General features: G+C 42.0%; 3 protein-coding genes across 6 annotated transcripts; 1 reads left to right on the top strand and 2 right to left on the bottom strand.

Annotated features, from left to right (window-relative positions):
• Window positions 1-3,766: 3,766 nt before the first annotated feature.
• LOC139570682 (poly(rC)-binding protein 3-like) lies at window positions 3,767-20,400 on the bottom strand. Of its 3 annotated transcripts, none has more exons than XM_071392775.1 (13): window positions 19,550-20,400; window positions 13,064-13,129; window positions 11,890-12,006; window positions 11,690-11,746; window positions 11,429-11,545; window positions 11,088-11,219; window positions 10,359-10,487; window positions 9,869-9,964; window positions 7,819-7,860; window positions 7,245-7,320; window positions 6,525-6,577; window positions 5,997-6,166; window positions 3,767-5,052 (listed from the first exon to the last, which is right to left on the bottom strand). In XM_071392775.1, exons 3-13 carry the CDS (start codon window positions 11,965-11,967, stop codon window positions 4,692-4,694), a joined length of 1,311 nt encoding a protein of 436 aa, XP_071248876.1. In that variant the 5' UTR covers window positions 11,968-12,006; window positions 13,064-13,129; window positions 19,550-20,400; the 3' UTR covers window positions 3,767-4,691. The 3 variants fall into 3 exon arrangements, with proteins under 3 accessions (XP_071248876.1, XP_071248878.1, XP_071248877.1); XM_071392777.1 differs by having other exon boundaries at window positions 3,767-4,170; window positions 19,550-20,006; XM_071392776.1 differs by lacking the exon at window positions 13,064-13,129.
• A 116-nt stretch (window positions 20,401-20,516) lies between these two features.
• Window positions 20,517-41,694, top strand: mocos (molybdenum cofactor sulfurase). Of its 2 annotated transcripts, XM_071392771.1 has the most exons (15): window positions 20,517-20,786; window positions 23,487-23,576; window positions 27,908-27,974; window positions 28,102-28,746; window positions 28,910-28,986; window positions 29,263-29,462; window positions 29,658-29,774; window positions 29,884-30,279; window positions 30,525-30,687; window positions 33,628-33,715; window positions 33,966-34,090; window positions 35,794-35,890; window positions 40,550-40,691; window positions 40,788-40,892; window positions 41,273-41,694. In XM_071392771.1, the coding sequence occupies exons 1-15, from the start codon at window positions 20,642-20,644 to the stop codon at window positions 41,363-41,365; spliced, it is 2,550 nt and encodes an 849-aa protein (XP_071248872.1). In that variant the 5' UTR covers window positions 20,517-20,641; the 3' UTR covers window positions 41,366-41,694. The 2 variants fall into 2 exon arrangements, 1 of the variants encoding a protein (XP_071248872.1); XR_011674142.1 differs by lacking the exon at window positions 41,273-41,694 and having other exon boundaries at window positions 40,554-40,691.
• A 515-nt stretch (window positions 41,695-42,209) lies between these two features.
• On the bottom strand, window positions 42,210-56,547 carry LOC139570685 (serum amyloid P-component-like). Its single transcript, XM_071392781.1, has 4 exons — window positions 50,467-56,547; window positions 43,796-43,853; window positions 43,087-43,189; window positions 42,210-42,841 (listed from the first exon to the last, which is right to left on the bottom strand). The coding sequence occupies exons 2-4, from the start codon at window positions 43,851-43,853 to the stop codon at window positions 42,322-42,324; spliced, it is 681 nt and encodes a 226-aa protein (XP_071248882.1). The 5' UTR covers window positions 50,467-56,547; the 3' UTR covers window positions 42,210-42,321.
• Window positions 56,548-56,974: the final 427 nt, after the last annotated feature.

The raw sequence follows: 56,974 nt of genomic DNA, 5'->3' as shown, positions 1-56,974 counted from the left end.
ACTGTTTCCCATGCTTGTTCAATGAACCATAAACAATTAATGATCATGCACCTGAGGAATGGTCTAAGACACTAACATTTACAGACAATAGGCAATTAAGGTCACAGTTATGAAAACTTAGGACAATAAAGAGGCCTTTCTACTGACTCTGAAAAACACCAAAAGAAAGATGCCCAGGGTCCCTGCTCATCTGCGTGAACGTGCCTTAGGCATGCTGCAAGGAGGCATGAGGACTGTAGATGCGGCCAGGGCAATAAATTGCAATGTCCGTACTGTAAGACGCCTAAGACAGCTCTCCCGGGAGACAGGACGGACAGCTGATCGTTCTCGCAGTGGAACACCACGTGTAACAACACCTGCACAGGATCGGTACATCCGAACATCACAGCTGCGGGACAGGTACAGGATGGCAACAACAACTGCCTGAGTTACACCAGGAATGCACAATCCCTCCATCAGTGCTCAGACTGTCCACAATAGGCTGAGAGAGGCTGGACTGAGGGCTTGTAGGACTGTTGTAAGGCAGGTCCTCACCAGACATCACTGGCAACAATGTCGCCTATGGGCACAAACCCACCGTCGCTGGACCAGACAGGGCTGGCAAAAAGTGCTCTTCACTGACGAATCGCAATTTTGTCTCACCAGGGGTGATGGTCGGATTCGCGCTTATCGTTGAAGGAATGAGCGTTACACCGAGGCCTGTACTCTGGAGCGGGATCGATTTGGAGGTGGAGGGTTCGTCATGGTCTGCAACGGTGTGTCACAGCATCATCGGACTGAGCTTGTTGTCATTGCAGGCAATCTCAATGCTGTGCGTTACAGGGAAGACATCCTCCTCCCTCATGTGGTACCCTTCCTGCAGGCTCATCCTGACATGACCCTCCAGCATGACAATGCCACCAGCCATACTGCTCCTTCTGTGCATGATTTCCTGCAAGACAGGAATGACAGTCTTCTGCCATGGCCAGCGAAGAGCCCGGATCTCAATCCCATTGAGCACGTCTGGGACCTGTTAGATTTGAGGGTGAGGGCTAGGGCCATTCCCCTCAGAAATGTCCGGAAACTTGCAGGTGCCTTGGTGGAAGAGGGTGGTAATATCTCACAGCAAGAACTGGCAAATCTGGTGAAGTCCATGAGGAGGAGATGCACTGCAGTACTTAATGCAGCTGGTGGCCACACCAGATACTGAGTGTTACTTTTGATTTTGACCCTCCCTTTGTTCAGGGACACATTATCCCATTTCTGTTAGTCACATGTCTGTGGAACTTGTTCAGTTTATGTCTCAGTTGTTGAATCTTGTTATGTTCATACAAATATTTACACATGTTAAGTTTGCTGAAAATAAACGCAGTTGACAGTGAGAGGACGTTTCCTTTTTTTGAGTTTACATACACATACACACACAAACATCCCTCACAAGCTTCAGGACTCCTTACCCTTTACCACGAGAAAATAATATAATTTATAAAGCTTTCCAGTACCATAATTAAGCCCTTTGGTCTATGTCTTACTCCATGGTCATTGTCTGAAAATCTAGGCAACTAACTGAGTGAGTATGGCAATACGCAGCACTGCAGAGTGATTTTGCCCTTAAAATGCTTTTCATTCTCGATACTGTGTGTACTGCATTAATATAATTGATTATTTAGAGTAATTCAGTGTCCCTTCCCTTTTCCCTGTGACAGGGTGATAGGGGAAATCATTAATATAGCATTAAGCAAGAATCTGTGAACTCCTAACTGCCCAGGGCACACAGCACAGCACACTGTTGGCAGTTGGCTGCTGCATTTACACTTCACCCTAAGGTTGAAATGGCTTCACTCGCTGTCATTACATTTCCATCCCCTATTAACTATTGATTATCACCAACAGCATTTTAGACCTGAATGGAAATAATACACTATTTGGACATGAGAAACAGTGTTGAATATTGAGTTGATGTTTTGGGTTAAGCCAAGTTCATCTAAATGTTTTATTATTTAAAACAGTTTGCCCACTGTTTGTAGCTTAAAGGTACAGTGTATCATTTGACAGAAAGCAATATTATTTCATAGGAAACTAGGGTTTATTACTAGGGTATTGACAGACAGAAGATTTGTGATGTGATTTGTGATTTGTGACCAACCACAAAAACAAGATTGAAGAATTGATGCAATAAATAGCACACAACAGTCATACAAACGTATCGATCAACATAGATTTCACCAGCGAGACTACAGAGTACTCTATCAAGGTTTGCATATTTAAACATGCTCCAAACTTAACTATAACTGCATTAGACTTTGTATGGTATGATCAGGATAACTATTATGACAACCTCTAGCCAAGGTATAAAACAGTGTTGTAACTCCATATCCTGAATACTGTCATGCAACTCTGTACAATTTCCCACATAGGAATACTAGGTATAAATAGGGTTAGTTCCAAGAAAAAGGTTATTTTGACAAAAATAACATAGACTTTAGTATACAATAAATTATTGAAAAAGAATCTAGCAAAGTGGAAAGGTATTTGTGGACTCAATTACCATACCATATCTGAATTTTGGCTCACTCTTCATGTGAATGAGAAAGATATACTGTACAGAGGGTATTATAGGTATTCCCCTCCCTTGGATTTCTTCACATTTTATTGTGTTACAAAGTGAGATTAAAATACGTTTAATTATACTTTTTTGTCAATGATCTCTGTAATGTCAAAGTGGGGGAAAAATCCAGCCTAAAACTCCAAACAGCAAGAAATGCAGATGTAGAAGCATGGTGGCTAGGAAAAACTCCCTAGAAAGGCAGGAATCTAGAAAGAAAAGAGGAACCAGGCTATGAGGGGTTGCCAGTCCTCTTCTGGATGTGCCGGGTGGAGATTGTAAGAGTACATGGCCATTAAGGCCCATAACATGATGCAGCCACCACCATGCTTGAAAATAAGGAGGCAGTTACTCAGTGATGTGTTGTGTTGGATTTGTCCCAAACATAAGGCTTTGCATTTAGGCCAAAAAGTGTATTGCTTTGCGGTGTTTCCTTGCAGTATAACTTTAGTGCCTTGTTGCGTACAGGATGCATGTTTTGTAATATATTTTATTCCTTATATTTCTATTCTTCTTTTCACTCATTCAGGTCATTATCGTAGCATAACTACAATGTTGTTGATCCATCCTCAGTTTTCTCCCATCACAGCCATTGGTACTCTGTAGCTGTTTTAAAATCACCATTGGCCTCATTGTCACATCCCTCAGCAGTTTCCTTCCTGTCCTGCATCTCAGTTCAGAAGGACAACTGTATCTTTGTTGTGTCTGGGTGGTTTAATACATCATCCACAGCATAATTATTAATTTGACCTTTCTTAAAGAGATATTCAATGTCTGATTTGTTATTGTTACCCATCTACCAATCACTTCCCTTCTTTAGGCTTGCCTAAACAAAAGGGTGAATACTTGTGCAACTGATACATTTTAGTTATTACATTTTTCTTAACTTAATTATTATAACTTAGTTATTACATTTTTCTTAACAAAAAACATTTGTATAATTGTCTTTTCACCTTGACATTGTGGAGTATTTTGTTGTTTAGATCAATTACAAAAAAGTCACAATAAAATCCATTTCAATCCCAATTTGTAACACAACAAAATGTGAAAAAAATCCAAAGGGGGTGAATACTTATGATACCCACTGTATCAAAACAAGAATTATTCAAATTGAGGGTAACCTAGCCTCAAGTGTGTGAATTGTTAAATTTTGCTGCACAATAAAAAAATAAAAAAGACCCATTTGTATTCACAAAAGGCTCAATTTATTTGAAATACATGATGTACGTTGTGATAAATATAACAAATTGGAAGAGCTCATCAACAAACCTAAGGGTAGACCCTAATTAAAAACACAAGCATAGACATAAGGTGTTACAATATTGTGCTGCGACAATCACAGATACTGAGAGCAGAGTAGAATATCAATTGGACTGTAGAGTTCTGTTCCTTTGGACTTCAGTTCTGAGAAAACCAAGTCGCAAAAACAGCACTACAGGAGTTAGTTAGGACAGTCCCACTCTACAGGATTATTGTGTATTGTCAAAGCCACAAGAATCCAATATGGCTTCATGGTAATCCTTTCAGCACTGCGTGTGCAACAACAACACTACAGAACACCCAAGCCTGTTACCACTGACGAGAGCCTATTGGAGGAGATGAGGAAATATGACAGCAGAATAGAGTGGAACAACCCTTGTTACAGTAAACATCACAGTAATAACTACTTTATAAAACAAGTAACCCTACCAATGGTAAACAGCTGCTACAGCGTCAATTCCTGTTTGAAACTGGACTTTTCCTAAGAACATCACTGGTCAACTACTTACATTGATACCAAACAAAGTACAGTACATTCTATCTGAGAAAATTGTTATATTGGAAGTATCGGCTGTTTCTGTGCATCACATACTGTAAGCCTGATAAATGGCTGTGTATTCTTATGTGTGTTCAGATACACTAGGAGGTATTTAGCTTCACTTACAAATTGCAAACAATTATACTGATACACCGAAGTAGCTGAATGTCAGGTTTCATTAGCAGTAGAGATATCCTTAACCATACAGTCAATATAACTTAATCAAGCTTTGCAACAGGGAACAAGTGTGATGCAGTACTGACCCCAAACGCATTTTTGGATGGGGGAATCAATTCTTATCCTATTATGTCAATATGGGGCAAATTTCTGGCGGTCAGATTTTTTCATGCCAGCAGTAGGGACTTTAGTGCTGTAAGGGGATAGACCTTGTGGAAGGCCCGAGGCAGCTGCTGGGTGCATAGCCAGCATAGGGAGCGTTTTCATGCCAAATAGACTGGAAACGGGGACAGCATAGTGCTGGGTGGGGATAGACTGTAAGGTGGAGGGGGAGTGCATGTTAATGGTGCCAGGGACTTGGGTAGTGGCAGCCATGACAGCCATAGAGGTTGGTGTGGAGACAGTGGGAACAGACTGAGAGAAGCTCATATTGTTGAGGTCAACAGGTGATGCAGAGGAAGCAGCATGCATGGTGTATTTAGCCATCTCTAAGCTGTAAACAGATACAGGGAAGGTAGTCATTTTTTGGAGAGGATCGGGTGGGGAGAAAATGGTAGGATTCAGCAAATGTGTTAAAGAGAGGCATATCCAAAGAAAAGAGGAAAGAGAATGGGCAAAGCATTGGAGGAGAGTGAGAAATAGGGAAAAAATAAGTAAATGAAGAATGTTACGTGATAAAAATCAGAATTAATAAGACAAAAGGGTTTTCATGCTTTTGTGAGTATGGATGAGTTGATTGTATGTAGACCCCAAGGCACTAAGATTAGATGTAATGCTTTTCCATAAAACAAAACAATGTCATCCTTCCATCATGTCAACATTGTTTGTTTGACTATCTTGTCTGATGTTAGACTATCTTGTCTGTTATTTGATTATCTTGTCTGTTAGACTATCTTATCTGTTGTTTGACTATCTCGTCTGTTGTTAGACTATCTTGTCTGTTGTTTGATTATCTTGTCTGTTAGACTATCTTATCTGTTGTTTTACTATCTTGTCTGTTGTTTGATTATCTTGTCTGTTAGACTATCTTATCTGTTGTTAGACTATCTTGTCTGTTGTTTGATTATATTGTCTGTTGTTTGACTATCTCGTCTGTTGTTAGACTATATTGTCTGTTGTTTGATTATCTTGTCTGTTAGACTATCTTGTCTGTTGTTTGACTATCTTATCTGTGGTTTGATTATATTTTCTGTTGTTTGACTATCTTGTCTGTTGTTTGACTATCTTGTCTGTTGTTTGACTATCTTGTCTGTTGTTTGACTATCTTGTCTGTTGTTTGACTATCTTGTCTGTTGTTTGACTATCTTGTCTGTTGTTTGACTATCTTGTCTGTTTTTCTCCTCTATTGTCAGCTGTATCTTGTCAGTTGTCTGTCATGTAGTGCGTTATTGGTCACAACTCCCAACTGACCTGTTAGAGGTAGTGAAGCAGTTTTACCTGGCATTGATGAGGTAGTGTGCCACATTGATGCTGGTCGGAGAGCCTATGATCGTGACTTGGCGCATGGGCGATCCGTCCGTGGCACTGGCTATCTTAATGTGAGCTCCTGACACCTGGCGAATCTCATTGACCTTGCTGCCGTGTCTGCCAATTATGGAGCCAATAAGCTGAGGGAAAGATTGGGAAGTGAAAATGAAAAGATGTGTCATGCATGTTGCTCATGCATTATCAGTCCAATTAAAACATCTGCATCCTCCATAATGTTATCTCCCCAATTGGAACATCTGACATTTTCCTTGCCAATTTGGACATCTGACAATTTTATTTCTCTCAGTTTGGAAACATGTCTACCTAAAGATAAGAATAGAACATAATGTAGAGAGATAGCATTCAGTTGGCTTACATTTCGGGGAAACAACCATTTCAGCTGTCATTCTGATTTTAGAGCAGCGAAACTGGTGCCTAAAATAATGTGATCTATATGATGTACATTGTATGATGCTGATGAGACTGAGCAAAACTTACTTCATTGGGTATTGACAGCTCCTGAGAACTTTTGGGGACAGAGGTATCCATTCCTGCAGAGTAGGACATAGCATGGTAACGACAGTGCTACATCGTTTCCATATGCACTGAATATAATGGCATAGTATGCTATGTATGATGTCTGAGACATCACATTCATTAACTATTTGGCAACTGTAAACAATTCAGGTCACATTGCATGCACATCTAACATGAAACTATAACATGATACCACAAAAGAGCAAAGTTCCTTAATACATTATTAATAGACCTTAGCATTACAATCTGGGAATTTTTCATTTGAAATGCATACTTTTTCTGTTGCAATACCCTGTCAGGCAATTGTGATAATTCAATAATTCTCCCTGTTTGAATGTTGTGTTATTTCAATTTGCTGCTTGTTTGTTGTGGGGTAGAATACATGGGGTGGTATAGGTCAGGATTGGTATGGAGGATGTAAGAAATAGAGGAGAATCCTTGCCAAGGTCAAGGAGAGGGGTCTGTAAGATGTAGGCTACCACTTCATATAGAAATGGCTCTATCTTTTCAGACGTACAGTAGAACATAACCGTGTGAAATAATGGAAAGAAGATGTGCTCCTTCCAGAAGCAGAAGAGGGTTTTTGATTGGTGTGATGAGCACAGGAGGACAGAAAGTGGAAGAAAGAGGACAAAGAGAGAGGGATAAGATGGACTTCCCCAGGGAGCCTTGGGTACATACCAGGGAAGGTAGGGTTGCTCTGCCCAAGGGAAGGGAGGGGGATATGCTGCATAGCCAACTGGTGAAGCTTGGTCAACTGCAGGGTAGGAAGGAAGTTAGAACTAACCAATCAAACTGGATTATTTCAGAGGAGATGACAGCTATAGCTACAATACAGAACCAATCTGAAGTTCAAACACAGAGTTCAAAAGTGTGTGTTCATTTGGTGAAGAATTTGACGTTTGTCATCAGAATCATGCTGGCTTGTCATGGAAGTGATTTGATTTGTCATTATTACATGTGGTATTTCTATGAGCAAGAAGGGCTAAGTCATCATTAGTTTTGCTTTGTGGTCCCCGTCTTTGCTGACACTCTTTTGAAACAAAGCAAGCTGCTATGTTAGTGTTAGTAAAGACTACAGTACAGGAAAGTGTTTCATCCTTGCTAGTGGGTGCACTGAGGACATAGTGTTGGCTTGGAAGGCGGTGGTGGTGGTGGTGGTGGTGGTGGTGGTGGTGGTGGTGGTGGTGGTGGTGGTGGTGGGCAAGAGTGGGTCATTGTGGTGGATGTTACTGGATCAGACAAATACACTTACATCTTGATGTGGAAAAGCATACTGTCCTTGAATTGTGAAGGCCTGAAAAAAATGGGATACAATATTGATTGGGTTACTATAACTGTTTGAAAATGTTTACTCTTGTCCTTTTTTGATTATTTTCAAAATAGTTGCAACACGTGAGAATTGAATGTAGCTTCTATGCTGCTTTATTCACATCCCCAAAATCTGTAAAACCTTTAAAAAATGTCCCATACTTTTATCTACTACCGCCATGGTTCGATCCACGTAATTTAATCTAAAGGTAATTCATTCGGTTTTTTTCAACTGTGAAAGGTCACAATGGATTTTGCTACATGTAAGACTGGAGCACATAATGCACAATGTTACATGACAAAGTTAGAGGTTTAAGCGTCATATTTGTCTAGCATTGATGCACATCAGTACGTTGCCGTTATTTGTAAAGGGAAGATGGGCTTACTAACAGCTGTGTACTTCTATGACAGATCTGACCAGAGGCAATAGATGTTTCAGTCAACTGGCTGTAGCAGCAATTTCTCCTCATCTGGCCACTCACAATCTACAAATAGTGGTGAGATGTCTTTATATGCAGATTCTTCCCTCTAGTGGTGAAAGATGCTCTGGTTAATGTTTGGCTTGTGCATTGTGTTTCACTTCAGAATTACATTTCAGAACTTGATTACTCTGAATTGAAAAAGGCCAGGAAAATGCAGAATCTGCATTTTAATTGGAAAAACAGGAAATGCAATGAATTTCCATGAAATTCCAAGAATGAGGGCCTCCCAAGTGGCGCAGTGGTCTAAGGCACTGCGTTGCAGTGCTAGCTGTTCCACTAGAGGTTCTGGGTTAGAGTCCAGGCTCTGTCGCAGCCGGCCGTGACCTTGAGACCCAGGGGGCGGCGCACAATTGGCCCAGCGTCGTTAGGGGAGGGTTTGGCCGACTGGGATGTCCTTGTCCCATTGAGCACTAGCGACTCCTGTGGCGGGCCTGGCGCAGTGCATGCTGACATGGTAGCCAGGTGTACGGTGTTTCCTCTGACACATTGGTGCAGCTGGCTTCCGGGTTAATTGGGCATTGTGCCAAGAAGCAGTGCTTGGGTTGTGTTTCGGAGGATGCACGGCTCTCGGTCTTTGTCTGTACGGGAGTTGCAGCGATGAGACAAGACTGTAACTACCAATTGGATACCATGAAAAGGAGGGTAAAAAAAAAAAAGGCTAAAAAAATTGTATTTCCTAGAATGAGTGGAATGATTGTTGCCAAGTTTGCATTTTTACCAACATATTTTATTTATTAACATATTTAATTACAAGCAGGTATGTTAATGAATGTACAATAATGAATGTACAATAACAACATCCAGCCTTCCACAGAGTTAGATGACCAAATGTGAATTCATTTATCGTCATATAACAGGTTCATTTTCAAGGAATTCATGGACACATACATTAACATTTCTAATGACCTATCCGCAAAACTATGCAGAATGCTTTGAAGAGAGGTGGCTTTTTTAGCAAGGTGATCGACAATGTCCTGAAAATAACGTCATCACCCTTAGAAAGATATTTGATCACATACATTTACATTTTACATTTTCGTCATTTAGCAGACCCTCTTAGTCAGAGCAACTTACAAGTTAGTGCAATCATCTTTAAGATAGCTAGGTGGGACAACCACATATATCAGTCATAGTAAGTACATTTTTCCTCAACAAATAGCTATCAGCAAAGTAAAGTGCGAGTGTTAGTTCACGAAAGGCAAAATACATTTTATTTTATTCTGTATTTAGTTATTTGGGGGGAGGTGGTGAGGAGGGGTGCGATGGGGGGTGCTGTGGGATTATTTAAGATACTCTTTGAAGAGGTAGGGTTTCAGATGTTTTTGGAAGATGGGCAGGTCCTAGCTTTAGGGGGAAGCTGGTTCCACCATTGGGGTGCAAGGACAGAGAAGGACACTTGCCATCACTCACCAATCATCAATGCCAAAGGGCTGATGTGTGTGTGATTTTTTTTTATACCTTACTGTAATTGTATTAAAGTGTCACTTTTGTATATGCAAAAATGGTACTCACTTGTGAGGCATGTTGTTGTTGTTGTTGAAATACTGGATGGCCGGCTCCAGGCATGGTCTTGGGGCGATATGGGATTGTTGCTCCTTTGGGCGGTGACTGAAGACACAAACAAACAACAAACAGCAATGGCTGATTGGACAAACACATCATTATCAACAACAGGTTTGATTTTTTTATTTAACCTTTATTTAACTAGTTAGTTAAGAACAAATTCTTATTTACAATGACGGCCTACCCGGGCCAAACCCTCCCCTAACCCGGACGACGCTGAGCCAACTGTGCGCCACCCTATGGGGCAAGTAGTGAGATTGCATTGTTTCTTAGATTACTTTTGATATCAATTGGTCTGATATGTCTGTAGCCTCCATTATTATGGTGTGAACCTGAGTTAAATACCATAATTATGGAGCCTATAGCCATTTCAGGTCTGACCAAACAGCTAATTGGATGCTATAATAATACTGTATGTTAATTGTATTGGCATGATTACCTCCAGCATGACAGAGCAGATGTGTCTGACACACTGCGTGATGGCCTGAGGGGTGCCTGAGATAGTGACAGCTCTCTCAGTGGATTCCGGCAGCATGTCCCCTGCCACCTGTACCTGAGCACCTGTGGTCTGAACATAACATTCAATAGGAGTCAATTACAGAGATAGGGAATTACTTGTCAAATGATTCCATAGGCCATTAGATCATATATTATTAATATATTACAAATATATTGTATAATTGTACAGTGTCTGATATTTATATTTGACACGCACAACGTTCCTGTCGTACAAATTAGTCTCTTGTGACAGACCGCTGTACAGCGCACACAAGATTTGGTTCTGTGTTCCGAGATTATGTCAACATAAATATTTGACATCCAATTATTCGGAGAGTGCATTCCTTCTTATTGTTCATTGACTGTGTTGACAATGAAGATTCAGCACCCCGTTCCTTTGATGAATAGACATTGTTTGGTACTCCACACTTATCAGTCTCCCTGAATAGTGTTGTGTGGTGCTGTTGCGTCATTGTAATTCATTTACCTGAGGCTGTTTCATTGGGTGATTGAAAGGTTAGGATGGGATCCCCAGATATGTGCTGTATAAACAACTCCAAAAGTCATGAGTTGGCTATACAGCTCAAACAGATCTGGGAGCAGTCTAAATCAAATGAGCTCCCGCTGGACAAATGCAAACGAGAGATGCTTGAGGCCTAGCTTATTTTACCTCTCGGATCTCCTTGATCTTGGAGCCTCCTTTGCCTATCAAGGAGCCACATTGACTGCCTGGGAACACAAGGCGGAGTGTCACTGGAGGATGGCTTGTTACAGTGCTGTTTGTCATTGCAGCTGTAATGTCCTGAAATAGAGGTTTAGACAACAGTTTTAAGGTTATCAAAGAATAGGGGTCTAATCTCAGACATTATATCATGAGCTTTTGTGCTGTATCATTCACTGAAGTCAATGGAAGTTTTGAGTAAAATGTTGCCCAAGGTGAGGAAATGAGTTACTTTAGTACTTACAAGATGTTAACACACCAGAGTACATGGTACCAGAGTATTTTGTTACCTCCTCAAACTTCTCAGCGATCATAGAGAAAGCTCTGAAGATGCCCTCTGTTGGTCCTGTGATGGTAACAATCCTCTCTGGAGAAGATCCCTCTGAAATGTTGATGCGAGCACCACTCTGGAAACACTCATAGAGTTTTAGGTGAGTCATGTAAAAATACACTTTATTCCAATTCTATTTACATTTTATTTCCTTTCTATTGAAAATATATATATATTTTTTTTATAACAGTTGTATAACAGTTGTAAGGATAAGACTTACCTCCTCTCTCATCTTTTTGACGGTTTCCCCTTTCTTTCCAATTATGCTGCCCACTTCCTGTTAATGAGACACCCCAAAAACGTAGCATACACTTTTCTAAGCCTTAATTTAATCAATAACAATCATAAAAAGAATGTGATCTGACAATCAGAATCATGTAAAAGAAGAGGTGATGTTGTGATGATGAGACGTGCGTTTACCTTCCCGTGCATGAGAAGCCGAAACGTGAGGGTAACATTCAGCCCCCCCCCTGAGGCCCCGTCTTCCTTGTCAGACATATTCACACGTATCAACGGTCTAGACACTCATGCAACACTCTGTAGACACAAACAGGGACCCAATTCACATGAAACTGGCATAGTCAATAGATTTTGTTCAGTCGGTCATAACATCAGATAAGAATACAAAAGCCCTGCAATGTATCCCTTGAAATGTATCCAATATAACAGGCAGTCAATAAAACTCTACTGGAAGGCTTTCCCAGAATTAATCAGACAATTAATTTGTCCTTTTACAATGAAAGAGTTTTCCCTATAATGCCGTTTTCTTTGATTTTCACGTCAAGTTTTTCACCACATATCAACTCAAAAGTGAAATCCAAGCCTCCAGAGTGAAATGTGCCCACATACCGGTAAGCACGCATGGTAACATATTTCTTTATCATTAGCCCGATGATGCAAGGCTGATCATTATCCTGTTTTAGCAGTTGATAGTTGCTACTGAGTAAAATTAGCTTTGCCCCTGGTGTGATGCTCACATGGGACTCCCTCATTAGTTCCAGCTACACAGAACATGTGTGACTCTTCTTTGATTGTACAAAAAGGAACTGCTTGAGTCCTACAGGGCAGGAGATCAAGTGATGTCTGTGTGACCGTCTCTAATATGACCCTGCCAATATCACACTGTGGGAGAACAATGTCCCACTGTTCGCATGTAACATTCATCCTATACCCAAAACCACAGAGGAATGTCTCTGAATATAACACAGACAGAAGTAGGACACTCAACATGGACATACATGCTACTTGGTGAGGGTGAATGCAGCGGTCTAAGGCGCTGCATCTCAGTACTAGAGGCGTCACGACAGACACCCTGGTTCGAATCCAGGCTGTATTACAACGGGCCGTGATTGGGATTCCCATAGGGCGGCGCACAATTGACCAAGCATCGTCCCGGTTTAGCCGGTGTAGGCAGTCAATGTAAATAAGAATTTGTTCTTAACTGAACAGAATCATTTTTTCCACAAACCAAAATTACATCAAATATTTCCCAAGGCTACAACAAAGCTCTAAACATAACTGCATTTGTCACTTATGTATCTTACAAAGTGTGGCATGACTCATGCATGACCTTTGACCCCACTCAGATACTTACATAGTTTAATAGGATCTCTATGCATACACCAATGGCTGAAGACAAGGCTTTGCCGCCATGCCACACCTAAAAAAGGCATGGAAGCAACAAGGATTACACACAAGGATGATCATGAGTAAAATAATGTTTGAGTTTGACAATAACATCTCACCGGGCACAGAGGTCAATTTCTAGTTTGGATTTACATTTGGTTGAGTTGTCAACTAATGTGAATACAACGTGAAATCAACCAAAAAATGTAATTGTCATTGGAATTAGGTTAAAAGTTGGGTGAAAAATTATGAAATTCCCTTACGTTGATGACTTTTTGCAAATCAATCAGTTTTCCACATTGATTTAACGACATCACATTCATTTTTGGAGTTGAAAAATTACGTGGAAACCACGTTGATTCAACCCATTTTTGCCCAGTGGGATATCATCACATTCCCACAGCACATATTTGTTTCATTATAATTGCTTCAATATTCATAATAATTATCCAATAAAATGTGGGTTTTCTTAAGGGTCCTCAACTTCCTGCTTGTGAACAAGGACAATTGGAGAGCTAGGTCAAGCCTGGGTCAATTCCCAGCAAGCAATGCAAAAATCGACACACATTCCCTTGTTGCAAATACCAGACAAGGGCCATATCAAAAATAATATACTATTGTTGCAAATAACAATATTAGGAATCCAAAGAGTTGTTGAGCAGCCAGCAGGGTACAGTGCCTTCGGAAAGTATTCAGACTCCTTGACTTGTTCCACATTTTGTTAGGTTACAGCCTTATTCTATTCACTTGTACTTTTCCCTCATCAATCTACCCATAATACCCAATAATAATTAAGCAAAAACTGGTTTATAGAAATGTTTGCTCATTTATTAAAAATGAAAAAATGAAATATCACATTTACATATGTATTCAGACCCTTTACTCAGTACTTTGTTGAAAAACCTATGGCAGCGATTAAAGCTTTGAGTCTTCTTGGGTATGACGCTACAAGCTTGGCACACCTGTATTTGGGTGTTTCTCCCATTCTTCTCTTGTGATCCTCTCAAGCTCTGTCAGGTTGGATGGGGAATGTTGCTGCACAGCTATTTTTGGGTCTCTCCAGAGATGTTTGATCGGGTTCAAGTCCGGGCTCTGGCTGGGCCACTCAAGGACATTCAGAGACTTGTCCCGAAGCCACTCCTGCGTTGTCTTGACTGTATGCTTAGGGTCGTTGTCCTATTGGAAGGTGAACCTTCGCCCCAGCCTGAGGTCCTGAGCACTCTGCAGCAGGTTTTCATCAAGGATCTTCCTGTACTTTGCACCAATCATCTTAGCCTCGATCCTGTTATGTCTCCCAGTCCCTGCCGCTGAAAAATGAAAAACATCCCCACAGCATGATGCTGCCACCATCATCCTTCACCGTAGGGAGGGTGCCAGGTTTCCGCCAAATAGATCATTCTTGGTTTCATCAGACCAGAGAATCTTGTTTCTCATGATTTGAAAGTCTTTAGTTGCCTTTTGGCAAACTCCAAGCGGGCTGTCATGTGATTTTTACTGAAGAGTGGCTTCCGTCTGGCCACTCTACCATAAAGGCCTAATTGGTGGAGTGCTGCAGAGATCGTTGTCCTTCTGGAAGGTTCTCCCATCTCCACAGAGGAACTCTAGAGCTCTGTCAGAGTGACCATCAGGTTCTTGATCACCTCCCTGACCAAGGCCCTTCTCCCCCGATTGCTCAGTTTGGCCGGGCAGCCAGCTCCAGGAAGAGTCTTGGTGGCTCCAAACTTATTCCATTTAAGAATGATGGAGGCCACTGTAGAATGATGGAGGCCACTGTGTTCTTGGGGACCTTCAATGCTGCAGAAATATTTTGGTACCCTTCCCCAGATCTATGCCTCGACACAATCCTGTCTCGGAGCTTTACAGACAATTCCTTCGACCTCTTGGGTTTTGCTCTGACATGCACTGTCAACTGTGGGACCTTATATAGACAGGTGTGTGCCTTTCCAAATCATGTCCAATCAATTCAATTTACCACAGGTGGACTCCGATCAAGTTGTAGAAGCATCTCAAGTATGATCAATGGAAACAGGATGCACCTGAGTTCAATTTCGAGTCTCATAGCAAAGGGTCTGAATACTTATGTAAATAAGGTATTTCTGTTTTTTATTTTTTATACATTTGCAAAAATGTCTAAAAACCTGTTTTTGCTTTGTCATTATGCGGTGACAATTTGCTTTGTCATTATGCGGTATCCCTTTAGAATAAGGCTGTAACGTATCAAATGTGGAAAAAGTCAAGGGGTCTGAATACTTTCCGAATGCACTGTATATATGGCCTAACAAGAGTGATTCCCTTCCCTGTGTCATTTTAAGGTACTGTAAATGCATCCAACAAACAGCAACATCCCAGCCTAATCCTATAGGCCAGGATTTGTTTGGTTAATGCTTAAGACCCTTCTGACCCATTTCTTTCACCTCTAGCATGTCAGCACCCACTCAATACTTCAGAACAAAACACTGACACAAAGCAGCCATAAACATGATTTACAGATGATCTCATATTTCAATCAATATTTCAAACAACAACAAACAAACATGTGCAGTGACAACGTTTTAATAACAATTTCATCTTTGTGAGCAAAATTCAATTACACTTCAGTGTTCACATGTACTCTTGACTAACTCTTATCTTGAGAACAAAATCGATACTGAATTTGATCTTTGATACTCATGAAATAGTAATTTCTGGAAGATATTTATCATAAGAAAAATGACTTTGTTCAGAGACTGTGTTGTGGCCCGCACCCTAATTGTGCGTTATAGGGCCTAAATACTGTTCTGTAACATCGGAGTATTTTAAAACCTTCCTCTCACATCATGCAACGAGATTAGGCCAATCTAAGCTTGGGGATAAAATAAATGTTTTCCTGGTATACAAGGGCATAGAACATTGGCATACATATTTATACTCAAAACCACAATTTTTGACCTAAAGCCTCACTTTTATATTAGTTTCGTCAATAAAATGCAGTTCTGTACATAAAATGGAATACTGCATGGAATAAAATGGAACAATACCGTCTCTGACGCTCGTCGGACGTGGCAGGGCTTGAAAACTATTACGGACTACAAAGGGAAACCCAGACACGAGCTGCCCAGTAACGCGAGCCTAGCAGACGAGCTAAATGCCTTTTATGCTCGCTTCGAGGCAAGCAACACTGAAGCATGCACGAGAGCACAGGCGTTCTGGATGACTGTGTGATAATGCTCTCGGTAACCGATGTGAACAAAACCTTATTTTTTTGTGTGTATTTTATGTGGTATCCAATTTTACAGTCTAGTTACAGTCTTGTCTCATCGCTGCAACTCCCGTACGGATTCGGGAGAGGTGAAGGTCGAGAGCCGTGCGTCCTCCGAAACACAACCCAACCAAACCGCACTGCTTCTTGACACAATGCCCACCTAACTCGGAAGCCAGCCGCACAAATGTGTCGGAGGAAACACCGTACACCTGGCGACCATGTCAGTGTGTACTGCGCCCGGCCCACCACAGGAGTCACTAGTGCGCGATAGGACAAGGATATCCCTGCCGGCCAAACCCTCACCTAACCCGGACGATGCTGGGCCAAGTGTGCGCCGCCCCATGGGTCTCCCGGTCATGGCCGGCTGCGACAGAGACTGGACTCGAACCCAGAATCTCTAGCAGCATAGCTAGCACTGTGATGCAGTGCCTTAGACCACTGCGCCAGTCGGGAGGCCCGATGAACAAAACCTTTAAACAGGTCAACATTCACAAAGCCACTGGGCCAGACGGATTACCAGGACGTGTACTCAAAGCATGCGTGGACCAACTGTCAAGTGTCTTCACTGACATTTTCAACCTCTCCCTGACCGAGTCTGTAATACCAACATGTTTCAAGCAGACCACCATAGTCCATGTGCCCAAGAACACAAAAGCAACCTGCCTAAATGACCACAGACCCGTAGCACTCACGTCCGTAGCCATGAAGTGCTTTGAAAGGTTGGTAATGGCTCACATCAACACCATTATCCCAGAAACCCTAGACCCACTCCAATTTGCATATCGCCCAAACAGATCCACAGATGACGCAATCTCTATTGCACTCCACACTGCCCTTTCCGAACTGGACAAAAGGAACACTTATGTAAGAATGCTATTCATAGCGTTCAACACCATAGTACCCTCAAAGCTCATCACTAAGCTAAGGATCCTGGGACTAAACACCTCCCTCTGTAACTGGATCCTGGATTTCCTGACGGGCCGCCCCCAGGTGGTGAGGGTAGGTAGCAACACATCTGCCACGCTGATCCTCAACACTGGAGCTCCCCAGGGGTGCGTGCTCAGTCCCCTCCTGTACTCCCTGTTCACCCACGACTGTATGGCCAGGCACGACTCCAACACCATCATTAAGTTTGCAGACGACACAACAGTGGTAGGCCTGATCACCAACAACGACGAGACAGCCTATAGGGAGGAAGTCAGAGACCTGGCTGGGTGGTGCCAGAATAACAACCTATCCCTCAACGTTACCAAGATAAAAGAGATGATTGTGGACTACAGGAAAAGGAGGACCGAGCACGCCCCAATTCTCATCGACGGGGCTGTAGTGGAGCAGGTTGAGAGCTTCAAGTTCCTTGGTGTCCACATCAACAACAAACTAGAATGGTCCAAACAAACCAAGACAGTCGTGAAGAGGGCATGACGAAGCCTATTCCCCCTCAGGAAACTAAAAAGATTCGGCATGTGTCCTGAGATCCTCAAAAGGATCTACAGCTGCAACATCGAGAGCATCCTGACTGGTTGCATCACTGCCTGGTGTGGCAATTGCTCGGCCTCTGACTGCAAGGCACTACAGAGGGTAGTGCGTACAGCACAGTACTTCACTGGGGCTAAGCTGCCTGCCACCCAGGACCTCTACACCAGGCGGTGTCAGAGGAAGGCACTAAAAATTGTCCCAGCCACCCTAGTCATAGACTGTTCTCTCTACTACCGCATGGCAAGCGGTACCGGAGTGCCAAGTCTAGGACAAAAAGGCTTCTCAACAGTTTTTAGCCCCAAGCCATAAGACTCCTGAACAGGTAATCAAATGGCTACCCGGACTATTTTCATTGTGTGCCCCCATCCCCTCTTTTACGCTGCTGCTACTCTCTGTTTATCATATATGCATAGTCAGCTTTAACTATACATTCATGTACATACTACCTCAATTGGGCTAACCAACCAGTGCTCCCGCACATTGGCTAACCGGGCTATCTGCATTGTGTCCCACCCACCACCCGTCAACCCCTCTTTTACGCTACTGCTACTCTCTGTTCATCATATATGCATAGTCATTTTAACCATATCTACATGTACATACTACCTCAATCAGCCTGACTAACCGGTGTCTGTATGTAGCCTCGCTACTTTTATAGCCTCGCTACTGTATATAGCCTGTCTTTTTACTGTTGTTTTATTTCTTTACCTACCTATTGTTCACCTAATACTTTTTTTGCACTATTGGTTAGAGCCTGTAAGTAAGCATTTCACTGTAAGGTCTACACCTGTTGTATTCGGTGCACGCAACAAATAAACTTTGATTTGATTTGAACTGCTCGGCATCTGACCGTAAGGCGCTACAGAGGGTAGTGCGAATGGCCCAGTACATCACTGGGGCCAAGCTTCCTGCCATCCAGGACCTATATAATAGGCGGTGTCAGAGGAAAGCCCATAAAATTGTCAGAGACTCCAGTCACCCAAGTTATAGACTGTTTTCTCTGCTACCGCACGGCAAACGGTACCGGAGCGCCAAGTCTAGGACAAAAAGGCTCCTCAACAGCTTCTACCCCCAAGCAATTAGACTGCTGAACAATTCATAAACATTGCCCCCTCTTGTACACTGCTGCTACTCGCTGTTTGTTTGTTACCTATGCATAGTCACTTCACCCTGACCTACATGTACAGATTACCTCAACTAGCCTGTACCCCTGCACACTGACTCGGTACCGGTGCCACCTGTATATAGCCTCGTTATTGTTATTCTTATTGTGTTACTTTTTATTATTACTTTTTTATTGTAGCCTACTTGGTAAATATTTTCTTCTTCTTGATCTGCACTGTTGGTTTAACGGCTTGTAAGTAAGCATTTCACGGTAAAGTCTACACTTGTTGTATTCGGCGCATGTGGCAAATAAAGTTGGATTTTGATTTGATTTGAATTTAACAATAAGGGTATAGAAACTCAATGACACGGGTAGCTAAGTATGTGTCAACTCAGGGAAGCCGGATATTGTAAGTCTACTTCACAGAACTCAAGATAAGAGGGCAATTTATTTGTAAATCGTTAAAAGAACAGGGGATTAAAGTCTACGGTTGAATAAGACTACTGTAGTTTTCTTCTTTGCAATATTATTACCAAGGGAAACATAACGTATCTGAAAGCCTAAATCCTCTGTTAGCCCCATTGGTTGAGTGGCCTGTAATGTGACAAGAACTATTAGTATTAAACACTAACCTGCTGTTTTAGTATAAATATTAGTTCCTCTTCCTCGTCTCTCCAGAATGAGTAGTCCTCTAGTTTTACAGTCGTCGTTAAATGTTTGACCCCCTTTGTTGTCAGTTATTGCACAGAGAATCGACAGATGGCTATCTGTGCCCCTAGACTGGCTGGAGTGAGGTTGGCTTTGCTATTTGTCCGTCCCCTAGCTTAGCCCTAGATAAGCCCCTACAGAGGGCAAAATAACCTGCATCTCTCTATTTCAGTGGCACATGAGAGGTGTTGCTCTGTGGAGAGATCCACTAGCTGCTGAGGCCTGAGGGCAGGGCAAAGTGGCTCTTCTGCAGGACACTGTCCAGAGAGATCTATGGTTATAGAGTCTGCATGGGTTATGTTTAGAGAGACATCCATAATGTCTTCAATTGGATGCTTTACCCTTATTCTGCCCCTCCCCCACATCAAGCCCTTACAACCAATAATGACGCCATAGCGGATACAATACAGCCCTTCTGCCCATAGAGCTGCATTCAAATTGTGAAGGGAAAGGAATCAGCGAAGCACAAGTGGCATATTTAATTACTGCTCACTGCATGGAAAGGAGACAATAATGGCCTCTGCAAATTCCTCATGTCACTTGCTTCCAGACCACGTGCTTTGGCCTCCATATATCAAAAATGATTATTATTGCATTTCTGCAATGTGTGTGTACATTACCACATTAATGTGTGTGTGTTCATGCACATTCTTGAATTACATTTCAATTCACTCCTTGAATTGACTGAATAGGAATTTGAATTGTTATGGTTATCACAAAATAAATCCTTAATAGCAACAGTATTTCATTTTCATTAGCCAGTATTATGTTTTGCTCACTTATTGTCCCGATTGACAGACTCGGTCCACTTTCAAATGTAAATGATGTTGTGTTCCATTTCCTGCATTCTCAGTAACAGATCTATAATTATCTCAGTCGTCTTGTCATGGGAATGCGAGGTAAATCGTTTCGATACAACTGACTACTACTAAAACAGACTGTCACTGTCTGTCAGAGATGCAGTGTGGATTTAGAACTTTGTCAACTCTGCCATTCGACATGTGCAAGACGCGAAAATGCCACTGCATGAGGCCATGGAGAAGGAATCGTTGAATTGTAATCAACTGTGCACGTTTGAGAGCTTCGAGGAAGTGTGGAATCATTACGGCTATAAGAATGTATTCCAATACGTGATAGAACGGGAGTTCTCAAGGATTAAAGGTACAGTGAGCTACTTTTTGCGTGGGGTTTATGTTAACTTAAGCTGGTTCAATGCAAACCGGTGATGTAACATTGTAACATAGGTCTGCCTACTGTATATGTTATGCAGGACCAAATCTGCCATAGATAAATGCATATATTAATACATAAATAAATGCACACGAAAAGAAGAAACAAAATATATTCACGATTTAAATAATTAATCCCACTTTCTTTCATTTTATTCATTTATATTATTTATTTATTTATTTATGTATTTCTTCCTCCAATATGATAATGCGGGGGTGTCAAGCAAACAAATTTGTGGGTGGTATATAACACACCATTGGTTGATCAACGCCACGGTGTGTTAAGCGATTACATTTGCCTGGGCTGCGTTTAAGTATGACAGAACGTATTCAAAGTTTTGTTTCACATTAGCATCCCCCAAAAAATTATGTGTAGCTCATATAGCTATGTATCAATATGATATGTCACTTTTTTGGGGGGACATTGGAGATGAAGTCTATTATATGCTGCTGTGTAAGCTCTAAACAGCTGTATTCTGTGGGTGTCACCGAGTAGGCTGATACCTCATTTCATGGAGCCAAGATCCATAGGTAAAGCTGTACATTGCAATATGAACGTTCAATACACAGTAGGTTGACTGTGAGCTAATGTGGCTCATTTCACAATGGTGTCAAAGTCCTGCCATAAGAGCTACGACACTAATATGTGTGTTAACTCTTCACAGTTGTGAACATTTCATGGACCCAAGATCCATAGACAAGGCTGTACAATGCATACAGTATGCCCCCAATACAATTCTAAAGTCTAATACATCCACAGTGCAATTTCAAATTAACAAATTATTGTATTTTGTTGAACTTATATAACAACATTCCAAACGTTTAATTATTATCCATTTCAAATGTGGCATGATCCCACTATTTGTATCTGTTTGGGTCAGTTTCAATTTTGAAGGCAATCCTCCAATTCTACTTTCGTGGCTATTGTGGCTAGCTTCACATAGGTGGTGCAAAAGCAGTCTAGCAACGTGCTGTGGATGGGTATAATTTGTGGAACGTACCAACAGGAATCTAGTCCAAAAACTTCGTAAATAACAAGGTTGCCAACAAACAATGCATACAAAGTTGTATAGCGGCCGAATAAGATACCGGGTAGGGAGTGGGCTATTTCCTTAAGTTATCACTCACCACGTTTATTCAGAAAAATGTCTCTGGTAGCCTATGGACAATTATTAAGAATAAGCTATGTGGTGAATTGATGCCTATTCGGCAGCTAGTTATCTAGGCGAATTGATCATGCTATTTTGTATGCCTTATTTGTTGGCAACCTTGTACTTTACAAAGTTTTTGGAACAGATTCCTGTTGGAATGTTCCACAAATTATACCCACCCACTTGCTGTGACATTGATCAACCAATGGTGTGTTAGATACCACCCACAGAAGTTTGATTGAAACCTCCTCATTGTGGTATTGGAGGAAGAAATACAAAAAATATATAAATTAATACAATTTATTAAAGTTTGAACAATTAGATAAATAATTGAATACGTACAGATATGTAGAGAATATTCATTTTAGTCAGTGTTTTTGTATTTCCTTGCTAATTTTTTAAATTATGTGTGGATTTATTAATTAATTTATCTATTTATGTGTGCATGTATTTATTAATTAATTTCATTATAATTACAGTAGGTTTGGTCCTCCATAATATGTTGTTGTGTTCTTATGACAATACCTGTGCTTACCACTAGTAGTGCAAGTGTTGTTATTAGATGCACATAAGTGATTACCCTGCTGAAAAAACGAGAAGGGTGTGCTTGGGGCCTGCAATTCAGGGTGTTCCTGCATGTGGGTGTTCTTTTGGTCAATGTTTAAGCTACGACTCCGATACACAGGCCGGAGGCGACACCGGTAGTTATCTATCCAGGACACCGGGAGAAAGTGTTCTTTGCCCCCACCTGCCGAGCACTGCTTTCCCGGAGTTCTGTTAACGTTACACCGAGGGCAGGTTCTCGGAAAGGCTGGGGTCGAAAGACACCGTGTACTAGCTAGCTAGGACCCCAGTACACAGGCGGGAGGCGGGGTCGACACCCACCGGTAATTAGCTAGCTAGGACACCTGTAGACAGTGTCCTTCACCCTCACCTGCCAAACACTGCTTTCCCACAGTTCTGTGATGTATCTTTGTGTAGCATAATATTAATGAATCACTCAATGTACATGCACAAACACAACAAACAAAAAAGATATTGAAACAAACAATTCTAAAAATGAAACCGCAATAGAGAATGCTGAGGAATATGATAATGATGGGTGTGGTCAGACCAGATTGACCAGCTAGACCATCATAGACCAGCTTGTTTACCAGCATCACCAGCATAAGCTGGTATGTGTCCAAAATACAGCAAAGGCTGGTCACCAGCAAAACCAGCAAGACCATGTTGGTATACCAGCATCACCAGCATAAACTGGTATGTGTCCAAAACACAGTGAAGGCTGGTCACCAGTGTCCAAAACACAGCAAAGGCTGGTCACCAGCTAAACGAGCTAGACCATGCTGGTCAGACCAGCTTGACCGGCATCATACCAGCACTGACCAGCTTGTTTTTTAGAACAGTTTTTTTCAGCAGGGTATATCCAGATAAAAACTATTTGCCGAGAGTCTCTAATTTCAAAACCAACTTTTTGACAGGCATTACATACCTGGATCATGCTGGAACAACACTATATCCTGAGTCATTGGTGAGAGAATTCTATCAGGATATCTGCACGAATGTATATGGTGAGTATTTCCTCACATACCAAATATAATTAGCTACAACTGATATAATGTGCTGAATTGTTACGTGTGAAAAGTCATTTGATTAAAGGGGAAATCTGGGATTGCTAAATACATTTTTGGACTATTTATGTAAATTATGCTCTTGTTTTTATTAACAAGTAATGTATTGGCCATTGCATGTCAAGGTGTATGCCAGGTCAGGGCAAGTCCTTTTAGGATCCCCATTCTCCTTATTCATGGAGAGCTACTTGTTGGGGTAACAAATTATATTCCACTAGTTTAGTTCCGAACAGAACCATAATTATTTTTCATTCCATTCCACTGCTCCGACCAGTTCTACTACATACCTTTCAGACCGTCAGTATGGTTGACAGTATGGCTTATATCCCTCACGTTCCACGCAGGTCGAGTTATAACAACAAAGTCACACCAGTGACCTGACAGCATGGGAGGACATGCCCCAGTGTTCATATAAAACGGCAGACCATGCGCTACCATGCACTGTCTCTTATTTATTCTCGCAAAGTCAGCGGAGCTGTAGTTGACTGCACAAGTTGACTGCTCCGCTGCTCAGATTGCATCTTCCCAGGTCCCGGTAGGTAAACTCTTTTCGAGTTGTGTGTATTGTCAGTCTGTCACCAACGGCCTGTGACCTGTGTGTCAGAGCGCGAAATTTGCCCTCCGATGCTGTTTGACAGCTCTCCCCCTACCTATCCCTTTTATCAGAGGGTATCGGGCTTTCTCGTGTTGTGCTGACTTAGCCCACCAGCTAGTTTGTATGTGTGTGTTGTCCACTGTACTCCGGTGCTAACCTTGTCAAGATATCCTCCATTGCTATGCTCGTTATCGAGGCCACCGGGCACTAGTCGTCCTTCGACTATTTAAAACTCAAATGGGTCACTTCCCTAGATAACCGCGTCTTGGAAGGTTGTTAGCCTAGCCAGCTATAAGACGTGAGATTCGCATTGCCTTCCCTAGGCATCCCTCTCCCCAGGTATTACTGACATGCTAGTCTGCCAACTCCACTGTGTGTTGTCAGCTTGGCTTACCAAACGACGGCCATTCGTGCGTGTTTCACATAAATAAGCTTACGTTTAAACATATCTCTCCTGCTCCAGCCCTGGAGTCATAGCTAGGCTCACCTAAAATTATTTTGCGGGGGCTGTACAACTCCCGCCAGATTATTGTAGCTCTCTACCTTTTACTGTATATTGTGGTAGCTGTTGTAATACAGTCCCCGGTTACTCTTATATTAGTTAATGATTTAAGTAATATAATAGGTGAAAAAGGTGAAAAAATAAGAGCCTCACTTGGAAGGTCGATTCCTTATCCTCTGAGATAGAGCAGAAAAAAACGATTTTGCATTCCTTGAGTCGGGCTCTCTAGCACTCCCTCCAGCATGGGGGACGCAACAGAGGACTCAGATAGCCGTGATGATGACCTGCTCTCCACTCAGGCATCCAACCGGCACTTTAGTGTCCAGGATGATGACATGCCCAACATTGTGAAGGAAAGGGGACAACCAGTGTTGTAGATGCATTCAGTCTCAATGCTAAAGATGGGTTAGAGTAGTCATTCCAAGGCTCTGATCAAACTGAGTCAAAAGAAAGCTTTGCCTCACTATGCGATGTCCTGCGTGCGGCCTTAGCTAGGCTAGAGCTTGATGACCTTCAAGCCACAGCCCCTGCAGCTAACCCGTTCTTTAAGAAGGCCCCGGCAGCTACACTGTTCGGGGGGCCACCTTCACCCGCTTTTCTTACGGAGCTTCAGAGATGCTGGGCCAACCCGCGGGCTCTCGCCCACCACGGCAAGGATAGTAGGATGCTACCTGCCATGGGCGACACAAAACAATATGGGCTGGACAATATGCCTAAGGTGGATGAATTCATAGCAGACCTGGATCTCTGCAGCCTGAATGATGTATCTCTTCGAGCATTTGTAATCATGACTAGAGAGCTAGGCAGACTGATGTCCACCGTGGTTGTGACTCGTCGCCAGGTCTGGTTCGCCCAAGCCCCAATGTCCGATGACTCCAGGAGGATGCTGAGATAGCTCCCAGTGGTCCCCATACTGCTTTTCAGCCCCATGGCTGAGCGTGCCATCAAATGTACAAAACAGCTGAGTCAGGCTACACCGCTCTGGAACGCACAGCCCAGAAACCAGGCATCACAGAGTCGGGGCAGAGGGAGGCCTGATGCACGTCAACCTTGCCGCTCTAACTCGGCCCAGTCCTACACATGCCCTTGGCCCTACCACTAGCCTAAAACAGGTGCTCGCCAGCCCAAGATGGCGATGCAGCCAACCCCCCCAGCCCCCAGGAGGCCGTTGCCGTGGTTAGCCCCCCCCCCCCCCCCCCCCCCAACCGCACAAACAGGTGTAGGGGCATAAACTGAATGGCGGGGGTCGGCCGTTGTCCAATTTACCCAGCAGCACCGGACTTACTTCCCACCAAAGCACAGAAACAGCTGGTCTGACTTCCTGTAGTGCGCCATGGCTTGCATATTGCATTTGAGGGAACGGACTGGACACAGGAGATTTGCTCGCTCCTCCTCCGCATTCTGGAAAGGAGGGGGGCAGTAGGCCGCCAGCTCGAGGGCTTGATTGATGTGAACGGGTGATAAAACCTTAGGCAAAAAGGCTGGATTGGGCCATAATGTCACACCTAGGTCATCTGCCTTCCTATTTAAACCTCTGAAAACTATATATTTTTTACATATAGCTCTACATTAAATTACTTCACCTATCAGTGTTGATAGAGCAGCTTGCCATGGAGCAGGTAGGTGATTTAATCTGTACAGGAAGTCGTTAACAGCTAATTTTATTTTGTCTTAACAGCATGGTTTAATCATAATGAAATACAAACACACACACTATGATGCCAGACACAGTGTAGGGCGTGAGATGCAACATAAAGAGAGGATGGAGGAAGCTTGCCTTGAAGTGCTGGGCATCTTGTTATGACATACATTATCTGAATAAGGCCCACAGAATTATGCCTACAGAGGGGCCACCTCTATGGAGAACTTTGAACGTTTTTGAACTTCCGAGTTGGTTTAACGTTGGACCAGAGCAAACGTTAACTAGCTAACTAACTAACAAGCTTGTTGTGTGTGCAGAGCAGAACTATAATTAAAAACACGTCTTAGCTTTTTGTAGTTAATAAATACAATGTGAAACGTGATAACTATAGGTTCCTTAACTTCCTTAATCCATTCTTTTAAACATCTCTCCCTAATTTCTGAATAATGCTTGTAACCTTGCTTCAGAGGGGAGGGGCAGGTACCCTACACACACACATGCACACCCTCTGGCAAAGATTTCCAGCTGGCAGACAGGCACTGGAATACGTTTGTGAGTGACAGAGTAAGGGGACTGGAAAAAATATGCTTGGAATATAAAAATAATGTTATTAACTGGTTCCCATTCTTTTAAAAGAACTATTCTGTTCCAGAACAGTATAGATCACTTATGTTTCCAGTTCGGGGTCTGTTCCTCAAATAATTTCCTTTTCCGGTTTTGTTCCCTGTTACTAGGCTATAGCTCTGCCAAACTCAGATTTGTTTATAGGTGTTTTGCCTATACGTAGCAAAGTAGCCAATTGCAAAGTACAAGTATTTTTGTCAACTGTTTTTCCTAGTACAAACTGTTCACTTGACTGTAGAGACTGTATCCAGTCTTCTTCATCACTGCCTGCCCTGCACTGTAAATAAATACCTCCTATTTTTGGACACCCCTCAGAGCCTGGTTCCTCTCTAGGTTTCTTCCTAGGTTCCTAGCCACCATGCTTCTACATCTGCATTGCTTGCTGTTTGGGGTTTTAGGCTGGGTTTCTGTATAGCACTTTGTGACATCTGCCGATGTCTTTATAATTACATTTGACTGATTTGATTTGCACCTGAACTTCCGACTCAGAGACTGTTGCTGCTCCACACCAACTAAATAGGCTGCTGGGTCCTCTATCTTCAAGGGCCAGTTTAGTTCAAATGAAGTTTTCCTGTGTTTTGTATCATATTGTACAACAGCTGATGAAACTAACACTGTAAAAGTGTGAAAACATTTCATCAATGTTATCTCCTGATAGTTGCTGGTTGAAAATGCAATTTACACAGGACCTTTAAATCAGACTATGTGCATGGGCGGGTGTTTGGTTTGCCTGGTGACATCACCAGGCTTTAAATTGGTTAATAGACCAATAACAGAGAGTTCCAAACCTCTTTGCCAATAACAGCTAGTTTTAAGTTTTCCCCTCACTCATACCACTCTGACAGTCCTAGCAAAATTCTTGCTTGAGAAATAGTTTCAATATATTCTTCAAATATTTTTGTTTTTAGGCAACCCTCACAGCCATAACCCCAGCAGCAGACTGACACATGACACAGTGGAGCATGTCAGATACAGGTAAGCCTCTCCTTTCACAGAAATAATTAATCACCATTATACCATCCTAATGAATGTGACTGTGTGACCACTAATTTATGCCCTCCTATTGAGGACATGTACTGAACAGAAATGTATTTTCTTGCAGGATATTGCAGCATTTTAACACCACTCCTGACGAATACTCAGTGATTTTCACCTCTGGCAGTACGGCAGCTCTCAAATTAGTCGCTGAGAGCTTTCCCTGGAGGCCTCCCACTGCTGCGGAGCCAGCCAGTCAGTTCTGCTATCTGACTGATAACCATACCTCGGTGGTTGGTATCAGAGGAGTTACTTCAGCACTGGGAGTAGTTTCTCTACCTGTCTCCCCCGAGGAGATAGAGGCCAGAGCCAAAGATGTGGCCCAGAGTGAAGGCAGCAGTTGCCAGACACCACACCTCTTCTGTTACCCAGCACAGAGCAATTTCTCTGGCAGAAAATACCCTCTGGGGTACGTGAGGGGCATCCAGGCGCGGCAACTGTACCCAGCGTGTGAAAGCGAGGGCCGGTGGTTCGTCCTGCTGGATGCTGCCTCTTTTGCCAGCTGCTCTCCGCTGGATCTGCAGGAGCACCCAGCTGACTTTGTTCCCTTCTCCTTCTATAAGATGTTTGGCTTCCCCACAGGTTTAGGGGCTCTTCTGGTCCGGAATGATACAGCTGCCCTCCTAAGAAAGACGTATTTTGGTGGGGGGACAGCAGCGGCCTACCTAGCAGAGGATAACTATTATGTGCCAGCGCCAAATATGGCTAGCCGGTAAACGATTGCATGAGCTTTGAAATGTAATTATACACGTGGTAAATGAACAAGTATGATTTTTGAAGTTATTTATGAAGTTGAGTGAGCAAGGCTTAGAGAGAAAATATTTTGTGCGATTCTTTGTTTGTGATGCATCTTGTGGTTTTGTTCTCGATTTAAGGTTTGAAGATGGCACCATCTCTTTCCTAGACATCATTGCTCTAAATCATAGTTTTGATTCTCTCCACACGCTCACAGGTATGTACATGTGAATCATTTAAAAGACATGGATGAAACAAAAAGTGATGCATCAATATAATGCATCAATATCATCTGTCATTACATTAAGTATCAAAGTAAGAACTCTGAATTTTAAATCATTTTCAAATGGTTGAGTGGTTGTTCATTACATAAATTTGACAGAAATCTTTAACACCAGTAAGGAGGGGACCAATATTCTACAGAGATTGAAATGAGTCAGTGAAACCCTTCTACTATTGTATTGCAGCTCAGTATATTTTTTTTCTCCTTCAGGAGGCATGGACAAGATCCAGCTGCATACATTTGGTTTAACACGCTATACCTACATGTTGCTGTCTAGTCTTTGCCATGGCAACGGACAACCAGTTGCTCAGATATACTCCCACAGTGAGTTTGAGAACCCGAGCACACAGGGAGCCATCCTCAACTTCAACTTGATGGACTGTCATGGACAAATGATTGGATACTCTCAGGTCCACTCCAATTAGCTTATTTTATTTACTGCACCCTAGAGTTATTTTGCATTTATTGATTTCACACATCCACACAGAAGTCAATTCAGAATTAACAATGCCTAAGTGTGTTATGAATGCCATTATTTTTTTTGTCTTACGTTTCTGCTGATTGATTTAAATGTCAAGGCATTTTCCATTCTCTCGTCTCCTTAGGTGGACAAGCTGGCTAGCCTTTTTAATATCCATGTGCGGACAGGTTGCTTCTGCAACACAGGTGCCTGTCAGCTCTTCCTTGGCATCACCAATCAAGTGGTGAAGAGCAACCTACAGGTGAGTAATGAATTGTAAGTGTCATTGCACATGTGTTTGTGCAAAAGACGATAAAGATTATTCTTCATCTTAATTTACTGTTGCCATGTCCTCTTCTGTGTTCTTCGAGGCGGGTCATGTCTGTGGAGACAACATAGACCTGGTAGACGGCCGTCCAACGGGATCTGTGCGTGTATCTTTCGGCTACATGTCAACCTTCCAGGACTGCCAAAACTTCCTGAACTTCGTTGCGGACTGCTTTGTGGAGAAACCAGTAAAGGTGGACCAAGATAAACTAGACAGACTGAAGTCGAACACCTCTTCTAAAGGTTCCGGTCAATGTCTGCTCACCATGCTTACCAATGGTAAACCTGACCACATAGATGAGAGAGTGCAGGCCTCTACAGATCCAGTTGTGAACCAACGTGGAGGGAAGGCCATCACCAAAGATGCAAAGAGCCATGAGAAGGAACCGACTCTGACTAACATTTACATATATCCCATCAAATCCTGTGCAGCGTTTGAGGTTTGAGCACATTTCACTTTTAATATTGTTGGGATGTCATTAAATCTACAATGCAAATTATTATAGTTCACCAAATACCCATATTATGATTTGATAAAAGTATCAAAAACCTATTGTTGGATATTAGTTGTAAGAAGTACTATTTCATCAACTGAACACAATTACAATATGTGTGTTTGCCTGGCAGTACTATCAATGGATTTCTCACTTCTTCTGTGTTTTGATTGTGATATGGGTTTATGCAGGTGACTGACTGGCCAGTGGGTGCTCTGGGTCTGCTCCATGACCGGGGCTGGATGGTGGTGAATGGTAATAGAGTGTGTCTGAACCAAAAGAGAGAACCACGCTTATGCCTCATTCATCCACAGATCTACCTGCCCACAAACACACTGCTCCTGCAGGCCTCAGGTCAGACATCTATATAGTCAGTTCCAAAGGTTGTGGCACCCTAGATAAAGATGTGCAAAAAGACTATAAAATAAATTCTTAAAATCTGAGCTATATTATATCAATAATGTATGCACTCACTACTTTAAGCCGCTCTGGGTAAGAGGGTTTGCTAAAATGTAAATGTATGCAAATGTTTTTTAATTATTATTTTATACTAATACAATTGCCCAGAGAAAGACATTTTGTTTAACAAGTAATAATGTTTTAGGCACCCCTGTTTTCAATACCTTCCCATACCTCACCTTGCAAGTATAACAGCGCTGAGCCTTTTTTTTTTATGTGATTGGAGAACACATTGGGAGGGATCTTAGACCATTTGTCCATACAGAATCTTTCCAGATCCTTGGTATCCTTCGTCTGCGCTTATGGACTGCCTTCTCCAATTCAAACCACAGGTTTTCAATGGGTCTGAAGTCCGTAGACTGAGATGGCCATTGCAAAATGTTGATTTTGTGTTCAATTAACCATTTATTATTTTGTTTTGATGTGTGCTTGGGGTTATTGTCTTGCTGAAAGATCCACTTGTGACCAAGTTTCAACCTCCTGGCAAGGGCAAGCAGATTTTTGGCTAAAATGTCCTGGTACTGGATAGAGTTCATGATGCCGTTGACCTTAACAATGGCCCCTGGACCGGTGGAAGCAAAATAGCACCATAACGTCAAAGATCTCCCTTTGCCTTCAGAACAGCCTGAATGTTTCATGGCATGGAAACGTTGTTCAATTGATATTGAGGCACCTAACGTGTGCCAGAAAAACATTCCCCACACCATTACAGCACTTTTGTACTGCGCCATTATTTGCCTGTTTGTGGCCTACCTCTTAGCTTGAACAATTCTTGCCATTCTCCTTCGATCTTTCATCAACGAGCTGTTTTCGCCCACAAGACCGCAGCTGACTGGAAGTTTTTTGTTTGTCGCACCATTCTCGGTAAACCCTAGATAGACACTGTCGTGCATGAGAAGTAGAGGATGCCGGCCATTTCTGAAATACTGGAACCGGCACGCCTGGACCGACAATCATACCATGCTCAATGTCACTTAGGTCATTCGTTTAGCCTATTCTAATGTTCAAGCGAACAGTAACTGAATGCCTCTATGCCTGTCTGCCTGCTTTATATAGCAGGCCACGGCCACGTGACTCACTGTCTCTAGGAGCGAACCATTTTCGTGAAAGGGGTGGTGCACCTAATAAACTGAGTGTATATATACACTGCTCAAAAAAATAAAGGGAACACTTAAACAACACAATGTAACTCCAAGTCAATCACAATTCTGTGAAATCAAACTGTCCACTTAGGAAGCAACACTGATTGACAATAAATTTCACATGCTGTTGTGCAAATGGAATAGACAAAAGGTGGAAATTATAGGCAATTAGCAAGACACCCCCAATAAAGGAGTGGTTCTGCAGGTGGTGACCACAGACCACTTCTCAGTTCCTATGCTTCCTGGCTGATGTTTTGGTCACTTTTGAATGCTGGCGGTGCTTTCACTCTAGTGGTAGCATGAGACGGAGTCTACAACCCACACAAGTGGCTCAGGTAGTGCAGCTCATCCAGGATGGCACATCAATGCGAGCTGTGGCAAGAAGGTTTGCTGTGTCTGTCAGCGTAGTGTCCAGAGCATGGAGGCGCTACCAGGAGACAGGCCAGTACATCAGGAGACGTGGAGGAGGCCGTAGGAGGGCAACAACCCAGCAGCAGGACCGCTACCTCCGCCTTTGTGCAAGGAGGAGCACTGCCAGAGCCCTGCAAAATGACCTCCAGCAGGCCACAAATGTGCATGTGTCTGCTCAAACGGTCAGAAACAGACTCCATGAGGGTGGTATGAGGGCCCGACGTCCACAGGTGGGGGTTGTGCTTACAGCCCAACACCGTGCAGGACGTTTGGCATTTGCCAGAGAACACCAAGATTGGCAAATTCGCCACTGGCGCCCTGTGCTCTTCACAGAGGAAAGCAGGTTCACACGCACATGTGACAGACGTGACAGAGTCTGGAGACGCCGTGGAGAACGTTCTGCTGCCTGCAACATCCTCCAGCATGACCGGTTTGGCGGTGGGTCAGTCATGGTGTGGGGTGGCATTTCTTTGGGGGGCCGCACAGCCCTCCATGTGCTCGCCAGAGGTAGCCTGACTGCCATTAGGTACCGATATGAGATCCTCAGACCCCTTGTGAGACCATATGCTGGTGCGGTTGGCCCTGGGTTCCTCCCAATGCAAGACAATGCTAGACCTCATGTGGCTGGAGTGTGTCAGCAGTTCCTGCAAGAGGAAGGCATTGATGCTATGGACTGGCCCGCCCGTTCCCCAGACCTGAATCCAATTGAGCACATCTGGGACATCATGTCTCGCTCCATCCACCAACGCCACGTTGCACCACAGACTGTCCAGGAGTTGGCGGATGCTTTAGTCCAGGTCTGGGAGGAGATCCCTCAGGAGACCATCCGCCACCTCATCAGGAGCATGCCCAGGCGTTGTAGGGAGGTCATACAGGCACGTGGAGGCCACACACACTACTGAGCCTCATTTTGACTTGTTCTAAGGACATTACATCAAAGTTGGATCAGCCTGTAGTGTGGTTTTCCACTTTAATTTTGAGTGTGACTCCAAATCCAGACCTCCATGGGTTGATAAATTTGATTTCCATTGATAAGTTTTGTGTGATTTTGTTGTCAGCACATTCAACTATGTAAAGAAAGTATTTAATAAGAATATTTCATTCATTCAGATCTAGGATGTGTTATTTTAGTGTTCCCTTTATTTTTTTGAGCAGTGTATATATACATTTATAAAATGTTTTATTGTGACACGTCAGGAATTTTTATTCAGCAGCACCCCGCAAATACATTTCAGTAACACATTTTCAGAACTGTTCTAAAAGAGTTCCTCTTCTCTCTCAGGAATGAACACTATTTGTGTCCCTTTGGAAAACCACAATGAGCCACACCAGAGTCATAGGGTGTGTCAAAACATGGTGTGTGGTGACAGGTGAGTTGGCTTTTTTATTAAACTACTAGCTATGTCTTTGTAGAGTAGGCTTGAAAGACATGTATCATCAGAATGACGTGTTTAATTTTGACGCATTTTCCCACAATCATTGGTCTGCCACTGAGTACTTTTTCAATACCTTTTAGTCACATTCAGATGTTATAACAGATCATTTAAAATAAGGATATTTGACCTTCCCCTTGATTCAGAAATGTTGTAATGGTTGTTATTTTATTCTCTCCATCCCAAGGGTGGAGACAGTGGACTGTGGCGATGAAGCTGCATCATGGCTCTCAGAGTTCCTTGGACAGCCTTGTCGTTTGATAAGGCAAAGTCCTGATTTCAGCCGCGACATGAAAAAGGGCCATGAAAAAGGTGAAAGGGAAATGTCCTTGGTAAACTTAAGATGCAATACTAGAGTATCATTTGACATTTAATCATTTAGCAGACGCTCTCATCCAAAGCGAGTTAGTTAGTGCATTCATCTTAAGATAGCTAGATGGGACAACCACATGTCACAGTAGTTATCAGCAAAGTCAGTTCGAGGTGAGGAGGGGATTATTTAAGATACTCTTTGAAGAGGTAGGGTTTCAGGTGCTTTCGGAAGATGGGCAGGGACTCTGCTGTCCTAGCTTCAGGGGGAAGCTGGTTCCACCATTGGAGTGCCAGGACAGAGAAGAGCTTGGACTGGGCTGAGTGGGAGCTGCCCTCCCATAGGGGTGGGAGGGCCAAGAGACCAGAGGTGGCAGAACGGAGTGGGCTGCCCTCCCATTGGGGTGTAAGATTTGAGCATAGCCTGAAGGTAGGGAGGGTCAGTTCCTCTTGATGCTCTGTAGGCAAGCACCATGGTCTTGTAGTGTATGCAAGCTTCAACTGGAAGCCAGTGGAGTGTGCGCAGCAGCGGGATGACTTGGGAGAACTTGAAGGTTGATAACCAGGCAGGCTGCAGTGTTCTGGATAAGTTGCAGAGGTTTGATGGCACAAGCATAGAGCCCAGCCAACAGTGAGTTCCAGTAGTCCAGACAAGTGATGACAAGTGCCTGGATTAGGACCTGCGCCGCTTCCTGTGTGAGGTATGGTTGTACTCTACGGATGTTGTAGAGGATGAACCTGCAAGAGCGAGTCACTGCTTTGATGTTTGCAGAGAACGACAGGGTGTTGACCAGGGTCACGCCAAGGTTATTTGCACTCTGGAAGGGCAACACTGTGGAGTTCTCAAACGTGACGGAGAGGTCTTTGAGAAGGCAGGCCTTCCCCGGGAGGAAGAGCAGCTTCGTCTTGTCGATGTTGAGAGAGGGAGAAGGATTTAGCAGAATGGAGAGATGATAGGATAATAGAGGAGAGAGTAGTGGGAGAGAGACTGACGATTGTGATGGCGCATGACCATCTGGGTAGGGCCACGCACTTGGGAGGTAGGCCCACCTACTGGGGACCCAGGCCCAGCCAATCAGAATGAGTTTTTTACCCACAAAAGGGCTTTATTACATACAGAAATACCCCCCCCCCCAGACGATCCCACAGCTGAAGAAACCAGATGTGGAGGTCCAGGCTGGCGTTACACTTGGTCTGTGGTTGTGAGGCTGGTTGGGAGTCCTGCCAAATTCTCTAAAACGAAGTTGGAGGCGGCTTATGGTAGAGAAATGAACATTAAATTCTCTGGCAACAGCTCTGGTGGAAATTCCTGCTGTCCTGTCAGCATGCCAATTGCATGCTCCCTCAACTTGAGACATCTGTGGCATTGTGTTATGTGACAAAACTGCACATTTTAGAGTGGCCTTTTATTGTCCCCAGCACAAGGTGCGCCTGTGTAATGATCATGCTATTTAATACGTTTATTGATATGCTACACCTGTCAGGTGGATGGATTATCTTGGAAAATGCTCACTAACAGGGATGCAAACAAATTTGTGCACAGAATGAGAGAAATACACTTTTTGTGAGTATTGAACTTTTCTGGGATTTTTTTTCTTCTGCTCATGAAACATAGGACCAACACTGTTGCGTCTATATTTTTGTTCAGTATATTTTGTATCCATGAATGTTGGAATTTTCTTTGCCCTCATAATGACTTGCCCCAGAGGTCTCATCCACTGCCCTCTCATTGGTGAATGAAGCCCAGTACCTAGTAGTCAACCGTGCCAGTGTCGATTTGCTTCAGAGACATATCACAAGCAGGTATAGTATAACATTACATTTACATTTAAGTCATTTAGCAGACGCTCTTATCCAGAGCGACTTACAAATTGGTGCATTCACCTAATGACATCCAGTGGAACAGCCACTTTACAATAGTGCATCTAAATCTTTTAAGGGGGGGGGGGGGGGGGCAGAAGGATTGCTTTATCCTAGGTATTCCTTGAAGAGGTGGGGTTTCAGGTGTCTCCGGAAGGTGGTGATTGACTCCGCTGTCCTGGCGTCGTGAGGGAGTTTGTTCCACCATTGGGGTGCCAGAGCAGCGAACAGTTTTGACTGGGCTGAGCGGGAACTGTACTTCCTCAGTGGTAGGGAGGCGAGCAGGCCAGAGGTGGATGAACGCAGAGCCCTTGTTTGGGTGTAGGGCCTGATCAGAGCCTGAAGGTACTGAGGTGCCGTTCCCCTCACAGCTCCGTAGGCAAGCACCATGGTCTTGTAGCGGATGCGAGCTTCAACTGGAAGCCAGTGGAGAGAGCGGAGGAGCGGGGTGACGTGAGAGAACTTGGGAAGGTTGAACACCAGACGGGCTGCGGCGTTCTGGATGAGTTGTAGGGGTTTGATGGCACAGGCAGGGAGCCCAGCCAACAGCGAGTTGCAGTAATCCAGACGGGAGATGACAAGTGCCTGGATTAGGACCTGCGCCGCTTCCTGTGTGAGGCAGGGTCGTACTCTGCGGATGTTGTAGAGCATGAACCTACAGGAACGGGCCACCGCCTTGATGTTAGTTGAGAACGACAGGGTGTTGTCCAGGATCACGCCAAGGTTCTTAGCGCTCTGGGAGGAGGACACAATGGAGTTGTCAACCGTGATGGCGAGATCATGGAACGGGCAGTCCTTCCCCGGGAGGAAGAGCAGCTCCGTCTTGCCGAGGTTCAGCTTGAGGTGGTGATCCGTCATCCACACTGATATGTCTGCCAGACATGCAGAGATGCGATTCGCCACCTGGTCATCAGAAGGGGGAAAGGAGAAGATTAATTGTGTGTCGTCTGCATAGCAGTGATAGGAGAGACCATGTGAGGTTATGACAGAGCCAAGTGACTTGGTGTATAGCGAGAATAGGAGAGGGCCTAGAACAGAGCCCTGGGGGACACCAGTGGTGAGAGCGCGTGGTGAGGAGACAGATTCTCGCCACGCCACCTGGTAGGAGCGACCTGTCAGGTAGGACGCAATCCAAGCGTGGGCCGCGCCGGAGATGCCCAACTCGGAGAGGGTGGAGAGGAGGATCTGATGGTTCACAGTATCGAAGGCAGCCGATAGGTCTAGAAGGATGAGAGCAGAGGAGAGAGAGTTAGCTTTAGCAGTGCGGAGCGCCTCCGTGATACAGAGAAGAGCAGTCTCAGTTGAGTGACTAGTCTTGAAACCTGACTGATTTGGATCAAGAAGGTCATTCTGAGAGAGATAGCAGGAGAGCTGGCCAAGGACGGCACGTTCAAGAGTTTTGGAGAGAAAAGAAAGAAGGGATACTGGTCTGTAGTTGTTGACATCGGAGGGATCGAGTGTAGGTTTTTTCAGAAGGGGTGCAACTCTCGCTCTCTTGAAGACGGAAGGGACGTAGCCAGCGGTCAAGGATGAGTTGATGAGCGAGGTGAGGTAAGGGAGAAGGTCTCCGGAAATGGTCTGGAGAAGAGAGGAGGGGATAGGGTCAAGCGGGCAGGTTGTTGGGCGGCCGGCCGTCACAAGACGCGAGATTTCATCTGGAGAGAGAGGGGAGAAAGAGGTTAAAGCACAGGGTAGGGCAGTGTGAGCAGAACCAGCGGTGTCGTTTGACTTAGCAAACGAGGATCGGATGTCGTCGACCTTCTTTTCAAAATGGTTGACGAAGTCGTCTGCAGAGAGGGAGGAGGGGGGGGGAGGGGGAGGAGGATTCAGGAGGGAGGAGAAGGTGGCAAAGAGCTTCCTAGGGTTAGAGGCAGATGCTTGGAATTTAGAGTGGTAGAAAGTGGCTTTAGCAGCAGAGACAGAAGAGGAAAATGTAGAGAGGAGGGAGTGAAAGGATGCCAGGTCCGCAGGGAGGCGAGTTTTCCTCCATTTCCGCTCGGCTGCCCGGAGCCCTGTTCTGTGAGCTCGCAATGAGTCGTCGAGCCACGGAGCGGGAGGGGAGGACCGAGCCGGCCTGGAGGATAGGGGACATAGAGAGTCAAAGGATGCAGAAAGGGAGGAGAGGAGGGTTGAGGAGGCAGAATCAGGAGATAGGTTGGAGAAGGTTTGGGCAGAGGGAAGAGATGATAGGATGGAAGAGGAGAGAGTAGCGGGGGAGAGAGAGCGAAGGTTGGGACGGCGCGATACCATCCGAGTAGGGGCAGTGTGGGAAGTGTTGGATGAGAGCGAGAGGGAAAAGGATACAAGGTAGTGGTCGGAGACTTGGAGGGGAGTTGCAATGAGGTTAGTGGAAGAACAGCATCTAGTAAAGATGAGGTCAAGCGTATTGCCTGCCTTGTGAGTAGGGGGGGAAGGTGAGAGGGTGAGGTCAAAAGAGGAGAGGAGTGGAAAGAAGGAGGCAGAGAGGAATGAGTCAAAGGTAGACATGGGGAGGTTAAAGTCACCCAGAACTGTGAGAGGTGAGCCGTCCTCAGGAAAGGAGCTTATCAAGGCATCAAGCTCATTGATGAACTCTCCAAGGGAACCTGGAGGGCGATAAATGATAAGGATGTTAAGCTTGAAAGGGCTGGTAACTGTGACAGCATGGAATTCAAAGGAGGCGATAGACAGATGGGTAAGGGGAGAAAGAGAGAATGACCACTTGGGAGAGATGAGGATCCCGGTGCCACCACCCCGCTGACCAGAAGCTCTCGGGGTGTGCGAGAACACGTGGGCAGACGAAGAGAGAGCAGTAGGAGTAGCAGTGTTATCTGTGGTGAGCCATGTTTCCGTCAGTGCCAAGAAGTCGAGGGACTGGAGGGACGCATAGGCTGAGATGAGCTCTGCCTTGTTGGCCGCGGATCGGCAGTTCCAGAGGCTACCGGAGACCTGGAACTCCACGTGGGTCGTGCGGGCTGGGACCACCAGGTTAGGGTGGGCGCGGCCACGCAGTGTGAAGCGTTTGTATGGTCTGTGCAGAGAGGAGAGAACAGGGATAGACAGACACATAGTTGACAGGCTACAGAAGAGGCTACGCTAAAGCAAAGGAGATTAGAATGACAAGTGGGCTACACGACTCGAATGTTCAGAAAGTTAAGCTTACGTTGCAAAAAAAATAAATAAAATAAAAGATCTAATTGACTAAAATGATATAGTACTGCTGGCTGGTGAAGTAGCCTGGCTAGCAGTGGCTGCGTTGTTGAAAGTGAAGCTGGCTAGGTGACCTCGACAATTTCTCTAAATTTCTCTAAACTACACAATTATCATGGATACAAGGACAGCAAAGACAACTAGCTAACACTACGCTAATCAAGTCCTTCCGTTGTAATGTAAGTTTCTACAGTGCTGCTATTCGGTAGAAGTTGGCTAGCTAGCAGTGTTAGCTAGCAGTGTTGGCTAGGTAGGAGGACGGCAGCGCGGCAGGCGAAAATAGCTGGCTAGCTAACCGATAATTACTCAAAGCTACACAATTATCTTAGATACAAAGATAGCAAAGAAAACTATGTAGCTAGCTAACACTACACAAATCAAGTCGTTCCGTTGTAATGTAATCGTTTCTACAGTGCTGCTAATCGGTGGCTAGCTGGCTAGCTAGCAGGGTTGACTACGTTACGTTACGTTAGGACGAGAATACCTGGCTAGCGAACCTCAGCGAACCTCGATAACTACACAATTATCCTTGATACAAAGACGGCTACGTAGCCAGCTAAGTAGCTAGCTAAGATCAAACAAATCAAAGATAGCAAAGACAACTGTGTAGCCAGCCAACACTACACTAATCAAGTCGTTCCGTTGTAATGCACTCGTTTCTACAATGCTGCTATTCGGTGGCAAGCTGGCTAGCTAGCAGTGTTGGCTACGTAGCGTTACGTTAGGACGAAAATAGCTGGCTAGCGAACCTCAATAACTACACAATTATGTTTGATACAAAGACGGCTATGTAGCTAGCTAAGATCAAACAAATCAAACCGTTGTACTGTAATGAAAATGAAAATCAGACCGTTGTACTATAATGAAATGTAATGAAAAGTTATACTACTATTGGGTAGACGGTGGACGTTTGCTAGCTGGCTAGCTGCTGGGCAGATAGCAGTGTGGACTACGATAGACGACGAAATACGATAATTACGCAATTATCTTTGATACACAGACGGCTATGTAGCTAGCTAAGAAGAAATTGCTAAGGTTGGACAAATTAAACCGTTGTACTATAATGAAATGTAATGAAATGTAATGAAAAGTTATACTACCTGCAGAGCGAATGCAAATGCGACCGCTCGCTCCAAACCGGATGTATGCGATTTGTATAACATGTTATTATTGCCTGAGGGCCTCACTCATTCTTGGTGGAGGACATTTGAAATTTGTGACATACTAAATTCTGCATTATAAAATGGGTTGTTTGAATCCTGGATGCTGATTGGTTGATAGCAGGGAGTTTTTCACAACAATCCCCAGGTAATGTCTGTTAACAGTTACATTTGAATGATCAATACATTTTTTATTAACGTGAGCCATCCTTTTTTCTTGTTCCTTGTGGTTCATCTAACCACTGTGGGACAGACAGGAATCCTCTGATGACCATCAGCCTCTTGACACCCAGAAGCTTATTAGTCGATTTCGGGCCAATTTAGTCATCTCTGGAAAGGAGCCATTTGAGGAAGATGATTGGTCACACTTGATTATTGGAAATACCCATTTCCAGGTGAGGATGCAGATGATAAACGGTGACACTTATTTCTGAAATGGTAATGAAAATCTATAACTGCATCATCTCTTTGTGATGTGATGTGACGTGAAGGTGGCAGGTCGGTGTGGCAGATGCCAGATGATCGGGGTTGATCAGAGCACAGGAGCCAAGACCAAGGAGCCTCTTCTGTCTCTCTCTGCCTATCGCAAGGGGAAGGTCAGTGTAAAACAACTGCTGCAGTGTGCTCGTGTGTATGTGTGTGACAGAGAGAGAGATTGAGAGAGAGAGCGGGGAAGTTTGTCTTTAATTTCAGTGTGTGACAATATGTTCCAGGGTGTGTAGCGTTTTTTTTTCAGAAAGTCCCTATCCCATGACACACCATCTGACTTACTACTGGGTGGACTGCATTTGCAACGGTCTGTGTTATTGACCTTAGATCAGAGGTAGCCAGAGTACATAGAAAAGAAGAAAAATAACAAAGAAAGCAAACAGCAAAGTACACAGTGTCCTTTATCCCCAAATTACCCCTTTTGGATACAATGGCCATTTTGCCCATTCAGTAAGTATGCTGTAAATGTGTTCTGATTGTTTTTTAGGTGACATTTGGTGTGTACCTGGTCCACCAATCACCGGAAGACTCTAATTCTACCCTATCTGTTGGCTCTTCTGTAAAGTCTGAAATGTCATGATAAGGTTACCAATTCCAGATGTGTTTTCGTTTGTCTGGACTGCGAAAAAGTTTAAGCAAACTTTGCATGGATACAATTTCAATATATTTGAAGTGTTTGCATAAGTGTTTGCATATTGTTAGACAACCCAGGTAATAACAGAGCTCATACAGACTGAAGTGTAAATCAATTACTGTACCTTTTTTAGTTTACATGATTTTAATGTTTTGTAAATAAACAAAACTGTATTTTGGGGGTTTATCTTTGAATAACTGATTTGGTTAACTTCGTCCTTAAACATGTGGATTAAGTATGTTTGCTTACCCAAATAAAAACCGGATTTGTCTGTGTTTTATATATATTTCCACACTATGAAGTTGGAATAATACTGTGGAACAGTGAGAATGATGATAATGCCCTTTTAGTGTAAGAGCTGTTTGAACCGACTGCCTGAAATTTTAGGCTATTTTGGTGGGATGGAGTTTTGGCCTTCCATGGTGACATCACCATGCAGTAAATTAGTTAATAGACCAATAATAAAGTTCTAAACCTCTCTGCCAATAAAAGCTAATTTTCAGTTCCCCCCCCCCCCCCTCAGACCACACCCAGACAGTCCTAGCAAAATTCTTGCTGTGAGAAATTGCCCTTTAAAAACGTCTGAATTCGACCTTTAACCCGGGTGCCAACTTAAAAAATGTATCATACCGTTCCCAACCATGTTGCCATCCCCTCTGTCCCCAGACTGGGCTTGCAGGCTTGCAATGAGCCTGCACTGAAATACACGATTTACTATAAAAAAAAAGTGTAATTTTATTAGATTCATTGGAGGATATTGCTTTAGGAAAGAATATAATGTGTTTCTTGATTTGATTAGAAAAGCACTTTTTATGATGATTTGCAGAATAGTTGTGAATAGACACACATGCGTATTCAGATGTTTGATTATAGTCAACATTTCTCAACGGCGCTGACACTGCTCATTCTTGGCAAGGTGTTTGCTTGTTTTCTAGAACCACATGCCCATCAATCGTGTACTCAAGGGACCTCCAGTTAAGGACATTCCCAGGGGTGAAATTTAAGTCGCTTGTGAAGCGCTGGATCTCACAAGGTGACAGAACATAATTCCACATGTGCACATCAGTGAGTTGACCAATAAACGCTTGTCCTTTATCAAAATTTCCACCATAAGAATCTTGCTCCTGACCTAGGATTATGATGGGTTTTCCATCTAGCACACTCCCAGCAGTGTATCCCATCTTCCTTGCACTTGGCTTCCCATTGATCCAAACCTGACTGAGTCCGGTGACTGAGTCCCAGCTGCCACACAGAGACATCCACATGTTCTGCTCATCTGGTAGCCCTGTGAATGCACTTCCCTCATATCTAACATGTAGCTCCATGTCACCATTGGACTCTTTGAACAACAGAAAGTCATTGGTGCTTGTCGGAGTTGCCATGGAAAAGATGGAAAACGCCCTCTTGACATCTGTGAAATACCTTTAAGAAATTCATAATACACACATTAGCTAAGCCTTGGAAATACATTTTGTGGCTGAAATTAACTAAATGCAAAAAAAAAAAAATATTACCCACTTATTTACTAAGAATAACCACTGAAAAATAAATATATCACAGGTGTTTGACTGCTGCTCACACCATAGTATTGTTGCCCATATGCATTGCACAGCTTTCTAATGCTAGATACAGACACATATTGAAGTATTGAATACTACATTGATTACCTGAGACATACTGTCACAGAAGTATAGTTTTCTCCCGTTGGCATTAGCCCCACATGATCAGAGTCGGACTCCTTTGGAAATGTGAACATTTTACCTGAGAGGTCTGATGAGACAGAGAGAGGACATTGTAAATACTGGTAGCCTCTGTATGATGAACAAATTATATATCTTTTTTTATTGAATCTTTATTTAACTAGGCAAGTCAGTTAAGAACTAATTCTTATTTACAATGACGGCCAAACCCGGACGATGCTGGGCCAATTGTGCGCCACCCTATGGGACTCCCAATCACAGCCGGATGTAATACAGCCTGGATTCAAACCAGGGACTGTATTGACGCCTCTTGCACTGAGATGCGGTGCCTTAGACCGCTGCGCCACTCGGGAGCCCATATGCTCTGATGTAAATTTCTCTTGTAGGCCATTTATATCTGAATAATTATCATATTCGACATGTGGAGACAGTATAGTCAGGCACCAAGACTTTTTGAGAGAGTTAATTTAATCATTAATAATTGCATGAATGACTGTTTATTCTGTTCTAACCTAAAAATAGACGGATTGCTGTTTTGTCAAGATCTTTAGGCTACCTTGGTACTCTCTGTCTTGGAAAAACGATACATGAGAAATAAAATACAGAGACAATATATTAATTGTAGCGTGACAAACTTTAGGCTCTGGATTTAGGAATAAACGGTCAGATTTCTCACCTTGAGGCACAGCCCAGCACATTGTAAACAGAGCATGCACAAGAAAGAGTCTCTCCATCTATAGAAAGAAAATGTAATCCAATCGAAACACATCATTTTTTTTTTAAATAGAAAATTGCATTACATTTACACAAATACACTGAGTACACCAAACATTAGGAACACCTTTTGAATATTGAGTTGCTGGCCCATGTTGACTCCAATGCTTCCCACAGTTGTGTCAAGTTGGTTGGATGTCTTTTGTGTGGTGGACCATTCTTTTTTATTTTTTTATATTTATTTTTTTATTTTTAGGGGTGGATCAGCTTAATATTGCGGAAAGAATGTTGCTTCCAATGTAATTGTCTGCATCATTTCCAATCCCCCATATTTTTGGGGGTAAATATATATATCCATACACGCATGCATACATATATACATACACATACCTATATAGACATACATACTTTTTTAAAGAATATACCTTTATTATTATTCCCCGCAACCCTACCACCGATCCCCCAATTGGAGTAAACTGATAAACATTTCTGCTTTTACCTTCAATTTATACATCTTATACCCATTTTACAGACACAGTCTACTTTATAATAGTTCTCTCTTGTTTGTTCTTAGTCCTTCCTCTATTTCTGTTGTCCATCCAGTTTTATTTCCACTTGTAACTGTGCTATTTCACAAAAGCTCCGCACCTATACACATTTCACAGATCCCGTATGCCCTACATTGTTTATCTTGTTATTAGTCCCACCCTTCAGTTCCACTCAACCCTTCCCATCTATCTTCCAACATCATCCATTTCGGATTTTTATTTGCCATATATTTTTCAACTGTGCTGTGCTGCTTCACAAAAGATTTGAACCTTCCTATTCTCATAGCTTCTACAGATTGTAAATTAAAAATAAACATTTTTGCTAAAATAATTATTATATTATTGATTGATTGACTATGGCTTTTCAAATCCCCCAGTATTGCTATCTGTAGCGTTAGTTCTAGGCAAATGTTGCAATTCTTCAGCCATTCCTGGACCTGTGACCAAAAACGAGCTACATATGGACAATACCAAAATAAATGATCTAATGACTCTGCCTCCTCACAGCAGAATCTGCAGAGCTGGGAAGATTGTATCCCCCATATATATAACATTCTATTAGTTGCAAGAATTTTGTACAGTAATTTAAATAGAAAAATTCGAAGTTTTGAATCCGGCGTTGTTTTGCGTATCAATTCATAAACCATGTGCCATGGAATGGGTACATCGAAAATCTCTTCTCAACTATTTTGCAATTTATATGGCACCGCTGTCAGTTTTTTGGTCCTTAAATGAAATTGGTATATGTTTTTATTTATCACACTTTTCTTTAACCATTTATGTTCTTTAATATAGGGCCGACATACAAGTTCCTTACTTTTTTCCCCTTCTACTTGCCTCTTCCATTTTTGTGGTAATGCAGCAATTAATTGGTTGTAATTTTGGGTAGAGCAGACATTTCCATATGTCTGTGTTAGCTGCATTTATTTATTTATGATATCATTCACAAAAATTATACATTTTTTAAACATTTCTTTGATAAATACAGTTTTTTTAATCAATTACTATATTTGAATTTAACCACAATATTTGTTGTACTATTTGTTCCGTCCTTTCAGGTGGATTAAACTGAAATTGCAACCAACTTTCTAAGGCTTGTTTCAAAAATAAGGATATTTTGGAGATTATTTCCTTTTCAAACAACCGAAAGTGAGCAGGTGTAATCTGAATAAAGGGAAAAAGGCCCTTCTTGAACATAGGATGAGACATTCGTACCAATTTACTAGAGAACCAGTTTGGATTTAAGTATAACTTTTGTATGACTGATGCCTTTAGTGAGAGGTCTAATGCTTTAATATTTAATAATTTCTGCCCTCCGAATTCATATTCGTTATATAAATAGGCCCTTTTAATTTTATCTGGCTTGCCGTTCCAAATAAAATGGAATATTTTTTGTTCATATAATTTAAAAAGCAGGTCACTAGGTGTAGGCAAAACCATAAGCAAATAGGTAAACTGTGATATGACTAAAGAGTTAATCAGGGTGATTTTTCCACAAATAGACAGGTATTTTCCTGTAGCAAGATCTTATCTATTTTTGCTAACTTTCTATAAAAATGTATTGGAGTGAGATCATTTCTTTCTTTTGGGATTTTATACCGAGTATGTCCACATCTCCGTCAGACCATTTAATTGGTAAACTACATGGCAATATAAAATGTGTATTTTTTAGTGATCCAATACGTAATATGGTACATTTATCATAATTTGGTTTTAATCCAGAGACGATAGCAAAGGTATCTAGATCCTCTAAGAGGCCGTGGAGAGACTCTAGTTGTGGTTTTAAAAGAAAACATGAATCATCAGCGTACAATGACACCTTAGTTTTTAAGCCACGGATTTCTAATCCCTTAATATTAATGTTTGATCTAATTTTAACAGCTAACATTTCAATGGCAATAATAAATAGATATGCCGATAGTGGACAACCTTGTTTTACTCCTCTAGATAGTTTAAAACTTTCTGAGATGTAGCCATTATTTACTATTTTACACCTAGGGTTACTATACATAATTTTAACCCATTTTATAAGAGATTCCCCAAAATTGAAATATTCTAGGCATTTATATATAAACTCCAGTCGTACTTTATCAAAAGCCTTCAAAATCAGCTATGAAAACCAGGCCTGGTGTCCCCGATATTTCATAGTGTTCAATTGTTTCCAGTACTTGCCTTATATTATCTCCAATGTATCGTCCATGTAAAAAACCTGTCTGATTAGGATGAATAATATCTGACAAAACTTTTTTTATTCTATGCGCCAAGCATTTTGCTAGGATTTTTGCATCACAATCCTGAAGTGTAAGAGGTCTCCAATTTTTTAAATGGACTGGATCTTTATATATACCACTTGGGTCCTGTTTCAGTAATAATGATATCAGACCTTCTTGTTGCGTGTCTGATAATCTACCATTTATATAGGAGTGGTTAAAACAAGCTAATAATGGTCCTTTGAGTATATCAAAAAAAGTTTTGTATACTTCCACTGGTATGCCATCCAGCCCTGGAGTTTTCCCATCCTTAAAGGCCCCAATTGCATCAAGCAGTTCCTCCTCTGTAATTTGGCCTTCACATGAGTCTTTCTGTACAGATGTTAATTTTACATTATTTAGAGGAAAAAAATCCATACAATTATTTTCAGTTAGTGGAGATGGAGGAGCCTGAAATGAAAACATATTCTTAAAGTACTTTACTTCCTCTTTCAAAATATCATTTGGTGAATCATGCATGACTCCATCATTTGTAACAAGTGTTAATACATTTTTTTGGTAGCATTTCTATATTGAAGATTGAAAAAGAATTTGGTGCATTTTTCCCCATATTCCATCCAGTTCGCTTTATTTTTATAATATATTACACTGGATCTTTCTTGAATAAGTTCCTCCATTTCTTTTTGTTTTTCCTCTAACTTATTCGGTGCCTCTATGGTACCGTTTTTATTGCTATCTAACTGTACTGTTAGTCCTTCAATTTCCTTTGTTAATATGGACTCTTTTGATCTAAATTGCTTTTGTTTTATAGATGAGTACTGAATTGCATGGCCTCTAAAGGCACACTTAAAAGTGTCCCATACAATAAGGGGATCTGCTGTACATATGTTATGTCTGAAAAAGTCAGTTATAAAATCTTCTGTCCTAGTTCTAAACAATTTATCATCTAGTAGACTTTGATTAAATTTCCAATATCCTCGCCCACGTGGAAATTCTGTAAGAGAAATATATATGCCAATTATGTGATGATCCGACCGCATTCTGTCCCCTATCAACACTTTTTTAACTTTTGGTGCCAGAGAGAATGGTATAAGAAAGTAGTCAAGACGACTAGCTTGATTAAGCCTCCGCCATGTATATCTCACTAAGTCAGGGTATTTAAGTCTCCATATATCCACTAATTCCAATATATCCATGACATTCATGATTTCCTTAAGTGCCTGAGGGTGATAGTTTGTAGTGTGATTTCCTTTCCGGTCCATAGAGGTATTTAAGACCGTATTAAAATCTCCCACTATAATAATAGAGTCTAGTGTTGCTTGTAGAGTTGATAAATTCTTATATATATTTTCAAAGAAGCTTGGATCATCATTATTCGGACCGTATAGGTTAATAAGCCATATCTGTTTATTGTCCAATAACATATTTAAAATAATCCATCTACCTTGAGGATCTGTTTGGACAATTTGCACATTTGGATCAAAATTATTGTTAATTAAAACCATCACCCCTTTTGAATTTCTTTGCCCATGGGAGAAATATATTTTGCCCCCCCAGTTCTTTTTCCACAAAACTTCATCTAAAACTGTTGAATGGGTTTCCTGTAAACAATAGATATTATAATCCTTCTCTTTTAGCCAGGTAAATACTGATCGTCTTTTCTTATTATCTGCAAAGCCATTACAATTGTAACTGGCTATACTTATTTCACCACTTACCATAATGAGACACACCTTTCAATTATTTTTATCAAAATATATTTTTGTAAACGTACTATTAAAAAGTAACATAATGATTGAGTGTCTATATAGTTGTACCATGATATTTGCATTTCTACTAAGTAAACCTCCAATTGGTCCCTACTATTCCACCCGCTAAAAGCCCTCATCTCGAGTTGGGTTGTCATCCCAATGCCCGGCAGACCACCCTCGACCCCCTGTATCCCATAGCCCTGAACCGACTGGGATCCATTCTTTGAAAAGAGCACACAGTGCCATTTACCGAATTGAAGTAGATCAATTGCCATATGCATTTCCATCGCTCTCACCTCGATTTTTATTATATATAGCTGTGGATCATCCTCTATTGTCCCTAACATCTTTTACTTCTTCCTTCGCAACAGTTGTGGGATACACACATACACCCACACACACTCAGCCCTTACCCCCACACAACCATAAGCTCACTTTCTCAACAATTGCACCATCCCAGAGCCCAACTCAAGATGGGTCATGATTTACAAATGCACTTGCAGTTGCAGCTGCATGAGAAGGCCTGCAAGACCGCGCAAAAATTGAGAGATTTATTTACCATTGTCACATCCTAGATGATGGAGGTCAAATGTACACCTTATTCCTGAAACACCCACAATACGGCCACCCGTCATGACCATGTCCCCACGCATCTCCATGTAGTCTGACTTTGATTTTGTGCCGCCAGGGCCACAATAATATACCCCCTCTCTGAATGTCCGAGTGTGACCCCCTTCCCATGGGTTACTGCAGCTAGTGTTGCCAGCACTGCCACTGCCTGGGTGGGGGCACCCCACCGGAATCCCCACCGGCTAGGTACAAGGTCGTCAAGGTTCTCATTAGCAGCTTTGAGAATTTCCTTGTATATTATGCTCTCCCTTTAGGGGGCTTTGGCTTTGCAGGACCAACCCTGCCAAGCAGGCTCAGAATCTTGAGGGGGCAGTGCTGCTCTTGGTCTCTGACCTCATTTTAGCTGCATACAGACCGCTTACAGCGGGCACATAAAACAGTTAGGGACTTCTCCTTAGTATCTGGGTCATTCAGGTGGGTGTCTAGGGTATAGGACCATGGACCGTACCATTAAAATAAGATAATAAATAATTAGATATCATTTATTTTTAAAATGTAGTTCTCCATGATAGGACAATAAATAAATAAGACGTATAATTCATTATAAAAGTATATCCATCATCTGAACAACATTGAAAGCCCTCTCATACCCGGCTCACAGCAATACATTGGCTCTGGGATATGCAACCATTTCATTACTCACTCACTCAACTTTCCAAACAACAAAAACAAAAATAAACACAAACCACACCATCCACACATACTGTGCCTTCTGTTTACTTAGTTTTTATCTTCACTATGCTGAATTAGTGCTTGTGTGTTCAATTAGTTATATGTGAAGATTTATAGAAAAGCTATATTTTTTATTGTATTGTTACAATCAATAACCGGGCTTGAATTGTGTTTATTTGAATGGTGAATGGTGGACCATTCTTGATACACACGGGAAAACTGTTGAGCAGTTCTTGACACAAACCGGTTTCCGACACCTACTTCCATACCCTGTTCAAAGGCACTTAAATATTTTGTCTTGCTCATTCACCCTCTGAATGGTACACAAGCACAATCCATGTCTCAATTGTCTCAAAGCTGAAAAATCCTTCTTTAACCTGTCTGCCCCCCCCCCCCCCTTCATCTACACTGATTGAAATGGATTTAACAAGTGACATCAATAAGGGATCAAAGCTTTCACCTTGATTCACCTGGTCAGTCTTTGTCATGGAGAGAGCAGGTGTTCTTAATGTTTTGTATACTCAGTGTATGCACACATATACAGTACCAGTCAAAAGTTAGGACAGACCTATTCATTCAAGAGTTTCTTTATTTGTAGTATTTTCTATATTGTAGAATAACAGTGAAGACATCAACACTATGAAATAACATATGGAATCATGTAGTAACCAAAAAATGTTTCAACCAATTAAAACCCTGTAGTGAGTAGGTGTGTCCAAACTTTTGACTGGTACTACACATTACACATTTTAGTGGTTAGAATAATAATATGTTAATGTTATAATAATGTTATCATCTTAATGTTATGATAATGTTGCCTACCTTGCCGGTTTTGTAAAAAAACAGATTTATCTTAGGGGATTCGTTCTCCTGTTGTTTAAATACTCATCTTCAGTCTTTGTGAAATATGGTAGTTATGCAAGCGAGTCACCTATAATGTAAAAGGCCCCTCGCTGCCAGGAATTACATTTTGCAAGTTATGCACTTTCACACAAAAAAAAAGGGTGATTTGAGTAAAAATCATGGTCAATATATTGTTTTCTGACCATTAGTCATGCGACAGTAGGGATTGTGAAAGTGTCAACACAGCATTCTAATGTATCTGCAATTGTATGGTGGTATTTTTCTGACTTTCTGTTCCTCTTTTCAATCAGCTGACTATTTTTCTATCAAGTTCAACGAGTCAATTTCCTTTGACTTTAAGGTCAAAACCTGATGGATCAGGTTTTTGGCCAAAGAATAAAATAGAGAAGAGGAAAGTATTTATATCTTAGTGGATTCTATTATATTCTATATAAACACATACAAAACAACACATTAGCTAGGTTTCCATCCAATTGGCGACAGATTTTCATGCGAATATTCAAAAATCTATCAAACAATGGCTTGTTGCTGATAAAATGCTGTGCGCCCTTACAAAAATGTACCATGGCAGTACAATGAAAGAAATACCATGGTACTATCATGTTTTTCTGGACACTACCATGGTAGGAAAATACTATGGTATTGCAAACAGTACCATGACTTGGCTACTCTTATACAATTCTAAAAAGGTATAAATTGTCATTTTATCTCATAGATACATTTCCATCATGCAATTCTCAACATATCCCTAAAAACAACAAGTTACAATGTTTCTCTTTGGGTGTGTTCCTAAATTCAATCTGTAGAGCAAGAGTGCGCTCTGTGCGTTAGTAAATTCAGAGAGTTATCAGATTGTCCATTCCTACATTTTTTGCTGACGTTTACTGACACTGGCCATATTCAAGGGGTGTTGAGTGTTGGTAAATTAATCAGTTATCCTGAGGGAATTTACGAACGCACCCTTACTAGGCAGGTTAGCTCAAGAGTGAGAGTGCTTGAAGCAACCACTAGAGCGAGCGGCTCCCTCTGCAGGCCTGAATCAAGGGCAACACCCTTGACTTTAAATACTGTAAATGATTACACAATGCCAAACATTTGACTACCATATACACTACATGACCAAAAGTATGTGGACGGACACCTGGTCGTCGAACATGTCATTCCAAAATCATGGGCATTAATGTGGAGTTGGTCCCCCTTTTGCTTCTATAACAGCCTCTTCTGGGAAGGCTTTCCGCTAGATGGTGGAACATTGCTGAAGGGGACTTGCTTCCATTCAGCCTCAAGAACATTAGTGAGGTCGGGCGCTGATGTTGGGCGATTAGGCCTAGTTCGCAGTCTGCGTTTCAATCCATTCCAAAGTTGTTAGATGGGGTTGAGGTCAGGGCTGTGTGCAGGCCAGTCAAGTTCTTCCACACCGATCTCGACAAACCATTTCTATATGGACCTCGCTTTGTGCATCCGTCTTACTGCTAGATGGTGAAGCGTGATATATCACTCCAGAGAACACGTTTCCACTGCTCCGGAGTCCAATGGCGGCAAGCTTCACACCACTCCAGCCGAATCTTGGCATTGCGCATGGTGATCTCAGACTAGTGTGCAGCTGCTCGGCCATGGAAACCCAAATCTTGTGCTGACTTTGAACCCTTCTTGAACATAGGATGAGACATTCGTACCAATTTACTAGAGAACCAGTTTGGATTTAAGTATAACTTTTGTATGACTGATGCCTTTAGTGAGAGGTCTAATGCTTTAATATTTAATAATTTCTGCCCTCCGAATTCATATTCGTTATATAAATAGGCCCTTTTAATTTTATCTGGCTTGCCGTTCCAAATAAAATGGAATATTTTTTGTTCATATAATTTAAAAAGCAGGTCACTAGGTGTAGGCAAAACCATAAGCAAATAGGTAAACTGTGATATGACTAAAGAGTTAATCAGGGTGATTTTTCCACAAATAGACAGGTATTTTCCTGTAGCAAGATCTTATCTATTTTTGCTAACTTTCTATAAAAATGTATTGGAGTGAGATCATTTCTTTCTTTTGGGATTTTATACCGAGTATGTCCACATCTCCGTCAGACCATTTAATTGGTAAACTACATGGCAATATAAAATGTGTATTTTTTAGTGATCCAATACGTAATATGGTACATTTATCATAATTTGGTTTTAATCCAGAGACGATAGCAAAGGTATCTAGATCCTCTAAGAGGCCGTGGAGAGACTCTAGTTGTGGTTTTAAAAGAAAACATGAATCATCAGCGTACAATGACACCTTAGTTTTTAAGCCACGGATTTCTAATCCCTTAATATTAATGTTTGATCTAATTTTAACAGCTAACATTTCAATGGCAATAATAAATAGATATGCCGATAGTGGACAACCTTGTTTTACTCCTCTAGATAGTTTAAAACTTTCTGAGATGTAGCCATTATTTACTATTTTACACCTAGGGTTACTATACATAATTTTAACCCATTTTATAAGAGATTCCCCAAAATTGAAATATTCTAGGCATTTATATATAAACTCCAGTCGTACTTTATCAAAAGCCTTCAAAATCAGCTATGAAAACCAGGCCTGGTGTCCCCGATATTTCATAGTGTTCAATTGTTTCCAGTACTTGCCTTATATTATCTCCAATGTATCGTCCATGTAAAAAACCTGTCTGATTAGGATGAATAATATCTGACAAAACTTTTTTTATTCTATGCGCCAAGCATTTTGCTAGGATTTTTGCATCACAATCCTGAAGTGTAAGAGGTCTCCAATTTTTTAAATGGACTGGATCTTTATATATACCACTTGGGTCCTGTTTCAGTAATAATGATATCAGACCTTCTTGTTGCGTGTCTGATAATCTACCATTTATATAGGAGTGGTTAAAACAAGCTAATAATGGTCCTTTGAGTATATCAAAAAAAGTTTTGTATACTTCCACTGGTATGCCATCCAGCCCTGGAGTTTTCCCATCCTTAAAGGCCCCAATTGCATCAAGCAGTTCCTCCTCTGTAATTTGGCCTTCACATGAGTCTTTCTGTACAGATGTTAATTTTACATTATTTAGAGGAAAAAAATCCATACAATTATTTTCAGTTAGTGGAGATGGAGGAGCCTGAAATGAAAACATATTCTTAAAGTACTTTACTTCCTCTTTCAAAATATCATTTGGTGAATCATGCATGACTCCATCATTTGTAACAAGTGTTAATACATTTTTTTGGTAGCATTTCTATATTGAAGATTGAAAAAGAATTTGGTGCATTTTTCCCCATATTCCATCCAGTTCGCTTTATTTTTATAATATATTACACTGGATCTTTCTTGAATAAGTTCCTCCATTTCTTTTTGTTTTTCCTCTAACTTATTCGGTGCCTCTATGGTACCGTTTTTATTGCTATCTAACTGTACTGTTAGTCCTTCAATTTCCTTTGTTAATATGGACTCTTTTGATCTAAATTGCTTTTGTTTTATAGATGAGTACTGAATTGCATGGCCTCTAAAGGCACACTTAAAAGTGTCCCATACAATAAGGGGATCTGCTGTACATATGTTATGTCTGAAAAAGTCAGTTATAAAATCTTCTGTCCTAGTTCTAAACAATTTATCATCTAGTAGACTTTGATTAAATTTCCAATATCCTCGCCCACGTGGAAATTCTGTAAGAGAAATATATATGCCAATTATGTGATGATCCGACCGCATTCTGTCCCCTATCAACACTTTTTTAACTTTTGGTGCCAGAGAGAATGGTATAAGAAAGTAGTCAAGACGACTAGCTTGATTAAGCCTCCGCCATGTATATCTCACTAAGTCAGGGTATTTAAGTCTCCATATATCCACTAATTCCAATATATCCATGACATTCATGATTTCCTTAAGTGCCTGAGGGTGATAGTTTGTAGTGTGATTTCCTTTCCGGTCCATAGAGGTATTTAAGACCGTATTAAAATCTCCCACTATAATAATAGAGTCTAGTGTTGCTTGTAGAGTTGATAAATTCTTATATATATTTTCAAAGAAGCTTGGATCATCATTATTCGGACCGTATAGGTTAATAAGCCATATCTGTTTATTGTCCAATAACATATTTAAAATAATCCATCTACCTTGAGGATCTGTTTGGACAATTTGCACATTTGGATCAAAATTATTGTTAATTAAAACCATCACCCCTTTTGAATTTCTTTGCCCATGGGAGAAATATATTTTGCCCCCCCAGTTCTTTTTCCACAAAACTTCATCTAAAACTGTTGAATGGGTTTCCTGTAAACAATAGATATTATAATCCTTCTCTTTTAGCCAGGTAAATACTGATCGTCTTTTCTTATTATCTGCAAAGCCATTACAATTGTAACTGGCTATACTTATTTCACCACTTACCATAATGAGACACACCTTTCAATTATTTTTATCAAAATATATTTTTGTAAACGTACTATTAAAAAGTAACATAATGATTGAGTGTCTATATAGTTGTACCATGATATTTGCATTTCTACTAAGTAAACCTCCAATTGGTCCCTACTATTCCACCCGCTAAAAGCCCTCATCTCGAGTTGGGTTGTCATCCCAATGCCCGGCAGACCACCCTCGACCCCCTGTATCCCATAGCCCTGAACCGACTGGGATCCATTCTTTGAAAAGAGCACACAGTGCCATTTACCGAATTGAAGTAGATCAATTGCCATATGCATTTCCATCGCTCTCACCTCGATTTTTATTATATATAGCTGTGGATCATCCTCTATTGTCCCTAACATCTTTTACTTCTTCCTTCGCAACAGTTGTGGGATACACACATACACCCACACACACTCAGCCCTTACCCCCACACAACCATAAGCTCACTTTCTCAACAATTGCACCATCCCAGAGCCCAACTCAAGATGGGTCATGATTTACAAATGCACTTGCAGTTGCAGCTGCATGAGAAGGCCTGCAAGACCGCGCAAAAATTGAGAGATTTATTTACCATTGTCACATCCTAGATGATGGAGGTCAAATGTACACCTTATTCCTGAAACACCCACAATACGGCCACCCGTCATGACCATGTCCCCACGCATCTCCATGTAGTCTGACTTTGATTTTGTGCCGCCAGGGCCACAATAATATACCCCCTCTCTGAATGTCCGAGTGTGACCCCCTTCCCATGGGTTACTGCAGCTAGTGTTGCCAGCACTGCCACTGCCTGGGTGGGGGCACCCCACCGGAATCCCCACCGGCTAGGTACAAGGTCGTCAAGGTTCTCATTAGCAGCTTTGAGAATTTCCTTGTATATTATGCTCTCCCTTTAGGGGGCTTTGGCTTTGCAGGACCAACCCTGCCAAGCAGGCTCAGAATCTTGAGGGGGCAGTGCTGCTCTTGGTCTCTGACCTCATTTTAGCTGCATACAGACCGCTTACAGCGGGCACATAAAACAGTTAGGGACTTCTCCTTAGTATCTGGGTCATTCAGGTGGGTGTCTAGGGTATAGGACCATGGACCGTACCATTAAAATAAGATAATAAATAATTAGATATCATTTATTTTTAAAATGTAGTTCTCCATGATAGGACAATAAATAAATAAGACGTATAATTCATTATAAAAGTATATCCATCATCTGAACAACATTGAAAGCCCTCTCATACCCGGCTCACAGCAATACATTGGCTCTGGGATATGCAACCATTTCATTACTCACTCACTCAACTTTCCAAACAACAAAAACAAAAATAAACACAAACCACACCATCCACACATACTGTGCCTTCTGTTTACTTAGTTTTTATCTTCACTATGCTGAATTAGTGCTTGTGTGTTCAATTAGTTATATGTGAAGATTTATAGAAAAGCTATATTTTTTATTGTATTGTTACAATCAATAACCGGGCTTGAATTGTGTTTATTTGAATGGTGAATGGTGGACCATTCTTGATACACACGGGAAAACTGTTGAGCAGTTCTTGACACAAACCGGTTTCCGACACCTACTTCCATACCCTGTTCAAAGGCACTTAAATATTTTGTCTTGCTCATTCACCCTCTGAATGGTACACAAGCACAATCCATGTCTCAATTGTCTCAAAGCTGAAAAATCCTTCTTTAACCTGTCTGCCCCCCCCCCCCCCTTCATCTACACTGATTGAAATGGATTTAACAAGTGACATCAATAAGGGATCAAAGCTTTCACCTTGATTCACCTGGTCAGTCTTTGTCATGGAGAGAGCAGGTGTTCTTAATGTTTTGTATACTCAGTGTATGCACACATATACAGTACCAGTCAAAAGTTAGGACAGACCTATTCATTCAAGAGTTTCTTTATTTGTAGTATTTTCTATATTGTAGAATAACAGTGAAGACATCAACACTATGAAATAACATATGGAATCATGTAGTAACCAAAAAATGTTTCAACCAATTAAAACCCTGTAGTGAGTAGGTGTGTCCAAACTTTTGACTGGTACTACACATT

Source organism: Salvelinus alpinus, chromosome 3 (genome assembly GCF_045679555.1).
Source record: "Salvelinus alpinus chromosome 3, SLU_Salpinus.1, whole genome shotgun sequence".
NCBI lineage: Eukaryota > Metazoa > Chordata > Actinopteri > Salmoniformes > Salmonidae > Salvelinus > Salvelinus alpinus.
This window is presented reverse-complemented; position numbering and strand designations above follow the sequence as displayed.

Excerpts from the sequence above, each read along its gene's own strand:
- LOC139570682 (XM_071392775.1), bottom strand. The coding sequence starts at position 11,967 with ATGTCTGACAAGGAAGACGGGGCCTCAGGGGGGGGGCTGAATGTTACC. Across the intron at positions 11,546-11,689 it reads TCAAAAAGATGAGAGAGGAG|AGTGGTGCTCGCATCAACAT; the intron begins GTAAGTCTTATC and ends GAGTGTTTCCAG. Across the intron at positions 10,488-11,087 it reads AGATCAAGGAGATCCGAGAG|ACCACAGGTGCTCAGGTACA; the intron begins GTAAAATAAGCT and ends TGTTATGTTCAG.
- mocos (XM_071392771.1), top strand. The coding sequence starts at position 20,642 with ATGCCACTGCATGAGGCCATGGAGAAGGAATCGTTGAATTGTAATCAA. Across the intron at positions 29,775-29,883 it reads TGGTGAAGAGCAACCTACAG|GCGGGTCATGTCTGTGGAGA; the intron begins GTGAGTAATGAA and ends GTGTTCTTCGAG. Across the intron at positions 34,091-35,793 it reads GAAAAAGGGCCATGAAAAAG|AGGTCTCATCCACTGCCCTC; the intron begins GTGAAAGGGAAA and ends GACTTGCCCCAG.
- LOC139570685 (XM_071392781.1), bottom strand. The coding sequence starts at position 43,853 with ATGGAGAGACTCTTTCTTGTGCATGCTCTGTTTACAATGTGCTGGGCT. Across the intron at positions 43,190-43,795 it reads GTGCTGGGCTGTGCCTCAAG|ACCTCTCAGGTAAAATGTTC; the intron begins GTGAGAAATCTG and ends CTGTCTCATCAG. Across the intron at positions 42,842-43,086 it reads TCTGTGACAGTATGTCTCAG|GTATTTCACAGATGTCAAGA; the intron begins GTAATCAATGTA and ends AATTTCTTAAAG.